The 70977-nt window shown below is 37.9% G+C and overlaps 8 protein-coding genes across 11 annotated transcripts in view; 5 read left to right on the top strand and 3 right to left on the bottom strand.

The window, feature by feature from the left end:
* Positions 1-2809, bottom strand: part of LOC116120113 — a 3334-nt gene extending 525 nt beyond the window's left edge. Inside the window, exons 1-2 of one of the 4 annotated variants that reach the window (XM_031406057.1) lie at positions 2679-2809; positions 1-1597 (exon numbers count right to left, since the gene is read on the bottom strand). The exon at positions 1-1597 is cut by the window's left edge and continues 525 nt beyond it. In XM_031406057.1, the coding sequence (XP_031261917.1) occupies positions 1-1434 (1434 nt within the window). In that variant the 5' untranslated portion in view covers positions 1435-1597; positions 2679-2809. Of the gene's footprint in view, positions 1598-1826; positions 2046-2573 lie in introns of those variants that run through there. The other 3 variants (XM_031406056.1, XM_031406055.1, XM_031406058.1) reach the window with 3 other exon arrangements.
* A 4133-nt stretch (positions 2810-6942) lies between these two features.
* On the top strand, positions 6943-7955 carry LOC116120101. Its single transcript, XM_031406037.1, has 3 exons — positions 6943-7084; positions 7181-7494; positions 7608-7955. Exons 1-3 carry the CDS (start codon positions 6943-6945, stop codon positions 7953-7955), a joined length of 804 nt encoding a protein of 267 aa, XP_031261897.1.
* Positions 7956-10450: 2495 nt separating this feature from the next.
* On the top strand, positions 10451-13865 carry LOC116120114. Its single transcript, XM_031406059.1, has 10 exons — positions 10451-10660; positions 10815-10879; positions 10960-11021; positions 11213-12310; positions 12403-12481; positions 12588-12710; positions 12790-12921; positions 13012-13079; positions 13212-13391; positions 13470-13865. The coding sequence occupies exons 1-10, from the start codon at positions 10513-10515 to the stop codon at positions 13720-13722; spliced, it is 2208 nt and encodes a 735-aa protein (XP_031261919.1). The 5' UTR covers positions 10451-10512; the 3' UTR covers positions 13723-13865.
* Positions 13866-34198: 20333 nt separating this feature from the next.
* Positions 34199-34902, top strand: LOC116120100 (ankyrin repeat-containing protein At2g01680-like). Its single transcript, XM_031406036.1, has 3 exons — positions 34199-34372; positions 34459-34545; positions 34642-34902. Exons 1-3 carry the CDS (start codon positions 34199-34201, stop codon positions 34900-34902), a joined length of 522 nt encoding a protein of 173 aa, XP_031261896.1.
* A 3535-nt stretch (positions 34903-38437) lies between these two features.
* LOC116120098 (L-type lectin-domain containing receptor kinase IX.1-like) lies at positions 38438-39860 on the bottom strand. The gene is made up of 2 exons (XM_031406035.1): positions 39764-39860; positions 38438-39342 (listed from the first exon to the last, which is right to left on the bottom strand). Exons 1-2 carry the CDS (start codon positions 39858-39860, stop codon positions 38438-38440), a joined length of 1002 nt encoding a protein of 333 aa, XP_031261895.1.
* A 137-nt stretch (positions 39861-39997) lies between these two features.
* On the bottom strand, positions 39998-41171 carry LOC116120097 (agglutinin-2-like). The gene is made up of 2 exons (XM_031406034.1): positions 41167-41171; positions 39998-40637 (listed from the first exon to the last, which is right to left on the bottom strand). Exons 1-2 carry the CDS (start codon positions 41169-41171, stop codon positions 39998-40000), a joined length of 645 nt encoding a protein of 214 aa, XP_031261894.1.
* Positions 41172-44502: 3331 nt separating this feature from the next.
* Positions 44503-44856, top strand: LOC116120096 (ankyrin repeat-containing protein BDA1-like). The gene has a single exon (XM_031406033.1). The coding sequence runs from the start codon at positions 44503-44505 to the stop codon at positions 44854-44856; it is 354 nt and encodes a 117-aa protein (XP_031261893.1).
* Positions 44549-46014, top strand: LOC116120088. The gene is made up of 2 exons (XM_031406026.1): positions 44549-45084; positions 45193-46014. The coding sequence occupies exons 1-2, from the start codon at positions 44983-44985 to the stop codon at positions 45934-45936; spliced, it is 846 nt and encodes a 281-aa protein (XP_031261886.1). The 5' UTR covers positions 44549-44982; the 3' UTR covers positions 45937-46014.
* Positions 46015-70977: the final 24963 nt, after the last annotated feature.

Raw genomic sequence — 70977 nt, 5'->3', positions numbered from 1 at the left:
CGAGATGAGTGCTGCAACAGCATGTGAACAAGGTATTCCATAAAGCTGCCAATCTCGACAGGAGCAACAATGAGTCCCAATGTTCACAATCTCTGATCTCTCAGCTGATAAAACTTCAAATTCTACTTCATCTGATCTAAGGACTTGATACTTCGACGCATGGTTAATGGCTTCTATCATACGCTTTTCAGCGGATGGGGCAAGTACAGAATACCAAGAATTGCTGTTCATACGCCGGGCCAAAAATTCTGCCATTAGTTTACGGTGAATTTGCTCAATCACTTGGATTATGGGCAATTCCCGAGCTTCGAGAATCCATCTATTAAATTCCTCAATATTTGAAGAGAGTTGGCCATACCGTGTTCCTACAAAATGTACTAATGCCCAGCGGGAAGGAGGAAATTGTTGTATCCACTTTGCAGCTTCAGAAGAAATATCTTCTATTTCAGCCATTCTATCTTTAAAAGCAAGAGTAGTCGTAGCATTTGCAGCTTTCCAAAGAACATGCACAAGCCTTGAGTTCTTGAACTCTTTGCCAACACTTTCACTCAAGTAGTGCATACAGAGTGCTTGAGAAGAATTTGGAAATTTTCTCCTTATCACATCTGCAATGCCTTTCTGTCCATCTGATAAAAAAGTGAGCCTTGGCATAGTGTCAGCATTCATCTCTAAAGCCTTATGTAATTCTGACAAGAACCACATCCAGCTCTCATCGTTTTCTGTATCAACAACACCAAATGCAACTGGAAACAACCCACCATCAGCGTCAAAAGAAGTGGCTGCAAGTAAGGTACCAAGGTATTTGCTTTTTAATTGGATTCCACCAAGGCTGACAATGGGCAAGCACCCATTCAGGAAGCCATATATTGATGCATAAAAAGAAACAAAGAGCCGCTGAAAGCGATTATCTGCACTAGTAGTGAAAACCTCCGCAACGCTTCCAGGATTGGTTTTTTTTAATTGCTCACAGTGTGATGGAAGCAGGCAATATCCTTCTTCAGAAGAGCCATAAATCGCGGCAAGCCCCCTTTCCTTCGCACGCCAAGCTTGCTTATATGGTATTGTGATCCCATACTGTTTATGAATGTCATGCAATATATCCTTTGGCTTGTAATTAATATTATCTCGTAATCTTTCCTCTATGAAACTCACAATCCAATCCACAGAAGCTTGATGGTGTCCATTTTGTGCATTCTTCCCACATGTGTGTGTTCCTTCAAGGCTTCTTATGGCAAAAGTTGGGGCATTAGGGAGCTTAACTGCGCGAATGCGCCATGGACAACCTTCCGTGGCACACTTTGCAAAGTATCGAATCAGGTCACTTTTTATAATACGAAGCTCAAAATGTTGTGCAATGGCAGCTTCTTTGATTGCATTCCTGAAGGCCTTTACATCAGGAAATTCTTGACCAATGACAAAAGTATGGTCCTCCATGCAGATAGCTAACACAAAGTCAGAAGTCAACCCCTTCAATTAGATCTCCAAATGTTCAACATGTTTCTACCCGGATCAGCAAAAAGTTTGTGAAGAGTACAATTATTGGAGTGTATGTACAAGTCTAAAAGGAACATCATTTGGAATGAACATCAAAAGAAGTCTGCATGAAGACAAGAAATAACATTTAAATTCATACGGAGGAAACCATTCCTTTCATATAAGAAATTAGGGTTCACTGATGCTCACTCTAACCAAAAAGACAAAATAGAAAATGATTTCTAGCAACAAATAACACCAGAGAAACACAAACTGAAATTCATGCAAAGCAAAGAATTGACTTCCCATGTTTATGAAGATAGAGAACATAAATTTGGACTAATATCGTTTACCTTCCCCACAATTTTACTCCCTAGTTTAAAATTTGTTACAGATCTCCAATTAGCACTGCTTGACAGAACAACCAACAGTAGTGAAAATATATGATGACAATTCAACTGAAAAAATTAAAGGGCAGATCTGTGAAAAAAATTAAACCACAGAGGTCAACATTTAACCAAAATTGCCAGAAAGGTTCACGATAATATCCCTAGTCTATTTATTAAGCCTATCTATAAAACTTGATGTGTATTAATGAAATATAACAAAAAGAGAAAAAAAAAAAAAAAAAAAGACAATGCTAGGAATTTAACTTAATATCAGCATGAAATATTTATGAACTCAATTTTATTTTTGGTTGTTAAGAAATACTTGGTTTGTTTAACATCCTTTCTATAAATAAAGAAAAAGAAAAAGAAAAAATATAATACCAACACATACTAAAGTAAAATATATCAACCGCAATACCTAAATTTTGATTATAAATTCATTCAGAAGAGTGAAATCATGTTCAAAACCAAATCCAAAATGGAAACATTTTCATCTGTTAACAAAACAACCAACAAAACGGACTTCCGAAACTCAACAAAACTAGAACCCAGAAATAAAATAGATCATAAATCACATCTAACCACAAAAATATAAGAAATTAGACAAAATCTAAAGAAACCCACATACATAATTCAAAAATAATAATAATTAAAGCAAGAGTTTAATGGGAAATCTATCAGAACAAAGTAATTATGAATTTATGAGAGTACCAAGATCTGAAAGTTAAAGCTGACCTTAAATAATTTAAACAGAGGCTAAACATCCGAACATAAAAGGTCGAAACAGAGAGAGCCCAATCGGTTTAGAGACGGAACCTGAGTTCTACATTTGGTATTCTGAGAAAGATTAGGGCTGATTGGGTCACACTGAGGGTACACCTGCTATTGCCAATATTTTACGAGGGTATCTTCGCCCTGAACTAAATGAGATATTTTCTTTTTCATTTATCTAAAACTAAATCCAAATATCCAATTAGTATTTATCGATTTTGTATTTTTAGAATTATTTTAGATATTTGTATTTTCTCAGTATTTTACCGGAATTGCGGTTATATCCTCCCCGCAGTTATGACAGGCTGATAAATAATAAATTCACGGGAAAGTCATGATATGGGATAAGAAAAACTTTCCCAGTGGCCATCGAAGATGCGTCTCCCGTAACCCATGTTGTCACATCTTTTTTATTATTATTATTACGAGTTAACGACTTTTTCCCACCCGAAAAAAAGGGTTATTAAAATTTCTAGGCTCCGTTTGGTTCATAATTTTGTGTTTTTGAGAAAAGTTTTTTGAAAAAAGTTGAATTGGGCGGATATTACAATGTAGGATTTACAAATTATAAAATACCCCCTATGTTTATTTTTTTACAAAATACCCCTTATAATAAAACATTAAAAGTTAACAAAAACACCCCCAATCCACCCTCAAATACGGACAGTCGGCCACCACCGCCGGAGGGTGGCCGGAGTCGCCGTAACAAAAACATTAAAAATATTAAGGGGTATTTAATTGAATTAACAAATTTAGGGGGTTTAAAAAATGTTGAATAAAGTTGAATAATATTGTGAGTTTTAGGGTATTTTACTGTTTAACTTTTTTGGGAATACTAAAAGTAGTATTCCCAAAATCCAACCAAACGAAGCCCTAATGTTTTAAAAACCAATCGGGACAAAACCTGACAGGGTGATTAGGTCGACCGGTTTAACCAATTGAACCAACTGGTTCAATCAATGATGTCATTATGCTGACATCAACAAAACTACTTTTTAGAGAATGTTAGTTTCCAAAATTTGGCTCCAAATCATAAACTCCAGAATAAAAAATCTATAGCAAAGCATCATTAAACATCATTACACCAATAATACAATAAATTACAAATCAAAATAACAAAATGAATGAAGAAAAATCACATAATAATTGTTTCAACTTTCAAGTCAACACTTCAACATTCTAACAAAAAATGATCTTCATTCAATGGTCTTCAATCCATCATCCTATCCTCAATTAAAATTCACAATTCACACACCACCTGACAGATGATAGTCATCATTACTAACATCAACGACATCATCTACAAAAAATTCTAGCAAAAAAGGAAAACCATAAGTTAAATCTTCCCATTTAAACTAATTGAATATAAACTAGCTAATACCAAATTGAAATTGCTTAAAAAATTATAAACAACCTTCTGAAGCATCTGTTGAGTCATAATAAGAAGGGTGATCACCACCATCTACAGGAATGACTCCTTTTCCATATAATGATTGTTTCAATTCATCATAATTAAGCTCACCAACCTCCTTTTCCCCATCAACTATCCACCATTCAGTTTTATCAATACTCTCATAATCAATATGATCATATGTAATTTTTTTGTAACAACTCCTAAAATAGCAGAATTAAATATTCAAACCATAACCAATAAAGACATTAATGAAAATAACAAAATGAAGAAGATTTTATACCTATTTTGCAAACGCAAGTTATAATGAGTGAAAACCAAATAATTCAACCATGGATGCTCCAATTTGTTCCTTTTTTTTAGTATATATGCGTTAAAAAACACTCCACTTTCGCTCACATTCAGAAGAGGCCGAAGTTTGACTTAGAATTTTGATTGCAAACTTTTGCAAATTTGGAGCACTAAACCCAAATGTTCCCTACCATCCATCTAATTAAGAATAAAAGTATAAATTACATAAGAAATAAACACAATTTCATAACTTAAAAATTAGACTTAAAAAGTTAATAACTATTATTTACCCGGTCGTGTAGTTTTGCAAGTTTGAAGAGCAAGCTCATGAGAAAAGCTTTCTAGATGGTCTCGATATAATCTACTCTTCTCCAGTAACGTTATCTTGCTCATTTTGAATGCACTTGCTTTATTGTCAATAGTGTCAAGGAAATCATACATGACCTTAGGTTTTTTGGAAAAAAGTATCTTCGTCATATTTAAAAGCAAGATTCAAATAATATGCTGCTGCATGAATATCACGGTGCAACATCCTATCCCAACGCATCTTAATAATTGTTGTATAAGGCTTCTACAAATTTTTCTTGTTCTTAAACAGCTTCTTGATCCCCATCCTCGTTCTGTACATGCCATCATACATTGAAGGCCTCTCATCCGAGTCTACAATCTGGAGCATACGCATCAATGGACTCACAACTTTGGAAATTATACCAATGTCATCCTAGAACTGGTTATCCAGAAGTATGGAAATAAAGGCTTTGCCTTTATTAGTTTTTGCATATCGAGACTCCACAAAAGTTCTATCTGTCACTGTAGATTGCAAGTCATGTTTGTGCTGATGTAGGCTGCTTAATGCAATGAAATTTGTGGCAAAACGGGTTGTACCTGAGCGTATAATTTCTGTCCAACCCTATTCAAGTGATAGACAATAGATGTTAGTACTCAGTAAATTATTAAAAAAATTTACATATATAATATGTCTTGACAATGTAAATTATAAACATATGAGGTAAAGGTATATAACCTGTTTTTTCCTCAGCAAAGCTAGCACAAAGGAATGATTATACACAAACTTTGTAACCTCAGATACACATGTCGAAAGGTTGACTATATGACTTATCTCAGCTATGTCTTTCAACATCAAATTAATGCAATGTGCAACACAAGGAGACCAAGTAATACTGCTATATTTTTCAGACAAAATTCTTCCAATAGCTTTATAATTTGCTCAATTGTCAATGACAAGTTGGAAAATATTGTTTGGTCCAACCCATAAAAACTATTTCCTCAAACAAGCTGAACAATGTTGCAACATCCTTCACAACATCTGAAGCATTTACTAATTTCATAAAACACACTCCTTTAGGACAGTACAATAGAAAATTAATCAGCGACCTATATGAATTATTTCAACCATCAAAATCTAATAGGATACATATCAACGTATTGAAAGGTTTAGGATATACTCTCTGATACGTATCGTTGACGACTCGTATCAAATCGTATCATATGATACGTATCGCATATCGTAGGATACTAACAACCATGATGAAAACTACAATATATCCCCATAAAAGATAAAAGACAAAATTAAAAAATGCAAACTTACTTGAGATCATGGCTAACAACAAGTATAGTTAATTCTTTCTTCAGATGCTTCAAAAGCTTCACAAGATATGCGCGTGCCTTCCAATCTAATTTTTCCAAAATTGCATAAGCGATTAAATACTACTGAAGATCAAAGACATAATTTGCAAGTAGTTTAGTAACATAAAGTTGTAGATTACAGCGATCATGCATGCTTAATTATTAGATTGACTTCTGATGCTGTCTAAATTTATATATTTACACAAAAAGGAATAATAATTCAGAAAATTAGCACTGAATGCTTAGAGGGAATATAATGCTTTTATAATCCGAACACTGCTGTGTGCTATCCTAGCAACCTTATTTGTGATTTGTGTCGCCAGAGTAGAGATCAAAATTAAAGACAAAGAATATGTCATCATCTGGGTCTTGTCAACAATCTGCTTCCGTGGATGTTTCATAAACTTTTCGAGGAAGAAATGATATAGCATGGGGACATGTTAATGAGGGCGTGGATGAAAATGGGAAGAAGATATTAACATGTCTTTATTGTGGCAAGATAATCAAAGGTGGAGGAATTTATCGAGTGAAATTGCATCTAGCGGGTACAAAGGGAGAAGTTGGAAAGTGCCCTAAAGTTCTTTTCGATATTAAATTCAAGATTGAAGAAGCACTAAATGAAATTGGGACCAAGAATAAACAAAAAGTTGAACTTTGTAAGAATGTCAATCCTTATGGAGCTAGTGTACAACAATTTGAGGGTGATATGTTAGACGAAGATCACGAGTGTGAAGAGGTTTTCCATGTCCAACTCCAACTCCAACTTCAAGTGCTAGGAGAAAAATATCTATTGGGATAAGTGACTATTTTGCTCCGAGGACTAAGTATGGGTCTCAACCCTCAATTAAGAGTGTTTTAGCCGAAAAGGAAGCTAAGTGGAGAGCAGACATGGCTGTTGCAAGGTTATTTTATAATTCTTGCATCCTAACTAATGTTATTAATTCAATTTATTTTCAACCTATGGCGGATGCTATAGCTGCAATTGGTCCTGGGTATAAAATCCCAACTTATCATAATTTGCGTGTAAATTTATTGAGAGATGCTAGGGAAGAAGTGCAATTACTTGTTGATGGTTACAAGAAAACTTGGGAGGATGTTGGATGTACTTTAATGGCTAATGGTTGAACAAATAATTCACATAGGTCGCTGTTTGATTTTCTAGTGTACTGTCCTAAAGGAGTGTGTTCTGTGAAATCAGTGGATGCTTCAGATGTTGTAAAGGATGCTGCAACATTGTTCAGCTTGTTTGAGGAAATAGCTTTATGGGTTGGACCAGACAATATTGTCTATCTTGTCACTGACAATGGAGCAAATTATAAAGCTGTTGAAAGAATGTTGTCTGAAAAATATAGTAGTATTCCTTGGTCTCCTTGTGCAGCACATTGCATTAATTTGATGTTGAAAGACATAGCTGAGATGAGTCATATAGTCAACCTTTTGACACGTGCATCTGAGGTTACAAAGTTTGTGTATAATCATTCCTTTGTGCTAGCTTCGCTGAGGAAAAAACAGGTTATATACCTTTACCTCATATGTTTATAATTTACATTGTCAAGACATATTATATATGTAAATTTTTTAATAATTTACTAAGTACTAACATCTATTGTCTATCACTTGATTAGGGTTGGACAGAAATTATACGCCCATGTGCAACCCGTTTTGCCACAACTTTCGTTGCATTGAGCAGCCTACATCAGCACAAACATGACTTGCAATCTACAATGACAGATACAACTTTTGTGGAGTCTCGATATGCAAAAACTAATAAAGGCAAAACCTTTATTTCCATAGTTCTAGATAGCCAGTTTTGGGATGACATTGGTATAATTTCCAAAGTTGTGAGTCCATTGATGCGTATGCTCCGAATTGTAGACTCGGATGAGAGGCCTTCAATAGGATATGTGTATGATGGCATGTACAAAACGAGGATGGGGATCAAGAAGTTGTTTAAGAACAAGAAAAATTTGTAGAAGCCTTATACAACAATTATTAAGATGCGTTGGGATATGATGTTGCGCTATGATATTCATGCAGCAACATATTATTTGAATCCTGCTTTTAAATATGACGAAGATACTTTTTCCAGAAAACCTGAGGTCATGTATGGTTTCCTTGACACTATTAACAATAAAGCAAGTGCATTCAAAATGAGCAAGACAACGTTACTGGAGAAGAGTAGATTATATCTAGACTGTCTAGAAAGCTTTTCTCGTGAACTTGCTCTTCAAACTTGCAAAACTACATGGCCGGGTATGTAATAGTTATTAACTTTTTAAGTCTAATTTTTAAGTTATGAAATTGTGTTTATTTCTTATGTAATTTATACTTTTATTCTCAATTAGATGAATGGTGTGGGACATTTGGGTTTAGTGCTCCAAATTTGCAAAAGTTTGCAATTAAAATTCTAAGTCAAACTTCGGCATCTTCTAGATGTCAGAGAAAGTGGAGTGTTTTTGAACGCATACATACTAAAAAAAGGAACAAATTGGAGCATCCACGGTTGAATTATTTGGTTTTCACTCATTACAACTTGCGTTTGCAAAATAGGTATAAAGCCTTCTTCATTTTGTTATTTTCATTGATGTCTTTATTGGTCATGATTTGAATATTTAATTATGCTATTTCAGGAGTTGTTACAAGAAAATTACATATGATCCTATTGTTTATGAGAGTATTGATAAAACTGAATAGTGGATAGTTGATGAGGAAGAGGAGGTTGGTGAGCTTAATTATGATGAATTGGAACAATCATTATATGTAGAATGAGCTATTCCTGTAGATGGTAGTGATCACCCTTCTTATTATGACTCAACAGATGCTTCAGAAGGTTGTTTACAATTTTTTAAGCAATTTCAATTTGGTATTAGCTAGTTTATATTCAATTAGTTTAAATGGGAAGATTTAACTTATGGTTTTCCTTTTTTGCTAGAATTTTTTGTAGATGATGTCGTTGATGTTAATAATGATGACTATCATCTATCAGGTAGTGTGTGAATTATGAATTTTAATTGAGGATGGAATGATGGATTGAAGACCATTGGGTGAAGATCATTTTTTGTTAGAATGTTGAAGTGTTGACTTGAAAGTTGAAACAACTATTATGTGATTTTTCTTCATTCATTTTGTTATTTTGATTTGTAATTTGTTGTATTATTGATGTAATGATGTTTGATGATGCTTTGCTAGAGACTTTTTATTTTGGAGTTTATGATCTAGAGCCAAATTTTGGAAATTAGCATTCTGTGAACAATAATGTTGCTGATGTCAGCATAATGACATCATCGGTTGAATCAACTGGTTAAACCGGTCGACCCAAGACCCGACCACCTTGCCAAGTTTTGTCTCGGGTTGGTTTTTAAAGCATTGTTTCCACCATCAAAAGACTTATCGGACTCCTAAAAGCCCCAACAACCTGGGTCGAGTTAGTTCTCTATTCACCATTAGAATATAAATCTGGGTAGTAAAGTGGTATTTTAAAAATTTATGAGTAAGAAAGTGTCATTAAACTATTATTTGGGTGGGAAGAAGTCATTAACTCTTATTATTAATTTCTTCATCGGTTAATCAAAGGTAATTAAATTATAAACCATTTAATATTTAATAAGTTAGATCTATAGTATTATTTAATTTAATAATGAACAAATTAGAGTTTAGCTTATTTGTCTGATATTTCGCATTATTATCTATGGCAATTAATTTGTTTCTATACAGTATTAATTTATAAGGTTTTACATATTAATATTGTATCAGTAAATTAAAACATAGAAAATTAAATATAATAGTTTAGTTTTAGTTATAATTCTTAATTTTAATTTAAATATTTTAATAACAAGGTAATTTTTGTCTAAATAAATTTAATAGATTCTATTTGTGGTAAAGTAAACATGAAAAATATCAAACTTACTTGAGGATATTCTTTGTTCACGTGTCATAATTATCGTTCCGTCATCTCAATATTTGTTATTCAAAGTAGATAAATCAAAATCTCATTCTCTTTCCTAACATATTCGGATCTCTTATAAGAAAGTTTTTTTATAACATCAACATGTAAGACATACAACCTGTCTTATGATTATTTGTTGTAAATTTATTATGAAATATTCTCTCATAAAAGAAAATAATAATAATAATAATAATACGATATATAGAAAGTTGGGACTTTATATCCGAATTTATGTGATAATTGATTTGGTAATATTACTTTAATTATAAAAATATCTCTTATTTAACTTCCTATAAAATGGATTGGGTCATAAAGTTGTAAAAATGTGGTAGTATTTATATCAGGTCCAAAGTTAACGCAATACCTCGCATTCCAGTCCGGCCCGGCCCAGAGGCCCATTTCTCCGACAATAATAAAATATTTGTCCAAATAATACACCTTCTGTCTAACGGCTACTTCGTCTTCAACGGATTTAAAAATGTCCTCGGTTGCCTCACTCTCACTCATTCACCATAGCCAAAACCAGTACCACTTCTCACTCACGCTCCTTCATCAAGCCCTCTTTCGCTTTCTTTCTTTACGCCATGGACGAAGAGATCCAGATTGAGGGCGCACAATCTCTCGGAGACGACTTCTACGAGAAGATTGAAGCCCCCAAGTTCGTGGACCTCACCGCACCTGATCGCCACCGTTCTTCAATCGAAGATCGCTACTGGTTTTGCCTCCGTGTCGGTTAGTAACTCTACTCTCCCTTTTTTTTCTCAATTATATTAGGGTTTTTGTTTCCATTTTAGGTTTTTTTTTTTGAATGCTAATTTCGAGCTTTGTTGGTAAATACGACATCGTAGCAGTTTGAGTTTTTAAATTTTTGTTAATTGAACCTTAGGTTGTGACCAAAAGCATGAAGAAGAAATGGATTCTGAAGCGATCTACAAGAATTTTGTTCTTCGGGTTAGTTTATTATTATTATTATTATTTGTTTCATTCTCTAAATTGAAATGGGTAAATGATAGTAATTAATGTTTGTGCAGGTCATGGCTGCAAGGAGTCCAAATGTTCGGCTTCGGAAAGCACTCTATGGAAAAAAATCAAGGTATTTTGGGAAATTTCTTTATGCCCTTTAGTTGTTTCTAAGCTGTGCAAGGTTGTTTTAATGATTGAAATTGAATGTGGGATGAGTTGTAAACTTGAGGATCGGAGTTCAACCCCTCATGGAAGTTGATTGTAGTTTGCATAATTATGTTGAGGTTGAAATAACATTGTTATGTTTATTTAAATTTGTAGTGCAAATGCGAAATGTCCGCTTACAGTTCCAGCAAAACCTTCGAGGTCTAGAGTGTCAAGATTGGCGCTGATCTCCTCCATATCTCAAAAGATGGTTGATGGTAAAGTCAAAGGCAGAGCTCTTCCTAAGCATGGTGGAACGCCAATGGGGAAGGAAAAACAATCATCTGTTTTAGCCAAGTGTCTGACCAGTCCACGGAACAAAAAACGCCTCTCGAATCATGGTACATTTCATACTGTTAGAAATCCAAAACCAACAACCATTGCAGTTCCAAAGAATAGAATTGTGGCCAAGGCTCTGGTATTTCATTCACCAAAGAAGACAGTCAGGATAAAGACTTCTGCAGAGTTGAGTAGTCGTATGAGGACAATATGTGCAGGGATGAAGAAGCTTGAAATCACTAGTGGAAAGAAGAATCTATCTAACTGTAATAAACCACTGCCTGTAGATGCTTCAAGAAAACAATTTAGAGGCCGAGAGGTCAAAAGCCGGGTCTATGATTCCCTGCGCTCCCAAAATTGCCGGTCAAAGGAGGCCAAATCTGCAAAATGTTTGAAGAAAAAGGATAAGGAGAAGGATTTACTGCAGGCTTGCTGTACTGCTCCCGGTGAAGAGACTGAAAATGACTCCAGTGACATGGAGATTGAAGGGAAATCGAGAAATGGTTCTCTTGAAGTATGCTCGACATCAGGTACTTGTAAGACTAATGAAAGCAATAAAGACAAGGAATGTTTAGTAACTCTGAAGGTTGAGAACGAAGGCGAAGCTTTATCAGACGCCTCAACAGGTGATACAACCTCTCTTTCAAATTGTGGAGAGAGGGATAAAGGAGAACATGATATTGCAGACTTCCCAGTTCCAAGTGAAGAGGACAGTAAGACAAACGAAGGAAGCAGTGTGGAGAACAACCAAATTAAACCAACTCTGGAGAAGAGGGTCATGCCTGGAGTCATTAAGAATGATGAAAATGAAAATGCATCTGATGATAAAGAAAATACAGGTGAAGTCATGCGCAACTGTGATAACAAGGAAAATGCGGGTGAAGTCATGAACAACTGTGATGACAAGGAAAATGCTTCATCTTCTGATGGTAACAGGTGAAAAACTCTTCTCGATTTTTTATGTTCTTGTCGTTATGCGCTTGACACTTTAACAACTAATAATCACTATTTATGTGAAATGTTTGCAGAAAAATGGATCTAAAATCCAGCCATATGGAAAAGAAGAAAACTCTTGGCATTCATGAAGAGCAGAGAAGCACTCGAATGGTGGGGTTCTTTGCTAGAATACATATTTGTTCTTGTCATGTGTATTTCTAAGTCCTTTGCCTTCATTTTAGTTTCTAATTTCCAAATATGTATGTAAACAATGCAGCGAATGAAAGGAATGGGCAAGACATCTAAAGGGAACTCCACTGCTGCTGTTGCATGTGCTGAAGGGGTGAACTATAGAAAACCTAAGCTCACAAATCCCAAGCCATTTAGGCTAAGAACTGATGTATGCCAAATCTTTTAAGGTCACTAGATTTGGAAGACAAAATTTCAGTAGTGTCTAAATAGTATTTTGTTTCTTGTAGGAAAGACGAATTCTTAAGGAGGCAAACTTGGAGAAGAAACTACATCGTGATGAACCTCCGAAAGAAATCACAAAAATTGTGAAATCCCCTGGTGGAAACTTGCAGAGGAGACCTCAGAATGCAGTTATCCAAGTAAGTTTTAAAATGAGAATAATTTGATTTTTCATTATGGTCGATAAAAGATCTAGACTAATTTTTATTCGCTTATTTTTCTGATTACAGAGAGATGAAAAGTGCATTGAACAAATTGAGTGTACCAGTGATGGACATGAAGGCAGTGAAAAAGAACCAGATAGAACAACAGAAAAGGATCAACCTGTAAGTCTATGTCCTAAGAAAGGAAAACAAATATCTTGATTAGCGCTTCTTCCTGGATGATTATATAGAAATTTGGCTAAAATTCTCAATGATTGTGATATGCAGCAAAGAATGGGCATACAGACTCCAGAAGGAGCAATACGAAAAAAATCCACAACTCCACAGAGACGTATGGTTGCAGCTTCAGAGAAGGAATTTAGCCAAGATAAAGAGGCTAAAAGATCTGAGGGAAGCTTGAAAAGGACCAAGTTATCATATATGAAAGCGCTGGCAAGGACTCGAGGGTGAGCAATTGCTATTGTCCTACGGACAAATAATGTATGATCTTCAGACTCTAAAGTTTAAACCCACTGATTTTGCAGGATTGAATCGAGTAAGAAGAAAACAATTAATTCACGGTTGGCAGCTGGTCAACTTGGTGTAATAAAGGAATCATCTCCTACAGTCTCTAGAACCAAGGTAGCAGCAAAACCAATGGACAATGGTGCTTCCCAGGCAGTCAACAAAACTCTTACTCCTACGACGTCCTCAATGAGAAGAAAACCTACCACTCCAAAGGAGCCACACTTCCATAATGTCCATGTTCCAAAGAGTTGCGTGAGGAGAGTAGCTTAACTACTTGGTTGTGGGTATGTTGTTGTTGTGTTCAATTGTTTATTGAATTAGAATTGCTTTTTTAGCCGCTCTTTCCTTTAAGCAATTGTGAGTTGTAGCATTGGCATATACATACATTGTATAGATGTGTATTCATTCATTTACGATAGAAGCAATATATTTATTTTTAATCATACTAGGAGTCTTCTTTTTAAGTAATCACATTTTCCATTCTCAATATGAAATTATGTACAATCGTTAAGGCATTAAATACCCTCATAAAACACTGGGCCGTTCGTGAAAGCCTAACCAATAGGATGTGTTTCGTCGGACGGTACAAAACAACCGCCCAGCATTTAAATTTTCCAGACGCAGTTTGCGGACTAACATGAGAATTTGTAGTCGTAACTACAATATAATCTAAAAGTAACAATTAAGCCCTTCTTAAATCTTAAGAGATTAAAACATTTTCAATTTTGAGGTTTGCTTTAATTGCAATGGGAGAACGACATTTTCCCACCAAAGGTTTGATGAAACGACACTTTCCCACCCATCAAGTTTCAAAATGACACTTTCCCACCATTCGTTAGGTTCTGTTAGTGTTTTCAGTTAATATTATTATAAATTAAAATTAGTTAATTCAAAGTCTTTATTTGATTATTTATTAGTCCAAGTATAAAGATACATTTTTTCTTTATTTATTTAATTAATTAGGAATATTGATTTTTTATGTTAATTAGTAAAAATGAAAAACATTATAAATAATAGTGATGTGATATTGATGACATTATAAATAAATATTAAGATTATTTAACTTTAAACAATTTTATAACATTACTTATAACTTTTAAGGTGAGGTTAACTATTTTTTCTTTTTTGAATTTTTAATATTTGACTTTTTGGCTAATTAAAAAATAATAAAAAATTTATAAAGTAAAATATTTTAGGGTATTTTCGTCTTTTCAATAAAATATTAACGGAAAACATAACAGAACCTAATGAAGGGTGGGAAAGTGTCATTTTGAAACTTGATGGGTGGGAAAGTGTTGTTTCATCAAACCTTGGGTGGGATAGTCGTTCTCCCGATTGCAATACACAGAGGTTTTTGAAAGTGACAAATCTACTCGCTTTTTTAATCTAAAAGACTAATACCTAGATTACCACATTTAAGTTTCTTATTTGAATTTGTTATATTAATGTGCTTTTATTAAATTTAAATGCATGTAGTTTGATTTATGTGTTTGAATCACTGTTTTAAAAGTCAGACCGGACCGGCCGGTCCAATTGGTTGGACTGTGAATCGATCACGTGTCTGGTTCAAGTCAACATAAAAACCGGTATAATGCAATAGCTCGTTTTAACCCGTTAATGGACCGCCGGTCCAACCGAACCGCAAGCAAAACTGGCCCAACACTAAAAAGGGCAAAAAAAATCCATAATTTTCTTACTTTCTCCCCATCGCGCAATTTCTTCTTCCTCAGTTCCTCTATGCGCAAAATACTCTGAAAAAATTTGAATGAAATTGCGAAAATCTGAAATCCCACACAAATTAAAACTGAATCTTGCTGAAATTGCAACCATTCGTTGCTGAAATCAATCGCAACTCCAGTTTCTGAAATCGCGACAACTTGCGTTCCTCCCTTGCCGAAAATCGACGACGTGTTTCTCCCTCGCCGGAAATCGATGCATGAAGGCTGATTGGCATGCATGTCTTAACAATCCAATTTGATTCAAGGTGAGTTGTAATCTTCGGGATCTTTGCTATGAAATCTGAAATGTTTCATTGTTCATAGAGATTTTAGACCTAATAACATCCTCCTCACCCATGACTTCAGACCAAAGTTCAGTTCCATATTTTCTGCAATTCATATTTTCTCATTAATTTTGATTAATTGAAAATTTCCAAGAAATACACTGAATACATATACCAACATTGATTATTATGTATCATCACTCTCAGAAACAGGTGGGAAATTTTGGTTTGGCAAGGTTGCTGGCAGATGGACAGTTGGTAGAAGAGGCACATTTGGGTATGAAAATTCCCTCAGTCTTGCTGATATAGCTCTAGGGCCTATTTAATTTGAGATATGATACAATTCTTTGGTTTTTGAACATAAATGAAGAAATATACCTTAAGCAAAACATTTTTTGTTGAGAATTTTCAACAATCATTTACTTGATGATTTACTATTGAATATATATGACACCTTTTTATTTACGTATTTAGTTCTAGAATATACCCATTTTGGACTCTTAATAGAGAAAGCTGATGTATATGCCTTCGAAATCATTTTGTTGGAGTTGTTTTTGAATAATACATGATTTATGGTCATCATGCCGACATTGTCGAATTAATTTATTTCATTACGGATGATGGAGAGGCAACCATTACATTGAATCGTTCCTGTATGGTTAAGGATTTGGGTTCGTATGTAGTAACTAATCAATAATTTAGAGAATGTTGTTTCATCAACTTGTGTGTATGTAATTGGTTTTACAATTTTTATAACTTAAGCGTCATTGGTATTTAGATTATGCAAATGCAACAAAGAGGAGAGGTGGAGACTGGAGAGTAAAGAACAACTCTTGTAGTAGCATGTGAACCCTAGTTACTGAAGTGAATTGAGTTGTGGTTACTGAAGTTAGTTGATAAAGTGAATTGTCTGCTGAAGTTGTTTGCGGAGAAGATTGATGAAATTGCTGAAGTTATGTGGGTTGTGTTTGCTGAAATTACTGAAGTTAAGTGAGCTGTGTTTACTGAGATTGCTTGCCTGTGATTTGATGAAGTTGTCTACTAAAGTTCAGAAGTTGTTTGCTGAAATTACTGAATGCCGAAGTAAAGAAGTTTTAATGTAAAACATATTCTGGGTGCAATGTAACTGTGAAATCAGTTGTAATGGTTGGGAGGCCAGCTTTTAATTACTCAACTTTTAAAAAAGTTTTTTTTTTTTTAAATGTGCTGACATCATCATGATGTGTGATGACATCACCCGTCCAACCGACAGTCCAACCGGTTGGACCGGTTGAACTGTGACCTGGCCAGCAGAATGGATTACCCTCCAGTCCGGTTTTTAAAACAAAGGTTTAAATATGAGATAGTAAGTCATTAGTGTACCATTGTAATTTATAACATGATGGTTAATAAATAATTACTATATTATTCTTTTACCTTTTATCTTTACAACAAAAACTTAACGATTATTGTTATAAACCCATAAATAAAAATGTGCAACTATTTTAATGAAATCAGTAAATGTTAAATCAAACAAAATTCTACATTTTCTTTTCTCCTCCGTTCTTCTAAGTCCTCTCCTCATATTAAACACCAAGCTACTTATGGACTATTTATTCAACAATAATATTATGTGTATAAAGTTGCAATCCCAATTTTATATGAAACTATGTAATAGTTATTTGACAATATCAACTTAATATGGGATGAACGTATATGACACTTGATTTAACAACATCACCTTAATTATATAATAATAAAATAAATGAAATAAAATCAACCAAATCAACTTAATCTTATATGTCTAACATTATATCCTTTATTTAACTGTACATGTAAACATCTTTGAGGGTATTTTTGTTTTTATATAGAATATTTTGTCTTAAACAATAAAATCATCAAGCCTATGCCAAATTAAAGGATGCATTTGCTATTTTTTTTTCAAAAAGTTATCCTTTCCTAAAATAAACAAAATACAGGGATAAGATATTTTTCCTTCGTGCGTTGAACATCAAAGAAATTGCACAGGATTTTCCTTTGTGTATAAGTCAGCGCAAGTCTTTCATTTTGTTTGTTCTATCAACTCGAAATCTATCTATTTTGATAAGAAGGAAACAAAAGATCTCCAAAAATCTGCCCTTTTCCTTTCTCTGACGTGCTGCAGTGCGTGCGGCATGGGCTTTCGCCCTTTTCCGCGCTTTCACGCGACTTGCTGGTATTTTTGGCGGTGGCACCGCCCATTGGATTCGGGTGGCATGACCCGATCCAATTGGTCTAGCCTTCGGCTGACCGTTTGAAGAGTATTATTGAACATTTCAGGTAACTCATGATAGTTGGGTCGCGCTGTGAGCTTGAAGGAATATCCCCGACAATATTCTGCTGGACTGCTAGCACTTCGGGAGAAATGTCCTCCTGTACCTGGGGGATTGCTTCATTACCATGACTGGTTTGCTCAGATTCAAAGCCGCGGGTCATTTGCTGTTATGGGACCGATTAGTCAGGGATTTCTCTGATGGAGAGTAGGTATTAAATCAGTGCCCTCCTTCTAGCGCCAAACTGTTGATACTGGATTTTGACACCAACTACTCACACATGTAAAATGCTAAATAGACTTAGAAGTCACACGTGATAAGAAGAGTTCAAATTAAATGAAAAGGTGAAGAGCAATGTTTAAAGTGGCTCGGATGCTCAAAAGCGAATCCTACATCAACTACTATTATGTTAGTAAGAGAGAAATCAGGTCGCATTTAGCGAGCTGAGTTACAGTTTGAATGAGAATACAAGAGAGAGAGAGAGAAAGAGAGAGAGCTATTTAAGCGTAAAATTGGTTAATCCCCTAAAATGAGAGGGAAGTCCTATATTTATAGTGGGAGAGTTCAAGGTAATGATTATGAAAGCTGCAAGTGGGTAAGTGCCATGCAAATCCTTCTCTGTGTCTCATTGGTCACCTGCCCGAGGGATTTCCTTTACTAACACATGGTTTTGACACGTGGGCGATCTCCAGCTGCTTGTTGGCCTGGTACCCACCTGCTGCACTGATAGGAGCTATGCCACTTGTGCTAGGCACGACGTGGCGGCATCTGGATGACACATAACCCTTATGAGCTCTGACCATACTTTACTGATGAGGCTCTGCGTCAGCCCTATCTTTTCAGACATAATAGAAGTCCCCTAGTTTTTTAAGGTTTAAGGATTGAACCTTGAGAACTGCGTAAAGATGTCGCATTTTGACATAACCTAAGCGATGCCTGGTCAAGCCGACCTGGCTGCAAGGAGGTCGCAGAGCATTTTTCTATGAGCGACCTGAGATGGTCTTTTTCCGTGAAATTAACGACCTGGATTAGACCCTACTCAATACTGTATTGATGCGCCTATTAACTTAACCAAGGTCAGCGACCTGATTACAGTTGGCATATTTCTGTTGGAGGCAAGGAATCACATCGCTCCGCAATTGATATGCAATGAAGAGTGTTCTATTTTAACGACCTCTTCAAATGCTATTCGATGCGCTTTGATAGCTAATCCATTAATGAAGTGTTCTTTACTCTGAGAAACATGTCCTGCGTGACATAAATGCCAGCCATATGCATTAAATGCGAGCCATGCTAAAACGACATTCTTTATTAGAGTATTAAATGCTGATGAGAGCGCATTTAATGCGGAAGAGAGAATCGAGCCATCACTTAATTTTTCAATGGAGAGAAAAGATGATTGAATTTCTTGAAGCGTGGCCGTTACTCTTTCTCGTTGATTGATGACACATGGTTGCGATCAACGGTCAGAGTTGCATTTCGCCCAAATGTCGCTTGGCCTCGGAAGTACCAATCGTCGTTTCCTCCGCTATAAAACCCTAGCTTCACTTTGAGCAATGTCACAACTATTAGGAAACGATCTAGTTACGCAGCGAAAAAACAAAAATAATTTACAACAATGGATCGTTCCTTAGAACCAAGATCAGGGTACAAATTTACAGTTTATTCAATAAATAAGAATCTGCAGATTTTCAGTTTAAAGTTAAGAAACCATACCCACGTTTGGAGGCTCCTCCAACTTGTCTTCGAACGTATTTCGCTACCGACCCAAGTATAGGATCAAACCGGTGTAGTCTACATGAAGATAGCCTCAAGGAACTAAAGAGGGATTTGCTAGATCCTCTTTAGCCTTTAAGAACCAAGAAGAAATCAAGTGTATTTGGCGTGAGAAGAGAAAAGGGGCTGGAAATATTTTTTTCAATGATTGAAATGAGTTAATTAAAATATTTCACAAAGTGTGCACTATTCCATCATGGAATGGGCTTGGGCTTGGGCTCCAACCCAAACACCCCTTGTATCCAAACATCCCCTTTAAGATATATTTAATTTTAATTTATCATTATCTCAATTAAATTTATCACCCAATAGATTCTGATTCAGTAAAGCAGCTACCTGTCAATGATATGGTTACCGTACAATCCGATCCTTTCATCAAACGTTATCTCGACGAGACCGAGGCATAGAAATAGTGTTAACCTCAGTTACTCTCGATATTCTGTATTCAGTTACTGGACCAATGACCTTAATTATAAACTGGATAGAGCAACAACTCAATCCCATCATGGCCACAGTTTAAGTGTCATTGCCATTTACTGAATTGCGCCATAAGATAGCTTCTCCCGTACCCAAGACTGATGAATCCTCTGTCTATCCACCATAGTCTTGATACACTCCTTGATGCAGCAAATCACCACCGTATTGACAGCTTTGAATAGAACTACATTAGGCTAGTGTCAAACTACACCAATCGGTGCATAAGGCGCTTCGATGATCTCAAGTCTAAGGATCACATGCACCACCATTCGTTAGAGGATTTGTTCCATAGACACTAGAGTTACCATCTATATGGAATCCTTCGGTGGGTCAGTTCAGTGAACTTGCCTATAGCAAGTACCCATGTGTTGCACTAGGTTGTCACCAAACAACCTTGACAAGTGAAATCAGTCACTGCCTTTCGACAGGGTCATTCAACACTATGATAGCCTTACCGTATTATCTGTGTCCTTACTTCAGAATAATACAGGGGCTACGGACGTTTCTAGAATAACCGCCATATGTGCTCATAGGGTTCTCACTATCAAGATTTGAAACACTTGATACCCTCGTCACTGTTCTACCATTCTAAGGACATATATCAATACATACAATGATGATTTACACGATTTAGTATAAAATGCCTTTTATTGATCAATGAACATTATTACAAAGAGTCAATTCTACAATAATTGATTGGCTTTAGGGCATCTACTCTAACATCACAACACCCTCATTCTCAGAAAAAAGGCAAGAAGCTCTCGCAAGACCAGGTTTTCAATTTCTAAGTTGGTGCTCATTCTCCGTTTACAGCAACAAGTTTGACCGCTACAGCCAAACATGTAATAGCTGCTTCATGCTGGAATACTCATAAAAAATATAGATAATAAAATACAGGTACATTTGTAAAAATAGTTGGGCCCAAAATTTCTTTTATTCAATATACATATTCTTTACACAAAGTCAGTATCATATACAAAAGTTCTCAAAGATGTGGTGGACAGTGTAGCTATTCCTCCTCGCTTGCCGATGTCCATCCGGCCGCCTTCTCACCTAGATCCTACAAAACAGAGAAAAACAACGGGGTGAGCACAACTAATGCTCAGTAAGTAAATCCTCTACTCGTCTATCCCTGTAACTTATTCTCTTAATTCTTTCCTTACACACTTCTCGTCTCATTAATTTTCTGTTTCTGTTTCTGCTTCTGTTTCTCATACTCTTTTCTATTAATTCTCGAGTGTATGTCACAGCCTCATCTTACCGGAGGCACGGCTGGGGACTCATCCCACTCTTCGTGACTCTACTCATTCTCTCTCTTTGTTCTTTCCCTTTCTCTGTTTTCTCATTCTTCCTCACTCGAGTGTCACGACACCATCTTACTGGAGGCACGGCCGGGAACTCTCCCGTTCTATGTAACTTCTACTCATACTCAACCGATCGGACTCGGTTATGCATGGATTTGGAACCCTTGGCCGTGTGAGTGTACATTCTTTCTCTCTATCTCTCGAATGTCACGGCCCCTTCTTACCGGAGGCACGGTTGGAACCTCATGTTCCATTCTTCGTGACGGTCATGGCCCCATCTTACCGGAGGCATGGCTGGAGATCACAAAGCACCCACTCTCGTGACTTTACTCATTATTCACGTGTTCCCCATCGCACAATCTACTCTATTCTCTTCTTTTGTTTATTCTCCCTTACTCTTACAGTAGTTTATTCACAAAGTTCTCTACTCTTTCTGAAGCTAGTATTCATAGTGTAGCTTAACTCTTAGAGTAGTTTATTCACAAAGTTCTCTACTCTTTCTTAAGCTAGTATTCATAGTATAGCTTAACTCTTAGAGTAGTTTATTCACAAAATTCTCTACTCTTTCTTAAGCTACTTCTCAAATGCACAATTAATGCATATGGATGGTTCATGCTCATTAATGCACTTAGGAAATGCCAATATGCAATGTTGCAAGAATTAAGGTTCACAACTCATGCTCATACTTCTCTCAGGTATTTCATCAAATAACTCATGTGCATACAAAACCTTTTCTCTAACTACAACTCTATTTCTCTTTTTAACCATCCAAAATGGGAGGGGACTCCCTTCTATAGACATAATTCCTATCATGGAAGAACACTCCCAAAATATTTACTCAATCTCCTCCAACTTCATCTCAAACTCATCACACATTAACACTTCCCACAAAGGAAATGTATCCAACAAACACAACATGAATACTCATCTCAATTCAATTTCTCAACAAGTAGATATATATATCTCTACTTAATTTCTCAACAAGAATCATATATACATGCATAAAGAAATCTCTACTTAAGGATTCCTTAAACTTTGGCTTGAGTTGGATTTACTTACATTGTGATGGTGTGATTCCACTAGCACTTCTCTTTTCCTTTGATAGATGTCTTTTCTCTACACCTTTTAAACAATAACACAATAAGCCCTCGCTACCTTTATAGATAAATTTCACATCTAGAGCAAGGATCCTTACCTTAGGATGCCTTAGATCAACTCTCTACCAAAAGTTACTTGAAAGCCCTCTAAATTCCTTAAAAGATTGGATGAAAAGTAGAGAGAAAAAGATGAATGAGTATGGCGGTGGAAGAAGAAGACTGAAGGGTTTACTAAACTCAAACCCTTATTAACTCATATTATACACCTTCTTTCCCATTTTGCCCTTACTCTTTCTGGGAAATTCCATCCTTGTCCTTTGATTCATCACACTCACACCCCCAATACTAACACTTTCTCGATGAAATTTTCTTACATTTCACTCCCCACTTTTACTGCTAACTAGGGGTAGAATGGTCACTATGCCCATATGGAAAGAATTCTCTAGAAACTCACTACACATTTTGTTAGGCTCTTCGCCGCGGCAAAAAGTTACAGAACCTACCTCTTCGGTTTCAGAACTTCGTCGCCGCGGTGAAGATTCTTCTTTGCCCGGACGAAGTCTGTAACACCAAAATTTTGCCAAGTCTTTACAATTTCAGGGCAATCACTCAACCAAACCAATACATCCATTCAACCAACTCAAATAAGAGCAAAAATAAGAAACATTAGCTATGTACCTCGAGTGGGGCGTTACAAAATAGATAAGGAAGATCCTTCCATTGCTTTCCTTTTTTCTGTTTTGAATGTACTTAACCAGTTAACAATGGCAGTTTTCTGTAAGGAATAGGTTTTTAGGGTACAAACCATTGAGGGCTGTCCCCAAGGGTTTTTAGGGTTTTTCTTTTCCACGTCGTCATACAAAACTCTTGTACGGAGACTGAGTAACTTCCACACGTCCCCCATTTTTTAGACCAAAGAAGAAATGGATCTTACAACAACTAGGACAAATGAGGGGATGAGCTCGCAAGCGCAGTATGCCGTAGTGGGTCCTGTGTAAGAGATTCTGTCAGTAGCTACTCGAGAGGAAATACAGAAGGTAGTAGACCAATGCAATCAGCGTAGACATCTATCGGTATTGGAAGCATACAGCTCAGAATCTGCTAGAAGGAACAGCTGCGATCTTCGAAGCTATATTTAAATGTGGAGCACTGATCCCCTTCCATCCTTTCATCAGGTTGATCCTTAATCACTTCGGGGTCGCACCTTTATAGCTGACGCCCAATGCGTATATGATAGCCGTGGCTATGTATATCGCGTGCGTCGAGTATGGCCTTGGCCAGCTGACAATGTTGGAGTTCGCCTGCTCGTATTATTTAAAGAAGAGCAAAGACAAAGACTCCTATTACCTCTTGAAGCGACCCATGATCGAGAGAGGCATTTACAATTACCATAGCAATGTCGGGGTGTATGAGACAAAATTTTCCTTTTTTCATTATGATGGGATTTGCCACTTCAGAGAACCGAGTAGGTCTTTCCATTTTGTACTTAGCAATTTTTTTCATTTCTTTTTGGCTTTGCTTTATAACGATCTCTCTTGTCTCTTCGCATGGAATAAGTCGACCAGGCTGATAGATCTTTCTAACCACGTCCTAATAGTTTCATTTGGTGTCTTGCCAGATTACTGTCGCGACGTGAAGTGGCTCGTAACAACTGTGAACTTGAGGAAGCATGGCTTCTTCAGCCTTGAAACGACCTTGGAACCCCTACTTCGTAAGTGTTCGTAGTCTCTTCAAGTTTTTGCTTTTACATGTAGCAAAAAAACTTTACTAACAATACCTGTATATAGTGAACATGCCACCCAGAGTGCTAAAGTTGTTCATTTTTCTTTGGGTCAGCGCCACGGGACTAGTTGAGGTAGGTCCTAGCGACACCCCTATTGAAGGAATGCAGGTGAGGGCACAACCACCCATCGAACAACCAATCGAAACTGCTTAACTTGCAACTGCTCGTCCAAAGCAAAAAACCATGGGCCAGAAGACCAAGAAAAAGAGGGTGTTACAGCTCGACGAGTCAGAGTCCCAGCCGGAGGGCTTGGGGGTGCAGCCTAAGATGTCGTAGCCTTATGAGGCTCTTCGCGCCAGAAGGAGCTCGAGGTGCGCGACCAGGGTTACAATTCTCCCAAGCCGTTCATGCAGAGGACAGATCGTGACTCCTGGGAGGAAAGAAGGCAAGGGGCTGGCTAGCGGGGTGTCCCTTACTTCAGGAGCTAACACCCCGATGTTGGGCTTCATGGGTCAGCTTCTGGAGCACCTGCAACCGGTGGTGTTCACTCTTTTGGAGTGCCAGCTTGCCAAAGTTTTTAAAGAGCTCGTGGTCTCCAACCCCGCGGACTTGATGATTAGGGCTGTCTAACTGCAAAGCCAAGTAAACCGGTTTGTCCTCGTTGAGGACTTTCCAATACTTTATTCTTTTTAGGTAGATAGTAACACTTCTTATTTCTTATGTAGTCTTTGCTCGCCCTACACCTAGCCCAACAAAAGACCTAACTGGAATGTATCGGAGGACTCTTTAAGCTGAAGGAAGAGAATGCGCAACTAAAGCAGGACTTGGCAGCTGCAAAGAAGAGGTGGACCAGAACTTCATCTCGACGAGAGGAATTCTACTCTCCACACAGTAGAATTCCAAAAGGGCGAGCTGGAGAAGAGGGGAGAGGAGCTCAAATAGCTCCAAAAGACAATGGCCAGGCTTACCAGAGAGGCAGGCGAGAAGGACGCGGAGCTGGAGCGAACTCCGAGCGAGTTTTGCAGGTGGAGGAAGAGAGAACTCGGTTGTGGGAGGCTTCTGAGAAGTAAAGGAAAGCTCTCGAAGTGGACCTAGAAATGTCCCATGGGTGGGTCACTTCTTTAACTGAAGAGATGAAGCGACAAGAGCTGGAGATCGAGAGAAAGGCTGCTGACTGGTCGATCCAGTCAATTTACGCCCTTAGGCCAAAGAACCCATCCATAAACCTTAGTGACCTCTTGGATGATTATCAGAGGATCCTTGCCTCTATGGCATAAACCGATAATAAGGCGGATCAAGGACTTTATTCGGAAGATGATCATTTGGAGGAGTATGTTCTGGAGGACCCAACAGCTAACCAGGAGGTCGGCGACCAACCTGGAGATACCAAGGTCGCACCGAAAGTGCCTAAGGACGAAGACCGGTGATTGCTTCAGCCTCTACTTGTCCCATAACTTTGCTTATGTCTTCGCATTGTCTCATGTACTGAATAATTTATGAATGAAATTGATCCCTTTTCAAATTATTTGTGAGTACTTATAATTTTCCACACTTCACAAATATTACACATGCGACCAGGAAGACGTGCTCTAACTATTTGCGATATTAAATTATTTGTGAGTACTTATAATTTTTTGTACTTCACAAACATTACATATGCGAACAGAAAGATAAGAATAATGCGAGTAACAAAATCATACATTTATACAAGATGAATTTGGCTTAACAGCGATCTTAATTACAAAAGCTTACAAGCAAAATAAAAGAGTGAGTTTCAGAATTATTGATAATAAGGGCGAAGATGCTCAACATTCCAAGCTCGTGGTACTACGGAATCATTGAGCCTTTTGAGGTGATAAGTCCCTGGGTGTATCACATTAGTGATGCGGTGGGGACCTTCCCAGTTTGGTCCCAATACTCCCGTGCTTGGTTCCCTTGTACCGAGAAGAACTGCTTTCAAAACCAGGTTGTCGACTTGGAAGTCTCTTCTCCTGACTTTAGAGTCGAAGGATCTCTTCGCATGCTGTTGGTAGGCTGCTACCCTTAACCAAGCTTTGCCATGGTATTCTTCAACTAAGTCTAGACTTGCACGCAAAAGTGCTTCATTGTCTGTTTCATTGAACAGGCCTCTTCAAAGTGAACCAGTCCCTACTTCCACTAGGACCATTGCCTCGCAGCCATATGCTAACGAGAAGGGTGTTTTTAAAGTAGAGGTTCTCGGAGTAGTCTTACATGCCCATAGGACTTCTAGCAGGTCGTCGACCCAATTTCCCTTAGCAATGCCAAGCTTAGCTTTCAAAGTATGCTTGATGGTCTTGTTGACAGCTTAAACCTGGCCATTGGTTTACGGTCTTGCGACTGAGGAGAACTTTTTATGAATCCCCAGCTCATTGCAAAATTGTTTGAATTCCTCGTTGTTGAACTGCTTCCCATTATTAAAGATAAGTGTCTGAGGAATTTTGCAGCGGCATACTATATTTTTGAAAACAAGGTCCTTAAACTTCTTGGTGGTGATCGTAGCCAATGGCTCGGCTTCAGCCCACTTGGTGAAATAATCCACCACGACCACAACATACTTGACTCTTCCCCTTCCTGCTTGCATGGGTCCAATAAGATCAATTACCCACATGGAGAATGGTCAGGGGCTGGTCATTGTTATTAGTTGGTGGGATGGAGCTCGCGGTATGTTCGCGAACCGCTGGCACTTATCACACTTTTTTACAAAGTTGAAGGTATCTTCTTGAAGTAGAGGCCAGTAATACTCTTGATGAACAACTTTGTTAGCAAGGGATCGCATAGCAATGTGATTACCACAGATCCCTTCATGTATCTCCCTCATGATATAGTCTGTTTCCTCATTGGTTACACAAAGAGGATAGGGGTGTTAAACTCTTAATTGTACAATTGATCTCCTATGAGTGTGTAACAAGCAACTCTAGTTCGCAGGATTCTTGCCTTAATTTTTTCATTGGGCAAGGTACCATCTCAGAGATATTGAATAACTAGGGTCATCCAGGAAACTGATTTTATGGTAACCACAGCCTGTTCGGGCGAGCTGATATTAGGGATCTCTATGCATCGAATAGTGATACTTTCTGGGGCATCTGAGTCTAGCGACGAGGCTATTTTTGCCAAGGCATCCGCGACAGAATTACTATCTCTAGGAATCTGCGTGACGCAAAGTGCTTGAAAGACTCGAGTGTGACCTTAGCTTTCTTCAGATAACTGATCATGTTTTCTTCCTTGGCTTCATACTCTCCCAAAATCTGATTAATAACTAGCATGGAATCACTATGAATACTAATCGCGGTTGAACCCATGTCCTTTGCCAACCACAAACCAGCGAGTAGCGCTTCATACTCGACCTCGTTGTTGGTAGCTCTGAACCCAAACCGAAGAATACCATGGATGCGAGTCCCTTCGGGACTAACGAGGAGAAGGCCTGCCTCAACCCTTGTCCTGTTCGAGGATCCATTGACATAGAGGCTCCAGGTTGATAGATTTTGGATAATTTCCTGGGTGACTTTGCTGGACTATTGCTCGGGTTCCTGAATCGGTTGATATGAAAACTCCAAAATGAAATCGATAACAACCTGCCCTGCAGATCGGACTGACTTAGTTCCATTGCCCACTTGAGCAACTTACCAGAAGCCTTTGGCTTCTAGAGGACCTGCCTGAGCAGGTAGTTGGTCAATACATGGATAATGTGGGCGTGGAAATAAGGTCACAACTTCCTAGAGGCGATCAGTAGGGCATAAGCTAATTGCTCCATTTCTGGATACCACATTTCGGCGTCCAGGAAACGCCTGCTCACGTAATATACTGGCCATTGGACTCTGTTGTCTTCCCGAATCAGAGCTGCGCTGATCGCATATCGAGAGACAGATAGATACAGGAGAAGAATTTATGAGGGAGTGGCTTGGACAAGAGAGGCAGCTTTTTGAGGTGCTCTTTAATGCTCTAGAAAGCCTGTTTGCAATTAGGAGTCCATTCGAACATTTTGTTGGCCTTGAGTATCTTGAAAAATGACAAGCAGCGATCTATTGCTTTTGATATGAAGCGACTAAGTGTCGCTATTCACCCATTAAAACTCTGAACCTGTTTCCGGCTGGTCAGGTTGCTTATATCAAAGAGAGCTTGGATCTTTTCGGGGTTGATTTCTATTTCCTTCTGGTTAACCATATAGCCCAAGAATTTTCTTGAGGATACCCTGAATGAACACTTGAGAAGATTGAGCTTCATTATATACCTTCGGAGTATGTAGAACATCTCAACGAGATGCGCTATGTGATCTGAAGCGACATGCGACTTGACCAGCATGTCATCAACATAGACTTCCATTGATTTTTCGATCTGCTCGAAAAACATTCGGTTAACCAGCCGTTGGTAAGTCGCTCCAGCGTTTTTCAGGCCGAATGGCATAACTTTATAGTAATACAACCCCCGATCTGTAATAAAGGAGGTATGCTCTTCATCCGATGTGTACATCAGGATCTGATTATATCCCGAGTAGGCATCCATAAAACTCAACAGCTTATGCCCGAAGGTAGCATCGACGAGCTAGTTGATTCTTGGCAAGGGAAAGCTTTCCTTTGGACATGCATTACTGAGGTCGGTGAAATCAATGTAGGTTTATCATTTGCTGTTAGGCTTCTTTACCAAGATCGAGTTAGTAACCCAGCTCGGGTAAAGTGCCTCCCGGATGGACCCGTTCAAGAAAAGGTTATCTACCTCAACTTTCAAAATGGTATACCGCTCGGAGTCCATTGCTTTCATCTTTTGGCAAACCGGCCTAAACTTACTGTCAATATTCAAGGCATGGCATATGACGTTCAGGCTGATCTCGACCATGTCAACATGAGTCCATGCGAATACGTTGACATTTTCCCTAAGGAAGCTTGTTAGGTTGTTAGTGGGCTGAGGGTTGAGATTACTCCCTATCCTTAGCACTTAGGTCAGCTCGTTTTGATTGACCGACACCTCGGATAGGTCCTTCATCGGCCCACTATGAGGACATTCTTGGATGTCAGGATCCATGTCATCCTTAACTGGGCCAGGCTGTGGTTCGATCCTGCTGATCACCATTGCCTGTTCGGGGATACCTACCAACATTTTTTTCCCTTGCATGCCATCTGTATTGCCCTTACACAACAGTCACGAGATGCGCATATAGATCCACTTTCTTCCCTATCTCCATTAAGGTGGGGAACTTCATCTTCAGATGGTATATCGAGGTGACTGCCTTGAAGTTTCATAGTAGAGGTCGTCCCAATATTCCATTGAAAGCGGACGGACAATCTACCGCTAAAAACTCAGTCATCTTGGTCATTTTGTTGGTTTCTCCCAACGTGACTGGGAGCAAGATCATCCCCTTGGGGATCAAATGATCTATGGTGAAACCGTATAGAAGGATGGAGGCAGCTTCAGATCTGTCTTGTCCAGTTTCATGTTCTTGAAGGTTGCTGAAATAAGATATTCATGGCACTTCCATTGTACACCAACATCCTGTGGACTTTGTACCGACCTATTTCAGGTGTGATGACGAAAGCATCATCGTGGGGATGATGCAATTGCACCGCATCTTTCTCGAAGAAGGTGATTTCTTCCTCTCTGCGAACCTTGGCGAGTTGTGGCATCATGCTCATGACACTTATGGGGTCATGACGGGCTTCCCGAGCATACCTTTCCTGGGCACCTTGAGAATTCCCCGTAAGGTGTAGTCCCCCAAAGATGATCCCCACACTGTAGAGACCTTTGTGACCACGACGCTTCTTCCCTTGTTCTTCTTGATTTTCTCATGAATGGGAGCTGAGTCATCGACAAATTCTTTGAAGTGCCCCTGTTTAATGAGGTCCTCAATTGCCTGCTTGAGGGCCCAACACTCATCGGTGTGGTGCCCATTATCTTGATGATAATGACAGTACTTTTTATTGTTTCTGGTTGAGGGGGATTCTTTATGGGCTCAGGCTCTCCGAGCAAATCGGCCTCCTCTGATTTATCCAGAATAGCCGATATCGAGGCATTCAGGGAAGTATACTAACTCTTGTCATGATCACAATGAGGAACTAGGGCATAAGTTTTCTTGGGCTCGTACCACTACTTCTTTTCTTTTTGTTGATCATCAGTAGCCCATCTGCGATCAGCCTTCCTATTCTTCCCTCGGTTGGGAGCACTGCCTGAAGGACCAAGGTCGTGGCGATTGTGAGCAGCCACAGAATTTTCAAAGCGGAGGTACTTTTCAGTAAGGTTATAGAAGTGAGTGAGGGAAACATCATCCTTATATTGCAGTTCCTTCCACAAGTTTGTATGTGGGCGAACTCCTGCAATGATGAGAGTCCAAACAGACTCTTCGAGATGAGCCACTTTGTGGAGCTCCCTGTGGAAACTGTCTATATAAGATTGGAAGGGTTCACCCCTCTCCTACCGTACATTGCTCAGGTAGGTTAGCGGCATTGAGAACTTCCTGTTCGCCTAGAAGTGCCTAAAAAACGTCGAGCTCATTTGAGGCCATAAGTCGACTGATCCTGTCAAAGCGACCTAAACTAGCACTTGGCATAAGTGGTAAGGGTTACTACCGGGCAACGACATTTTGCTAAGTTTGAGACTTGGTGGAGTTCCATGAGGTCGTTGAACTCGTATATCATAATTCTCGTTGAATGCTTGCATGTCGAGCGTTCTGAATCTCGATGGGAGAGGGGCAACTAACACTGTCAGAGAAAAGGGAGACGCCTCTATGACCTGCCTTTGCTCATTCTGCTGAGCTTTAAGCTGATCTAGAGCTTGCTGTAGTTCCTCAATCTGAGGCAGTGGAGCTACCTAGGGATCACTTTCCGCAATGTCGGTTCAACCCTCATGGTTACTGTTAAGGAAAGACTGCAAGTCGGACTCTTCCTTGTTAGGAAACGACCCGTTAACGTAGCGGAAAAACAAAACGATAATAACAAGGATCGTTTCCATTGAGCCTAGATCAAAGGTACAATTTTTATAGTTTATATAAATACAAGAATCTACAGAAATTAAACATGAGTTTAGAAAAACATACGCACGTTTGGAGGCTCCTCCAAAATAGTCTTTGTACGTATTTGCTACTGACCCAAGCGTAGGATCGAACTTATGAAGTCCACACGAAGACAATCACAAAGAACCAAAAAGAGATTTGCTAGATCCTCTTTGACTTTAAGATTAAGAAAAAAAAAAAGTCAATGAAATTGATTTTTTTTAGGCAAAATGAATATGCCGTGGGAGAGTGTTTAAGGGGCTGCTGTATGTGTGTTTTTCAAAGAGAAACAAAATTCTATTTTTAATTAACACATACCTTTTCTTTTTATAGTAAATTAAGTTGCCCTATTCCTAGTGGAATAGGCTTAGGCTCCAACCCAAACACCCCATGTTACCAAACACTCCCTAATTAGATATTTTATTTATTTCACCATTATCTCAATTAAACTCAATTAATATATATTTAATCTATATATTAACATTTAACAATAATGATGATTTAACATTTAACAATAATGATGATTTAATTAAATATATGCGAACACATATTTAAACGTAATTTCACTTATTTAAATTTTTTAATTAAATAAAGGCTACGACCTCAGCAAATTTAATTGCATTGTGAAATTACCAAAATACCCATTCACCTAAAAAGACAAAAATGCCCTTCTTTCTTCCTGAGTCTTAAATTATCTTCTATGTGTGTGACCCATAGGCTCTTCATCATACCGGCAATGTGTAGTATCTCAATTAACACCAATTAATCATCTCACTAATACACAGACCAAGATTGGCCCCTAGGAAGGCATCATGGCCACCCGATAGATTCAGATTCAGCAAAGTAGCTACCTGTCAATGATATGGTTACCGTGCAATTCGATCCTTTCATCATATGTTATCTCGACGAGACAAAGGCATAGAAATAGTGTCAACTTTTGGTTACTCTCGATATTATGTATTCAGTTTCTGGACCAATGACCCGTATTATAAACTGGATAGAGTAACAACTCAATCCCACTGTGGCCACAGTTTTAGTGTCATTACCATATACTGAATTGTGCCGTGAGATAACTTCTCTCGTACCTGGGAGTGATGAATCCTCCGTCAATCCACCATAGTCTTGATACACTCCTTGATGCAGCCAATCACCACCGTATTGACCACTCTGAAAAGAACTGCGTTAGGCTAGTGTCAAACTACACCAATCGGTGCACAAGGTGCTCCGGTGATCTCAAGTCTAAGGATCACATGCACCACCATTCGTTAGAGGATTTGTTCCATAGACACTGGGATTACCATCCATATGGAATCCTCTGGTGGGTCAATCCAATGAACTTGCTGCGGTGTAATCGCCTATAGCAAGCACCCATGTGTTGCACCAAGTTGTCACCAAACAACCTTGACAAATGAGATCAGTCACTGCCTTTCGACAGGGTCGTTCAACACTATAATAACCTTACCGTATTATCTGTGCCCTTACTTCAGAATAATACTGGGGCTACGGACGTTTCTAGAATGGCCACCATATGTGCTCATAGGGTTCTCACTATCAAGATTTGAAACACTTGATACCCTCGTCACGGTTCTACCATTCTAAGGACATATATCAATACATATTGCAATAATTATGATTTACGCAATATAGAATAAAAGGCCTTTTATTATTGATTAATGAACATTATTACAAAAAGTCAATTCTACAATAATTGATTGGCTCTAGGGCATCTACTCTAACATTCCTCATCTTGGCCGGGAGCCCAAGCCAATCTTGACACACATTGGCTGGAGCCGTGTGATAGCATTGAGCGATTTGGGGAGTCTTCCCGACCTCCGTGGTGGTACAAACTGACCCACTGATGATGGGAATCTCCTCGCCTTGCACCTTTAAAGGCGTGCCCATATGACATGGCGTGGGATAGCTCATGTTACGACATATCGCTAAGTCGCAATGCCACGTGTAATTTACCCGAGGCACGATCGGTGTTCAATAATCCCTTAGAGCCTTTGGGTCCATTGTGTGCCACTTGCTTTCCCTTTCTCTTACGCGCTGCAATGCGTGCAGCATGGGCTTTCACCATTTTTTGTGCTTTCACATGACCTGCAGGCGTTTTTGTCGATGTCATTGCCTCATTGGATTTAGGTGGCATGACCTGATCTAATCGGTCTAGCCTTCGGCTGACCGTTTAAAGAGTATTATTTAACCTCTCTAGGTAACTCATGATGGTTGGGTCGGGCTATGAGCTTGAAGGAATATCCCCTACGATATTCTGTTGGACTGGTGGCACTTCAAGAGAAGTGTCCTCTTATACCTGGCAAATTGCTTCATTACCATGACTGGTTCACTCAGATTCGAAGTCGCCGGCCATTTGTTGTTATAGGACCGATTTGTCAGAGATTTCTCTAATGGAGAGTAGGTACTAAATCAGTGCCCTCCTTCTAGCACCAAACTATTGATACTGGATTTTGACACTAACTACTTGCATGTGTATAATGCTAAATAGACTTAGAAGTCACACGTGATTAGAAGAGTTCGAATTAAATGAAAAGGCGAAGAGCAATGTTTAAAGTGGTTCGAATGCTCAAAAGAGAATCCTACGTCCACTGCTATTGTGTTAATAAGAGAGAAATCAGGTCGCGTTTAGCAAGCTAAGTTACAGTTTGAATGAGAATACAAGAGAGAGAGAGAGAGAGAGAGAGAGAGAGAGAGAGAGAGTTATTTAAGCATAAAATTGGCTAATCCCTTAAAATGAGAGGGAAGTCCTCTATTTATAGTGAAAGAGTTCAAGATAATGATTATGAAAGCTATAAGTGGGTAGGGGCCGTGCAAATCCTTCTCTGTGTCCCATTGGTCACCTGCTTGAGGGATTTCCTCGACTAAAACAGGGTTTTGACATGTGGGCGATCTCCAGCCGCTTGCTGGCCTAGTGCCCACCCGCTACACTGACAGGAACCATGCCACTTGTGCTGGGTGTGACGTGGTCGCACCTGGATAGCCTTTTGAGCTCTGACCATAATTTACTAACGAGGCTCTATGTCAGTCCCACCTTTTCAGGCATAACAAGTTTGGTACTATTCACATGGCAGTAGCAATTGGCCACAACGAGATAGTCCGAGAGCTTTTGAAAGTCAGTAATGAAGTTTGCAATATCAAAGGAATGAATGGAATGACTCCTCTTTATTGTGCTTGCACCAAAGGGAGGGTTGAGACAATTAGTCATCTTCTTGCGGTTTCTTGTACCACTATTTTAGAGGTAACCATAAGAGGCGAAACTGCTCTTCATCTTGCTGTGAAAAACAACCAGTTTCAGGCTCTTGAAACTTTGTGGAATGGTTAAAGGAAAACAATAAACTAGAAATACTAAACTTGAAGGATGAGGAAGGAAATGCCATTCTTGACCTAGCTGCCGCTAGAAGAAATCGTCAGGCAAGTTTTTAGAAATATCAATAAGATTCATATGTGTTTCATTATTTCATTATTATTATAATATAACAATACTTTGTTTTTGCATGATGTGAACAGATGTTGGAATTATTATTGAAGTGCAACATTACAAATCATGAGGTGTTGCAAGTAAATGGTAAGAGCCAGAGTGGCCTAACTATATTTGATCTTCTACTTTTCCCATGTGAAACTAGCTATGGTGACATTGAAATGGTCCTCATATATGCTGTTGCAGAGAGCTCTACAAGTTCCCACCAAGTTGAAATTCAAGTTCTGGTCCAATCTGAACAACCAGTACTTGAAAATAATATGTCACCAACGCCAAGAAATTTGTCTTGAGAAGAAATAATGAACTGAGAAGAAGACTTCAAATTTGAATGGGACGGAAGTGACTAGAATCGAGTAAGATCTGATTTATTAGTGGTAGTTGTATTAATGGCAACTGCGACTTACCAGGCTATCCTAAGTCCTCCAGGTGGAATTAGTGATGAAGATGGTAAAAAGGTCAAGCAATTTTAGCTTCTCATGGTATCGTTGCTTTCACTTGGTTCATGTTCTTCAATAATGCTGGGTTTTTTACATCCTTGCACACCATCATGGTACTCACTAGCAATTATCCTTTGTTTTGGGAGGTGTATGTAGCCTTATTTGCGATGGCGATTACTTATGATAGTGCAATGATATCAATGGAACCTGCCACAACAGCCTCTGTAGGGTTTGCATTGGCTTTTTCGGTCCCCTCGAGGCCAAAAACACCCACTCCCTAATGTCGTCGAAGCCCATATTCCCCAAATTGGCAGCCTATTTGTTGTTTTGGTTTCTTTTTTTTTGTTGATATTTAGTTTATATTGATTGTGCAGATTTTTCAAAGCGTAAATTATAAAGACTATAGGTTGGAGGTTATAAGCAATAAGGTACCATACTTTCCCATAAGGGTGACAGTTAGGTCGAGTTGGCAAGTTTTTAGAGAATAATAGAGATTTTACAAGAATAAAAGAAGGGTATGGACCGATTCAAAGAGAGTTGTTTTGGTCATTTTGTGAACATTGGAGAAAATTGGAAAAAAGCGTTCTGGGGGCAAGACTGCTTATATGTGGTTGCACTCAGTTAAAAGCCAAAAACAATTAAATGTGGTTCGTGGTGGATGGAAGCCACTACGTTTTGGGTGATGGAATATCCTTAATGATAGGCTTAAGATGTGGGGCATTCCAGATGCGGAGGCAAGAGAGAATAAAAAGAGTAGGGTAGCCGATAACTTGGCTAAAAAGGTTTTTGGGGGAGGGGGGGGGGGGGGGGGGGGGGGGGGGGGGGGGGGGGGGGGTGGGGGTGGGGGGGGGGGGGGGGGGGGGGGGGGGGGGGGGGGGGGGGGGGGGGGGGGGGGGGGGGTGGGGGGAGGGGGGGGTGGGGTGGGGGGGGGGGGGTGGGGGGGGGGGGGGGGGGGGGGGGGGTGGCGGAAGGCGTCTATTACAGGACGCGATTTAGAGGAGAGGTTAGGAGAAGGTGGGTATACCTCTTCAGAGAGGTTCAAGATGTGTTTGGTATGGTTCGTACATTCGATCCTAATGACTTCTTACTCAACAAAAGCAATTAATATGGATTGGGTGAAGTTTGCAAGCAGCATGGACTTCTTTAATGCTTTATCCATGGGGACAGGTATCATTTCAGCTAACCATGGACTCCCTGTAAGGAAAAAGACATGACGTTAAAGCATTGCCAATTTGTCGGGAAGGATAGGCCGAGCACATACAATTTGTTTGGCTTTCCATGGGCAATGCAAGTAAATATTAATAGTTTTTTGTTATATTTTTTTGTATGTGTTTTAATTATGATATAGACTATTTTTTTACAATGTAGGCTTGGATGTATGAGGCTGCCCTTATCCTAGCTAAGGCGGTGGGGGGGAAAGAAGACTTTAGATGAGTGATCGCAATTTTCTAGGATGTTGCAGTGGCACATCGAGAAGTGTACCCATTGGGATTATGACAAAATAGACATGAAAATTCAAATGGCTCGAGTAAGATTAAAGGATTAATCTTTTGAATATGCACTAGCTTTTAAATGTGGCTTAAATTTGATTTTTTTTTTCTTATTGCAGGGAGTCGTCCGTCCCTTCCTCACCGCTACTAGGGGTGAAGTGGGAGAGGAGTATGTTACATAGTTCAAAGCACTGGATGATGCAGCAGATGAAGGGATAGATAGCTTAATGCGGGACCTAGAAGGGGTCACGCATGTGAGTGCAGTTGCAGGGCCACTGCTTGAGAATGTGCTATTTTAGCACTAAGGAAGTTGTGCGTGAATCTACTACCAATGAGCACCTCTAATTCGTGATGGCCAATTTGAGCCTTAAGCCGCATGGTGCGAGGGATGGACTAACCGATGAGCGTGTGTAAAGAAATTTTTGGTTCGATCAGATCTGTATGCTGGTTCTCTATCGAATTTTCATCCACAACCTCTTCACACACAATCTCGTTGGTTTCGGTGTGGCTCTCCAGCAATAACAGTTGAGGTCCTTGGCACCTATGTCTTGCAGTAAACTTGTCATTACAATTAAAACAAAGTCCTTGTACACGTTTTCTTTGCATCTCATCCTAAGTCAATCTCTTTACAGGTGAAGCTTTTGTTGGTGTTGGTAGAACTGACGGGGTGCGAGTAAGTAGTGGTTGGTGTGAGATCCTCCTTTGCCGCTGTAGTTGTTCGTCCTTCATGCGAGCCAAGCTTATCACCTCCTTCAAGGTTTTAGGCTTAAACATATGAATTGCTTCTGAAGTTTCGGATCGCAAAGCACTCATGAACGATCCTACGAGCGCCTTCTGTGACCAACAGTAAACCCGATTACCTAGCCTCTCGAACTTTTCTTGGTAATCGCGAAGGGATCCGACTTGTCAAACTTTGGATAGGGCTTCATCAAAATCTTCACCCTCTGTAGGTCCAAAACGAGCCCACAGTTCCTCCTCAAATGATTCCCATGTAACCAAGCGACCTTCCTCCTGGTAAGCTCGACGCAACCATTGCCACCATTGGTTGGCTTCTCCTTCAAGGTGGAAAGATGCTAAAGATACCTTTTGGTTGTCTATTGTGCTTTGAAATTCAAAGAATTGAGGTACTCGGTTGAACCATTCAGTCGGGTCATCTCCGGAGTATCTCGGAAATTCTAACTTTGCCATTTTGGAAGAGAAAACCTATCTCAGCTTGTTGATGGTTTCCTCCAAACGATGCGGCTTATTAGTTATGCCTAACTCCAATCGTTGCATTCCATCTTGAACTCCACCGAGTCTGGCCCCCAAAGCCTCGATCCTCTCTTTGTTGGACGCCATTGTAACCTGGCTCAGATACCGCTGATACGTCCCAGTCAAGGATTTGTGTACTACAGCAATTAATTACAAGTATTCTCTTCGGGTGAGAACAGACCACACAAAGAAATTGGGTTAAAATATCTGATATCCTTTATTGATGTCCATGAGCAATAAATACAAATAAATCTAACAAACTTTCAGCATATGTTGTGGAAGCTAAAGGTCCTTAACACCATAATGAAATAAATTCAAATAACAAAGGGGAAAGCGAAAATCAATGCAACAACTTTTATTTCTTCTACCACTACTTATGACTCGTTTCTGCACGTGGTTGTTAATCCCTCCTAAATTCCTTGGCCAGGAGAGAATAGAAGCTTGACTATGCGTACGTGTTTTCATGCATATGATATTTTGGATTTCTTTTGATGACACGTTGCAAACATCGTGGCCCATCCAAAGTCTCATCACACATTTCTCATTAAAAAAAGAAATCTTAAATTAATCAAAGAAACACATGTACTGAAATATTTAATGTGTATTGTTCAAAAGCGCTGCGGATGAAGAAGCACCAGAAGATGATGTCAACTGTGAGGAATTTGTGTTGTGATTAGAACTGAAGATTGGTTAAGGTTTTGACCTCCTTCTGAATAAATGGCCCCATACGAAATCGAAAGTACAGATATGGGCATATTTCCTGAAGGTGCTAAATACGTTGGCACAGGCATCTTTGGTGGAAGAGCCGGCAATGGAGCTTCAGAATTAAGCACATGAATGGCCTGCCTTATTGAAGGCCTGAGATTTTCATCTGGGTGAGCACACCACACCCCAACTATCATCAACACTTTCATCTGTTGCTCATCAAAATCTTCACTTAGTCTTGGATCTGCAGCTTCAAGAAGTTTTCCGCTTCCATACAGTTCCCAAACCCACTGCGCCATATGGACTTGACCTTCTTTTGCCATAGGGTTTATTGGTTTCCTCCCACAAGCTAATTCCAAAGCAACAACTCCGAAACTGAATACATCTGATTCTTTGCTAGCCTTGCCTGTTATAATACATTCAGGAGCCATGTAGCCCATTGTTCCTGCCAAAACTGTGGTTTGTGACCCTTTCGAGTGTTCTACAAGCCTAGCTAATCCGAAATCTCCAATCTTAGCCTTGAAATTTGAGTTCAACGTAACGTTGCTTGATTTAATATCTCGGTGGACAACGCACTGTTCCCATTCTTCATGCAAATATAGCAATCCTGAGGCCAAGTCCTTAGCGATTTTGTACCTCATCTCCCATTTCAATAAGCAGTTTTCTTTGAAAAGATGGGAGTCTAAGCTGCCATTAGGCATGAATTCATAAACAAGGAGGAGTTCCTTCTTCTCATGGCACCAACCCAGAAGTTGCACCAAATTTCTATGCCTCAATCTACTAATAATTTTTACTTCTGACACATACTCCTTTACCCCTTGTTTAGACCCTTTTGAAACCCTCTTAACTGCAATATAAGAATTTGATTCCCTCAAAAATCCTTTATAAACCCCGCCAAAGCCTCCTTGTTGGTTTCAGCCGGAGATAACAAGAGAAAATAAAAACAGAGCACCGTAAAAGTTTTCCAAAAGAAGCTTATCATATTCATTGAAGAAAGACAGTATATAACACTTAACAACTCTCTGCTAATTACACCAACTACAGCAGATATTACAGCTTTCAAAATTCAAATTTCATCACACATATTACTTCTAATACACTTTACTTAAATACCCTTAATTTTCTAAATGAGTTATTACACAAAAACACTCCCATGCACGTTAAGAACACTGCTGCATGTAACCGTCTGCATCTTCCAAACACAAACTTGCAGACTTGAGCATTTGAAACATTTCCAGCAAAGCATCACTACATCAACACTCCTTCACCTAACTTGTGTTCATCGTTGAAATTATTTGTTGCGCCGGCCAATTCCTTGAACGAAAACCTCTTGGGTCCGGTTCCCTTTTCAATTTCATCATCCATATACTCGCTGAACCCATGTCTATCTACATCAGCGTCACCGTGTCTCTTCCTACGTATGACAGCAAGCCAAACCAAAAGCAACCCTCCAACTAAAAAAGCTCCACTTATACTCAATCCCACTGCGAGTCCTGCTCTACTTATTCTTCTTCTGCTTTCTCTCTCGACGATAGGAGTCGAGTTATCACTTGGTGGTGTCGATTTGCAGCTTCTAAGCTTGAATTAAATTCCCAAGAGTAAACGCTAAATATTGCATATCGGCTTCCTGTTGCTGCTGAGAAGCCAAAAGTGACCAACTCAGGTAAATAAAGCCTCAAATCTATTTCATAATCGAGGTACTGCATCACTGTGACATTATTTCTAAAGCCAGTGAAGGCAACACTCAGATTTTGTGTACTAGAATTGTAACTGATCCATGCTTCATTTCTCTGTCCACCCTCGACGCTACTCCACCACGAAACATTGGTGCTTGATCTCATTGAGCTGATATCAATGCCTACATGATCACTTGACGGAATCGGATCCCAACCAATATTGTAGAAGATGTCGAATTCCACTGCAACAAACGGATTAGATGTGGAATTTAGAGGCTCGTCATCTTTTGTATGACCGAAAGAGCCTCCACCTTTAACTGTAGGAATTATCGAACCTCCAGGGGCAAGGAAGAACGCCAATCCATCTCCGTATGAAGTTCTGTTTTGAGAATCAATAACAAAAGAGAAATGGGTGGTGAAATCTGTGAGTTTTCTCGTCGTTTTGTCCCAAAGCGGCAGGGCTTTACTATAAGTGGTGAACGAAATAGAGAAGCAACAGGAACAAAATAATAATAGTTAAACAAAACAAACAGTAAACAAAGAAAGTAATACGCGTGATTTACCCTGGTTCACCCAATGTAGGCTACGTCCAGCTGAGTCAATATTATTGCAATATGCCTCATTTCTCTCGTTTACAATGAATGAATTGTTCTCACACCCATAACAAGAGAAAAGTATGTTTATATACTAGGTTTAAGGGATTAAACCTAGTTTTACAAGAATTCCTATTCCTAAGCCCAACCCAAAAAGGAATTAATAACTTAAAAGGAATCCTACAGCGGTTATACATGGAAAAGCCCAAAACCGCCTACGGGCTCGGGGGCGCTGCCCCTGCGACCCCCGCCCGCTGACCGGACAGCGGGACCCCCGAGTGCGTCTCCGTTACCCATTAATGCTAAAGTAGTCGACAACTCCAACAAGTGGCACGACCAGTCATGTCCGTTCTTGAGACTAGTTGAATGGTACCGTTTTGGTCAGGATAATCTCTCTCATACTTCATGTTATCGCCATACAAGGGATCGAATTTAGAATAGTTGAGGGATAAAGAACTTGCGAATGGGATCACGAGAGAGAATATATAGTGATGATGATGAAATGGAGAAGAAGAGGCTGGTTAGTGCTGCAGCTGACGGCCATTTTTTTGAGGAAGGAGAAGGGTTTCGAAGATTCAAGAGATGTTCATTAAAATAACAATATAGGTGAGGAATAAGAAGTCTTCAACTGGTGTGGCACTCATTGGTTTCAGTATTTCACAGGCAGCTTCGTTTTACTCAGTCAACTTGACCAGATTCTTTCAACGGTTGTGATGGAGTGAACGGTGAACCCAATATTAATATTATTTAATAAAAGAAACTTGTATCGTTTCATAATTGGACTTTTGTGGAGGCTAGAATAGAAGTACTTGTATCAGAAAAATTTATTTATCTATTAGTTAAGGAGGACCCAACTGGGAGTAGTATAGCCAAGTTAAACTCAGATTTCTGATAATTTTACAAATCTTGAAAGAAGGTTGAATTTAATAATTCCGAGGAATTCCGAGGAAATTAGTTAAGGTTTTGTTATTACATATCTGAGACATTTATATTCAATTCATTGTTGTTAAAAATTTCTAGAGAAATGTCATCTGCTGACAAATAAAAAATGAGGCTTAAAACAATGATTTCTGTTGTTGAGTTTACTTGAGTTCTTATTTTTTTATTTTTTTATTTTTGGACATGCAATTATGCACATTAAGATGGGTTAAACCATGTTTGTAATTTTATTATATGGGCTTATTCATTAATTGTTTAAAATTGCTTTGTACTGCAATGGCCGGCCCACGCATAATTTATAAGAGTCGTAACAGTATATATCTATTTCAGAGCAAGAATATTAAGAAAAAAGAGAGAATTTTTTTTATTAGTGGCTGTGCCAAATGGAAGCGCCATGCCTCTATCCTGAGTAACGAGTGGACGGTCAAAAGAGACAGCAAAATTTGTTGTTGCGATGATAGTCAATAGAACGTTAAAAATAATTATAATAAGTTGACTTAAAGCCCCATGAAGCAAAGGTTAATTGTTAATTGGCCTTGAGACATGCGAGTGCTACAGGTAACATCTGGACATATATATACCACATTAGGTTTACTATTTTATACTGTTTTTATCGGTTCGGTTTACATGTAAAGATTTAAAAAGAGTATAATTACGTATAATATTGCTGGAAGCAGGTTATATATCATACAATTGAAAGATTTCTCTTCAGATTTGAGTTCACTGATAACAAGTACAGTACATTATCAATCATAACTTTAATATAAATATATTAGAGTAAACGATGTATTCCCACCCAAAGTTTAGCGAAATCCAAGATTTGTATTCCTGATTTTATAAATTCTAAATTACGACCCTTAAATGGACGTCTTTAGTGACAGATGGCATCTAACATAGAAGTAGAGGTGCTTTTACAAAACTGCCCTTGGACTCTCTTATTCACTATCACCAACACTTCCCCTTTGCACGTTTTCCCCCACATTACCCACTACACCGAGCCCCCCGACACTTCCATCAGATTCCCCACATCACCCACTCCAAAACACCTAACATTCCTTCCCTAGTGCACCCTTAAATCATTGCCCAACGACCACTACCCCTTTGCACATTTTCCCCTTTTTTAGGCCAAATTTCAGTCAATTTTGACACCGGAAACCACCACTAACACCACCACTCAAACCCTCATCCTCTCTGTGAGCTTTTGAGCAAAAACAGAGAAAAAGAATCAAGAAAAGAGTTTTTGGAAATCTGTATGTATTGAGCTTAGAAGAGAATACACATGTTTAGTAACACTTTTATAGTGTTTTTATAACTAGACAGTAACTAACTAATCACTTGCTCTAACTATAGTAACAAACTACTTAACAGAAACAGTAATTAAGCACTAACGGCTTATCTAACCATTCACCCTTTACTAACATCTTCCCTCAAACAAGACTGGGATTTGATATTCTGACCTTTACTAACATCTTTCCTCAAACATGACTTTACTAGACCTTATAATGCTCATAAATTTATCTTCTTTACAGGACAATTCAAGCATTAAAGTGATTACTGAACCAGTCAATTTTGCAAATTCGCAGTCAATATATTCTTCATCTCTTCATGTTATTTTCCCGAAATTGACTAGGGAAAACTATAGATTTTGGAAGTTACAAGTTCTTTTTGCGGTTGGCTCTCATGATTCAGAGGAACATCTCACTGGATTGATTGCATGTTTAGCTCCTTTCGTCAAAGTTTAAGTTGAAGGATTTGACGAGATGACCGAAAAAAAACCTAATCCTTAATACAACTTGTGGAAGAAGACTGATAAGCTGTTAGTAAGCTAGCTTCTTAGCTCAATTTCTAAATCCATGTTCATAGTAATCTCTAAATGTCAGTATTTTGCCGATATAGAAGATGGAAAAATTTTCATTTAATAGATACGTAAGCAAAAACTATTAAATTTAATCTCATATTTATAAGAATTAAATCATAACTGAAACTTAATTATTAAATATAGATTTTTTAAACCTTGATATATAAGCAAAAACTATAAAATTTAATCTCATATTTATAATAATTAATCATAACTGAAACTTAATTATTAAATATAGATTTTCTAAACCTTGATCCAAGAATTTAGAAAGATATTTTTAGGCCTAGTTTAGGATTGTTGCGGATAAAGAACTAATCACATATTTTAGGATTCAAAAGATACTTTTAATTGGAGATTCAATTTGACTCTTGTTTAAACTTGCAAGTTAAACTCTATTATTTTAATACTTAAGAGAACACCCGAAACAAAAAAGAGAAAAAAAAAAAAAAAAAAACAACTAAATGAATGTATAGTTCAAGTTTTGCCCAAAAAAAAGAAAAAATATAGATACTTAAATTTAACCAAGGCAAAATAAGAGACACTGTAGAAATTAGAATTTTCAAACTTTTGGGAGTTTTCATTTTTCTCCGTGATAATCAAATGATACGTCCGCGTGACTAATAGGATAGAATTGACTCCACTATAGATTCTAAATTTGAAAAAAATTTGATGTTGTTTGAATTCCTTTGCACAGCTTTAAAATTCTAGGTACGTTCAACTTCGAGAGCTACCCTATTCATCCAACTCCATGAAGAAATTTTAAACTTTCTGCAGTGGGAGATGAAGAAATTTTTGTTTTCTTGGCGTATTCAGCTACCTAATTTTGCTCCCTCTTCTCACAGGACCCACACGTCATGTTAGTTGAAGAATTGACTAATAGATGTTTGTGTGATTATTAGTATTTTGATTATTATTTTTGAAAACAAAAAAAAAAAAAAAAAATGGATTCCTCAATGTTTGTGGCTGCTAAAGAAGGAAACACTCAACTTCTTCTTCAACTTCTCCATGATGATCCTCTTATCCTAGAGCGTGTAACAACTAGTAGCAGTGACACTCCTTTGCACGTTGCAGCCATGTTTGGGCACTCTGATTTTGTAAAGGAAATCATCAAACACAAAAGTAATGCAGGGGAATATGTAAAGGAATTAAACCAAAATGGTTTTGGTGCAACTCACATGGCGGCAGCAAACGGCCATAACGAGACAGTCCTAGAGCTTTTGAAAGTCAATAATGAACTTGGCAATCTCAAGGGAAAGGATGGAATGACTCCTCTTCATTGTGCTTGTACCAAATGAAGGGTTGAGACAATTACTTACCTTCTAGCAGTTTCTTGCATCTCTATTTTGGAGGTAACCATAAGAGGCGAAACTGTTCTTCATGTAGCAGTGAAAAACAACCAGTTTCAAGCCCTTGAAACCTTGATGGAATGGTTAAAGAACAACAATCAACTGGAAATAATAAACTTGATGGATGAGGATGGAAACACCATCCTCCACCTAGCTGCCGCTACAAGAAATCGTCAGGTAAGATTTTTAGAAATATTAATAAGATCCATATGTGTTTCGTTGTTGCATTACTATTATTATTTAATTATAATATAACAATACTTTGTGTTTGCACGATGTGAACAGATGTTAGAATTATTGTTGAAGTGCAACGTTACAAATCCTGGGATGTTGAAAACAAATGCTAAGAACAAAAGGGGCCTAACTGTATTTGATCTTGTTCTATTTTTCCCATGTGAAACTGGCTATGCTGACATTGAAATGGTCCTCCAATACGCTGCTGCAAGTTCCCACCAAGCTGAAACTCAAGTCTCGGTCCAATCTGAACATCCAGTACTTGATAATAATATGTCACCAACGCCAAGAAATTTGTCTCCAGAAGAAGTACTGGACTGGGAAGAATACTTCAAATTCGAATGGGAAGGAAGTGAGCGGAATCGAGTAAGATCTGATTTATTAGTGGTAGCTGTATTAATGGCATCTGCGACTTACCAGGCTGTCCTAAGTCCTCCAGGTGGAATTAGTGAAAAAAATGGTCTAGCAAATTTAGCTTCTCATGATGCTATAACTTTCATTTGGTTCATGTTATCCAATAGTGCAGGGTTTTTCATTTCCTTGATTACCATCGGGATACTCACCAATAATTATCCTTTGTTTTGGGAGTTGTATGTTGCTATACTTGCGATGGCAGTCACCTATGACAGTGCAATGATATCAATTTCCCCACCTGGACGTATCCGGCTGTTCTTCGTTTGCCTTTCCATTGTAATGCCCATATCCATACCCTTTTTAAGTTATAAAATAAGAAAATGGTACAAAGGGAGACTTGGACCATTTGCATATAGGCTACATCGACAACAAAATGCCTGACAAATAATTGCCTCCACAACTTTTCAATCAAGTTGCAGCTTTCACTTTGTTGTTGTATTGAAGTACCTACAAGATCATCTCTCAGTGTTTTGTAAAATAATTTTCATTATAATAAAGTATTTCGTGTCACTGCGGTTAAAAATCTCTAAGAATTTATTCGGTTTGATTTATCTATTTATCAAAAAGCTTGTTTAAAGTTAAAACACTTTTTGAAATTTTTTCGAAATTGTTTGGTTATCAAGATTTCAAAAGTAGGATTTAAAATAAACTATTTTACATTTATTGGCAAATGCAACAAACTCTTCTTACAGTGTTGAAAATTTCAAAAACATAAGTTTAAGTTTAAATTTTCTGGCAGATTAAAGTTTTTATTTTATTTAAAAAACAAATTAAAATTAACCCCGCCTTTACCCAACAACAACAACAACCCCCCCCCCTCTTTTTCTTTTTTTTCTAACCAAGCAAACTTTTCATGTAACTTTTAACTATCAACTACAAATTGCTAAAGCTGCATGTAGCATTGAACAGGTTGAAGTATTTCCATTGGCCACTTTATGAGAAGAAAACACTTTATCCACATATGAAACCTGCAAAAGAATATAAAATTAATAATTGATTAATGAATTAAACTATCATCTATGTTTGAACCCTTCAACAATAAGAAAAATTAGAGAGATAGAAGATACTATTTCTAGTCCAATTTAGCTTATAATGTATTAAGAAAGTCGTGGAGGTCTTTTTCTTGTTAGAGTACTTTTCCACAAGTCAAGACAAGTAATTCATTTGATTTGTTTAGTCTGCTCCCAGGAATACCCAATGCTCAAGCCGGCCTAGGGATAAACAAAGTCTACTATTTTCTTATATAAGAGAAAAACAAAAAAAGATGTCATCCAATGTGAATTTATTTAAACAAATGGATTCCTCAATGTCTGTGGCTGTAGGATTTCTTTAAGTTATTAATTTCTTATTGGTGGAGCTTAGGAATATAAATCCTTGTAAAACTAGGTTTTGTCACTTAAACCTAATATATAAACATATTTTTCTCTTATTATGAGTGTGATAGCAAATCATAGGGCAATTCATTCATTGTAAATGAGAGAGGAAATGAAGTATTGCAATAATATTGACTCGGCTGGACGTAGCCCATATTCGTTGAACCAGGGTAAACCACGAGTGTTATTTTCTCTGTGTTTACTGTCTATGATTTTCTTTGCTATTATTTTGTTCTCGTTGTTGTCTCTATTTCGTTCAGATACTCCTTTGTATGTGTAGATGGTAAAATCTACAATTAATTCGAAAGGAAGAATCTTGTGAGAAGCGAGCCACTGATAATCAAATGGACCTGCAAAGACAAAGGAAAGAACGTGAAGGCTCGGGTGACATCGATGTGGTGTTTGCTGTAGGCATTCTAATGCTAAAGTTAGCACAGTTGAAGGTATTTTAGTGAGGGCTAAGAGCGAGAAGGGTTTATCATAATAATGCGGTTAGGGTAGGATTATAGTAAAGTGGCCAGAGCACAACTTTACGGAGGCTAAGGGTGGCTAAGGGTGGTAAAATTAGTCAGGACTAAGCCTTACGACGGGAGAGATGGTGATTCCTGGGAGTAAGAACGTTGAGAGATAAAGCTATGTGTTGTATTGAATGAATAATGAGAGGTTTAACCCTTGTTTATATAGTCAGCCAAAGAGGCTAGAGTCCTAGTTGAACCCTAAATCCTACTTAATATGAGAGTTCGAAATAGGAAGGAACCTTTTATCGGTTTAAAAGTACTAATTCATGTAAGATTTTGGATCTTGAATGAATTATGAAGGTGATAAATTTCTTATTCCTATTTGAGATGAATGTGGGCTAATGGACTACAGCCCAGTTTTGTTTATTCTTATAGAAAGGCCCACATCATGGTGCAACCCAAAGGGTAAGTTGGCTCAATTCGTAGGGTGGCTTTGATCATAGAAAGCCCCAACTCGTAAAGTAGCCCATCTCGTGAAAGAGTTGACTCATGGTGTGGTACAGCTGGTAGAATGGGACGACCCATAGAATAAACCTTTTTATAAAGTGGGTCATCCAATTTGATTGTCAATCTACAATACGGATTTAAGTGTAGGTCCAACCGGAATTGGACTAAGGCACTGTGTCGTATTTAGTATGCAATTCGTTATTGGACTTGACAAGGCCTAGTACATTTTTTGGCCTATACAACAAGTTTCTGCCATGCTTGGACACGTTTATTTTTTTGAAGGAACTCATCTGACGTAAAACTAGTGCAGTGGAATATCCTCAAGAATTGAACCAACATGGTTTTGGCGCTATTCACATGGCGGCAGCAAATGGCCACAACGAAACAGTCCGAGAGCTTTTGAAAGTCAATAATGAAGTTTGTAATCTCAAAGGAAAGAATGGAATGACTCCTCTTCATTGTACTTGCACCAAAGTAAGGGTTGAGACAATTAGTCATCTTCTTGCAGTTTCTTGTACCATTATTTTGGAGTTAACCGTAAGAGGTGAACAGCTCTTCATCTCGCTGTGAAAAACAACCAGTTTCAGGTTCTTGAAACTTTGTTAGAATGGTGAAAGCAAAAGAATCAACTAGAAATACTAAACTTGAAAAATGAAGAAGGAAATACTACACTCCATTACCTGCCTGTTGGAATGTGAACACTTTTTGGTAATTGATGAAGAAAAGGCAAGTAAGAAGAAAAAAAAAAATTAAGTTTTAAGAAAATTTCTATTTTAGGAATTTGTAATTGAGAATATTTGTTTTCCTTTACTTTGAGTTGTATTAGGAAAGAAGAATTGGTTTAAGATTTTATTTAGAGTTAAAATAGGAGAATGAATTAAATTAGAGAAGTCATATTAGGATTTGAAATATGAATCCTAGTATAAAAAGAATGTCCTATTCTATTTATAAACAGAGGGGTTAGAACCAATTCAAGGTGATAAGAGAAGCCACAAGAGAAGGGAGAGAATGTGAGAAACAAAAGATGTGAGAAGGTGTATTAAATACCATAGGAACCAGGTGTCTGCCAAAGTAGAAGGGTTAATGGTGTCGTATGCACTAGCATTTGTGTTCTTAAGATTATAGTGAAATGATCTCATTCGTGGATATAGGCAAGTTATGTCGAATTACGTAAAATATCGTGTGCCTGTGTGTGTTGTTATTGTTGTTCTTTATTTTATTTTTTACTTTTAACATGGTATTAGAGCTTATATTCTCAAGGGACCTATGAGAGAAGGGCCTATGGAAGATGAAACGAAAATTGCAAGGTGATGTCTGCAAGAATGTTGGCGACAGGATCAACGAGAGAAAGCCATCAAGTCACTTCAACAAGAAGATTGGAGGGCGGAAGAACAATTAAGCATGTAATGTGCTTGGTTGTTTGAAGCTTATACACTTGAAGAAAAGGGGTAGTAAGCTTGAAAGAGAGACTTGAAAAGTCATCTTCGACCGGATATAGAAGCCTATAGTCCGATGGGACTCTGAAGAAGTCCAGAAGAAAGCATGCCGAATAACATGTTTTGAACAACTAAGTTGTGAGAGATATGCATCCAAGAAGTAAGGAGGAATAAGAGAATGAAGAACAAGTTTGAAGTTCAATACCAAAAAGGTTCAAGGAGGAGTGTTGGAATGTGAACACTTTTTGGTAATTGATGAAGAAAAGGCAAGCATGAAGAAAAAAGAATTTAAGTTTTAACAAAATTTCTATTTTAGGAATTTGTAATTGAGAATATTTGTTTTCCTTTACTTTGAGTTGTATTAGGAAAGAAGAATTAGTTTAGGATTTTATTTAGAGTAAAAATAGAAGAATGAATTAAATTAGAGGAGTCATATTAGGATTTGAAATATGAATAGTATAAAAAGAATGTCCTATTCTTTTTATAAATAGAGGGGTTAGAACCAATTCAAGGTGATGAGAGAAGCCACAAGAGAAGGGAGAGAATATGAGAAATGGAAGACGTGAGAAGGTGTATTTAATACCATAAGAACAAGGTGTCCGTCAAAGTAAAAGGGTTAATGGTGTTGTACACACTAGCATTTGTGTTCTTAAGATTATAGTGAAACGAACTCATTCGTGGATGTAGGCAAGTTATGTCGAATTACGTAAAATACCGTGTGCCTTTGTGTATTGTTATTGTTGTTCTTTATTTTATATTTTACTCTTCCAATTTTTAACACTGCCGCTAGATTAAATCGCCAGGTAAGATTTTCACTCTTAATTTCATAACAATATCAACTTTCAATTCCTAAGAATTTCTTTTTCTTCAACATTTAAAATAACATTACTCATTGTTTGCACGATGTGAACAGTTGTTAGAATAATTATTGAAGTGCAACATTACAAATCTTGGGGTGTTGCAAGTAAATGCTAAGAACCAAAATGGCCTAACCATTGTTGATATGCCTAAAAGTGTTGGTGCAAAAATGTGTAGAAGAAGACCGATCACTACAGTGATTAAAATGGTTGCTACAGCGATAGGAGTTCGCTACGGTGATGAAAAGTGTCATTGCAGTGAGCGTCATGTGATGTGTGTGGTGTTGTGATCAATTTTAGGCAATCTACATGAGGAAGTTATACGATCAAATTTGTTCAGACACGCAGTTGTTTTTCAGTTGAGTTACAACTGCTAAACTAAAATAAACCGATGTTTAGTTTTATGGTTTTATCTTAACAGGTTATTCAAGTTATGTAAGTTATGAAGTCTTATCCCTTTACATGTCTATAAAAAGGGAATTAGAGTTGTATTTTATTAAGTAGATTTGTATTTTTGTTTCAGTTACTTTGAATACAAGAGTGTTTATTTCTCTGCAAATTCGAATTTGTTGTGTGTGAGTTATTTAAAAAATCAACAAATTGGTATCAGAGCTTTAAGGATCTTGAGGGATTTGTGTGAGTGTATTAAGTGTTTTTTTTTTTTTTTTTTTTTTTTTTTTTGAGTTGTAGCAATGACGTCAAATTCCGTTTCTCCAAGTGCTCCACCTGTGTTCAAAGGTGATCAATATCAATCATGGGCAAGCTGTTGATCTTTGGGAGGCTATTGAAGAAAATTATGAAATAGAGCCATTACCAAACAACCCCATTGTGCAAAAAATGAAGGCGCATAAGGAGAGAGTTATGAAGAAACACGAAGCAAAGACTTGTCTACATTCAACAGTATTAGAGGCATTGTTTGCCAAGATTATGAACTTGGCGACAGCATATCAAATTTGACATTATCTTAGAGATGAGTTTTAAGGCAATGCAAGGGCAAGAAGTATGCAGGTATTGAATCTTATAAGAGAGTTTGAACTTCAAAGAACGAAGGGTTCTGAGACTGTAAAGGATTATTCTGATAAACTGCAGTTGATAGTGAATTGCATTAGACTTCTTGGAGAAGAGTTGCCAAATAAAAGGATTGTAGAGAAAATTCTAGTGACGTTGCTTGAGAAATATGAGTCCAAAATCTTGACGCTGGAGGAGATGAAGGATATGTCAGCAATCACTTTGTCTGAGTTATTGAATGCTTTATAAGCTCAAGAACAACGAAGGCAAATTAGAGAAGAAGGTTTTGTAAAAGGTGTTTTGCAAGCAAAACTATAGGCTAGTGGAGATATGAAAGACAAGAAGAATGACATAAATCAATTCTCTAGTAGAAATTGCAAGAAGGATAATCATTCAGAGGCCGAATGATGGTTTAACGGGAAAACTCTACCACCCCTGAAGTGTAGATTTTGCAACATAACTGGTCATAAAGAAAAGTTTTGTTATTGGAAGCAAAGAGAACAGAAGCAACAACAATCTAACCAACGTCAATAACTCAATCAGTAGCAACTACAGGCTAGTGTTGCTGAAAATGAAGAGTTATTATTTTAGGCCTAGAGTAGAAAAACCAACACTCAAGCATGTAAAGTGTTTGGTTGAATTTGTTAATGAAAACATGCTTTCAGGAGAAGAAACCGATACCCAAGCATGTAAGTGTTCGGTTGTATTTGTTGCAGAAGAACATGCTTTCAAGACTCCAATAAGAAATTTGGAGGGAGAAGAAACCGACACCCAAGCATGTAAGTGTTCAATTGTATTTGTTGCAGAAGAACATGCTTTTAAGACTCCAATTGAAATTTGGAGGTAGAAAGAACCAGCACTTAAAGCATGTAAAAGTGTTTGGTTGTATTTGTGATTCTTACATCTCAAAAGTATGGAGTAAAACATACTTTAAAGTTTTAAGAGAAAGGTTGGGTGTTTGTAGCATTTAGGCAAGGAGTGTTGTTGATATGCCTAAAAGTGTTGCTCCAAAAACGTGAAAAAGAAGACCGATCATTGCAACAATAGGAGTTCGTTGCGACAATGAAAAGTGTCGCTGCAGCGAGCGTCATGTAATATGTGTTGTGTTGCGATCAGTTTTGGACAGTCTATTGAGGAAGTTATAGACTAGATTTGTTCAGACAAGGTTTTTCAATTGAGTTAAAACTGCTAAACTAAAATAAATTGATGTTTAGTTTTATGATTTTATCTTAATAGATTATCCAAGTTATGTAAGTTATGAAGCCTTATCCCCTTACATGCTATAAAAAGGGAATTACAGTTGTATTTTATTAAGAATATTTGTATTTTTGTTTCAGTTAGTTTGAATACAAAAGTGTTTGTTTGTAACGCCTAAAATGGAGGTACATGATTTAAATTATGTTTTATAGCCCTTAGTTAATTTTTGTTAGAATTATTTTAAGAGAATATGAAGAAAATGCCTTAAACTTGTAAGGGTAAAATGGTCTTTTCACTCAAAATTAGTTGAAAAAGTAGGGAGTGAAAAGAGGTAGAATTTCATAGAGAATACAATAAAAATGAGGGCATTATGGTAATTGACTAAGGGATATAGATGGAATTTTCATAAAAGTGTAAGGGCAAAATGGGAAAGTGAGTTTATAAAATAAGATGATAAGGGTTTGTAACCCTTATTTCCTTCATTCCACCGCCACAGTACTCCCCTATTTTCTCTCAAATTTTCATTCAATCCTCCAAGGATTTCAAGGGCTTTTGAGTGATTTTTAATAGGGTTTTGATTCAAGACTTCAAAAGGTAAGAATTCATGCTCTTTATCTATGATTTATTTGTGTAAAAGTTGAGTTCTTATGAAGTTTATGCTTAGGGTTAGAAGAAGTTTTGAATCCAACAAGAGTAGAGAGCTTAGTAGAGAAGACTCAAGCATAAGGTAAGTAAATTCCACTCAAAATCCAACTCAAGTTAAAGTTTAAGAATTCAAGTGAGTAGAGATTTCTTTTAAGTATGCATATGTTATGATTATTGAGAAATTGAGATGAGATTGATGATGAATTATGCTTGTTGTTGGATATATTTGAATATGAGAAGTGTATGTGATGGTTTGATGATGGGTTGAAATTGGAAGAATTGGAGGAATTTTTGGGAGTGTGTTTGCCGTGTAGGTATGGTGATGCTACAAGAGAGATTTTCTGTCATTTTTGGATGGTTGAGAAACAAATTGAATGATAATTAAATTAGGGTTTGTTTATGCACAAGTAATGTTTGATGAAATGCCTAAGAGAAGTATAAGTTTGAGTAGAAACCTTAATTTTATGCAACATTGCATATTTGCATTTCATGAGTGCATCCAAATAAGAATTTCAAGCATGAGCCATCCATATGCATATAATTGTGTATGTGGAGAAATTTAAGAAAGAATAGAGAATAAAGAATGAATATTAAAGAATAAAGAATAAAGCATAAAGAATAAAGAATAAAGAAAGAAAGAATAAAACACTCTAAGAATAAAGAGAAAGGAAGAATAAGCATTAAAGAATTAAAGAGTGTTAAAGAAGAGAAAAGAATAGGTTGTTGTGATGGGGAACCGTGAGAGCTAAGAAGAAATTCCCACATACACGCCACCTTAATTGAGTGGCATAAGAAGAAGAAGAATTGTACGGCCCGTAAGAGTGTATGTGGATGAGGGTTGTACCGAGAAGAATTCCTACATGCACGCCACCTTAATTGAGTGGCCTAAAAAGAAAGAAGAAGTTGTACGGTCCGCAAGAGTGCATGTAGATGAGGACTGTACTCACTCACACAGCCAAAGTTCCAAATCCATACATCAACTGAGTCTGATCGACAAAGAATAAGAAAAGAAAGAATAAGAGAGAATAAGAAAGAATAAGAATAAGAAAGAAAGAGAATGAGAAAGAATAAGAATAAGAATAAGAATGAGAAAGAATAAGAATAAGAAAGAATGAGAAGGCTTGAACAAGCCAAGAAAAGAAAAGAAAAGAGAAACAAGAGAAGAAAAGAAAAGAAAAACAAGAAAAAAATAGAAAGAAAAAGAAAAGAAAAGAAAAAGAAGAAAATAGAAATAAGAAAGAAAAAGCATTTTATGCATTATTGCATATGCATTTTATTCATGCATATTGCCATGAATTTCATCATGGTTAGGAAGAATAGAAAGAATGAGAAAGAAAGAACCGAGAGAAGTAGAAAGAAAGAAAAGAACAGTGAGAGTAAGAAACATAGAAAGAAACAACAAAAGAAAAGAGAAGGAATTAAGAAAGGACAGAATCTAAGAAGAAGAAGAGTTAAGGGATTTACTTACTGAGCATTTTATGCTCACCCTGTTGTTTTTCCATATTTTTGCAGGAAATAGGTGAGCAACGGTCGAAAGGACTCGACAAGCGGAGAGGATTGGCATCACTGTCCACTGTTGCTAAGTTTTTGTACTTGTTATTTTGATATATGTAAAGAATTATGTTTTGTAAGTAAAAAAAAAATTGGGCCCAACTATTTTCATATACTAAGTATGTATGTTTTATTGTATATGTTATAAAGAATACTAGTAAAAAGAAGTCATTACATTGTTGCTCTGCAAATTCTAATTTGTTGTGTGTAAGTTACTTAAAAAATCAACAACCGCATTGGTCCTTGTTCTACTTTTTCCATGTGAAACTAGCTATGGTGACATGGAAATGGTACTCAAATATGCTGGAGTAGAAAGTTCCGCAGTTTACACCAAGATGAAAATTAGGTTCTGATTCAATCTGAACAACAACTTGATAATAATACGTCCCCAACACCAAGAAATTTCCCTGGGAAAAAAAATAGTAAACTGGAAAGTATACTTCAAATTCAAATTTAAATTAGAAGGGAGTGATCCAAACCCAGTAAAATTTGATTTATTAGTGGTAGCTGTACTAATGGCAACTACAACTTACCAGGCTGTGCTAAGTCCTCCAAGTGGGCCTAGTGATGAAGATGGTAAAATAGGTGAAGCAATTATAGCTACTTGTAGTATGTTTATTTTCATTTGGTTCATGTTCTTCAATAGTGCAGGGTTTTTCATATCCTTGATGACCATCATGACACTAACCAACCATTATCCTTTGTTTTGGGAGCTGTATGTTGCTATATTTGCGATGGCAATCACCTATGACAGTGCAATGATATCAATTTCCCTGCCTGGACGTATCTGGTTGTTCTTCTTTTGCCTTTCCATCGTAATGCCTATATGTTGAGATTGTGGAGTCAAATTCAATCCAAATTAGAGTTGGACTAGGACATGGGTTTTCCTAATTTGTGTTTAAGGATAATTGTTTTCTTTTAGGAGTACAATTGGGAATAGGATTATAATTGTATTAGGAATTAAAATATAATTCCTATTAGGATATGTGATTTGAGTCTTATTAGGAATAGTGCCCCATGTATTACCTATATAAAGGGGTTAAGTGCTAGAGTTTGAGATTACAAATTGAATAGAAGGCAAAGCCACAATTAGAGAGTGAGAGCCACCAAATAGGGTTTATTTTGTGAGCCAATTTGTGAGGCTTGTGAGAGATTCTTGTAATTTTTTTTCTTCTTCTTTATAGTGAAATTCCATAATGGCAAAGTGGACGTAGCTCTCATACGGAGAGTGAACCACTATAAATCTTGTGTTTGTGTGTGTGGTTATTTTGTGTCCTTTGTTTGCACTGTTTTTCACTTTTAGGGATTTAGGATTTGCTAGTATCCAATTAAATCCCTCGTACAACTTGTATCAGAGCAAGGTTCAAGGAAGAAAGTGATGGTTGGACAAGAAGGAGGATTTGCACCTAGGATTAACAGGTTTGATGGAACAGATTACGTATTTTGGAAGATACAGATTGAAGATCATCTATATGGCTGAAAATTAAATCTACCTCTCCTAGGAGCGAAACCCGAAAAGATGTCAGATTAAGATTGGGCACGCCTTGATAGACAAGTATTAGAGTCATTTGGTTGACATTGACCAAGAACATGGCAAGTAACGTGGCGAAGGAGACAACCACAGCAAGGTTAATGAAGATCTTGTCTGATATGTATGAGAAGCCTTCTATGAATAACAAGGTACATCTTATAAAAAAAATTATTTAATCTTAAGATGAGAGAAGGTGCTTCCATGACAGAGCATATGAATGATTTTAATACAATAATTAATCAATTGTCGTCTGTAAAAATTGATTTTAATGAAGAGGTTTGTGCCCTAATTCTTATGGCCTCCCTACCAAACAGTTGGGAGCCTATGAGAGCAGCAATTAGTAATTCAACAGGTAATGCGAAATAAAAGCTCACAAATTTTAGAGACAAAATTCTTGCTGAGGAGGTTTGCAAGAAAGATTCGGGTGAGATAACATCGAATTCTTTGAATGTTGAAACAAGAGGTAGGGGCTAGGATAGAAATTCAAACCGAGGCAGAGGAAGATCAAAATCAAGGAACAGAAGAAGCAAATCCAGGTTTGGAAAAAAAAGCCAAGTGCTGGAATTGTGGCAACAAAGGCCACATATAGAGGAATTGCAAAGCACCAAAGAAAGAGGAGAACAGCGATAATGACGCCGCCAATGCTGTAACTAAGGAGGTACAAGATGCTTTAGTTTTATCTGTTGATAATTCTATTGACTCTTGGGTTTTAGATTCAAGAGCTTCATTTCATACCACTACACACTGTGAAATTTTAAAAAAATATGTGGCTGGAAATCATGGGAAGGTATACCTAGCAGATGGAGAATCTTTGGATATTGTAGGTATGGGTGATGTTAGGTTGAAGATGGCAAATAGATATGTGTGGAAAATCCAGAAAGTAAGGCATGTACCAAAATTGATGCGCAATCTAATATCAATTGGCCAACTTGACGATGAAGAGCATAGTGTGTCCTTTCTCAGTGGTGCATGGAAAGTTGCTAAAGAAGTCATGGTGGTTGCTCATGGAAATAAAACTAGAACTCTTTACATGACTTCCAGTTGCAGACGCAGATGCTAGTGTTACCTCAAGTTTGTGGCATTGTAGACTTGAGAATATGAGCATGAAAGGAATGAAGGAGCTTCATGTTAGAGTAGATGCCCTAGAGCCAATCAATATTGTAGAATTGACTCTTTGTAATAATGTTCATTGATCAATAAAAGGCATTTTATACTATATCGCGTAAATCATCATTGTATGTATTGATATATGTCCTTAGAATGGTAGAACTGTGACGAGGGTATCAAGTGTTTCAAATCTTGATAGTGAGAACCCTATGAGCACATATGGTGGCCATTCTAGAAACGTCCGTAGCCCTAGTATTATTCTGAAGTAGGAGCACAGATAATATGGTAAGGCTATCATAGTGTTGAATGACCCTGTCGAAAGGCAGTGACTGATCTCACTTGTTAAGGTTGTTTGGTGACAACCTGGTGCAACACTGTTAGTAAACGATCCAGTTACGTAGCAGAAAACAAAAAATATTTATGACATGGACCATTACATAGAACCAAGATCTAGGTACAAAAATTACAATTTATACATATTAAACTAAGAATTTGCAGATTTTATTTTGGAGTTTAAGAAATCATACGCACGTTTGGAGGCTCCTCCAAGTTGTCTCTAAACGTATTTTGCTACCGACCCAAGTGTAGGATCGAACCGACGTAGTCCACATGAAGATAATCGCAAGGGACTAAAGAGGGATTTGCTAGATCCTCTTTAGCCTTAAGAAACAAGAAAAAATGAAGAGTATTTAATTTTCAATCAAACATGAATTCTGGCTTGAGAGAGAGGAAAAATGGGCTGTGTGTTTTCCCTTTTTCAATCAATCGAAATAATGAAAATCTCTTCCCTTTTACAATTAAAACTTTTCTTTTATAGTAATATTTTAATTGTCCTATTCCCATATGGAATAGAGCAATTAAAATATTAATAGGCTTGGGCTCCAACTCAAACACCCCCTTGTTTCCAAACACTCCTAATAAGATATTTATTTTATTTTATCATTATCTCAATTAAAATCAATTAATATATATTTAATATATATATTAACATTTAACAATAATGATAATTTATTTAAATATATGCGAACACATATTTAAACGTAATTTCACTTATTTAATTATTTTAACAATTTAAATAAAGGCTACGACCTCAGCAAATTTAATTGCACTGTGAAATTACCAAAATACCCTTTTGCCGAAAAAGACGAAAACGCCTTTCTAACTTCCTCGCTCTTAAATTATCTTCTATGTGTGTGACCCATAGGCTCCTCATCATACCGGTAGTGTATAGTATCGCGATTAACACCAATTAATCGTCTCACTAATACACAGACCAAGATTGGCCCCTAGCAAGGCATCATGGCCACCCGATAGATTCGGATTCAGCAAAGTAGCTACCTGTCAACGATATGGTTACCGTACAATACGATCCTTTCATCATACGTTATCTCGACGAGACGAAGGCATAGAAATAGTGTCAACCTTCGGTTACTCTCGATATTATATATTCAGTTTCTGGACCAATGACCCGTATTATAATCTGGATAGAGCAACAACTCAATCCCACTGTGGCCACAGTTTTAGTGTCATTGCCATATACTGAATTGCGCCGTGAGATAACTTCTCCCGTACCCGGGAGTGATGAATCCTTTGTCAATCCACCATAGTCTTGATACACTCCTTGATATAGCCAATCACCACCGTACTGACAGCTCTGAATAGAACTGCGTTAGGCTAGTGTCAAACTGTACCAATCGGTGCACAAGGCGCTCCGGTGATCTCAAGTCTAAGGATCACATGCACCACCATTCGTTAGAGGATTTGTTCCATAGACACTGGGGTTACCATCCATATGGAATCCTCTGGTGGGTCAGTCCAGTGAACTTGCTGCGGTATATCCGCCTACAACAAGCACCCATGTGTTGCACCAGGTTGTCACCAAACAACCTTGACAAGTGAGATCAGTCACTGCCTTTCGACAGGGTCGTTCAACACTATGATAGCCTTACCGTATTATCTGTGCCCTTACTTCAGAATAATACTGGGGCTACGGACGTTTCTAGAATGGCCACCATATGTGCTCATAGGGTTCTCACTATCAAGATTTGAAACACTTGATACCCTCGTCACGGTTCTACCATTCTAAGGACATATATCAATACATATTGCAATAATAATGATTTACGCGATATAGAATAAAATGCCTTTTATTATTGATTAATGAACATTATTACAAAGAGTCAATTCTACAATAATTGATTGGCTCTAGGGCATCTACTCTAACAATCTCCCACTTGCACTATAGCCAATCATTCATGTATTTAATACCAAATGATCTCAAGTGCCTTTCATGCTTCTGCTGCGACAGAGGCTTTGTTAGTGGATCTGCGAGATTGTCGTCAGTATGCACTTTACTAATCTGCACGTCTTTCCTCTCAACTATCTCTCTGATGAGATGGAATCGTCTGAGTATGTGTCTGGACTTCTGATGAGACCGTGGTTCCCTAGCTTGAGCAATTGCTCCATTGTTGTCACAATAGATGTCTATAGGATCAACAATCGTAGGAACCACACCAAGTTCAGTGACGAACTTCTTAATCCAGACTGCCTCCTTGGCCGCATCTGACAATGCAATATACTCAGCCTCCATTGTAGAGTCTGCTACAGTGCTTTGCTTGGAGCTCTTCCAGCTCACTGCACCGCCATTGAGACAAAATACAAACCCTGATTGCGATCGATAATCATCTTTGTCCGTTTGGAAACTAGCATCACTGTATCCTCTTACAGTGAGCTCATCTTCCCCTCCATAAACCAAGAACATATCCTTAGTCCTCTTCAGGTACTTAAGAATATTCTTGACAGCCATCCAGTGACACTCACCTAGATTCGACTGATATCTACTACAAGTACTTAAAGCATATAAAACATCAATCCGAGTACATAGCATGGCATATATGATGGATCCAATTGCTGATGCATATGGGATCCTCTTCATCCTATCTCTCTCATCTTGTGTTCTAGGACACAATTCCTTAGAGAGATAAACACCATACTGAATCTTTTTAGTACCTTGTCAATATATGCACTCTGACTTAAGCCAAGCAACCTATGCGATCTATCACGATAGATCTGTATTCCAAGGATGTAGGCTACTTCCCCTGAGTCCTTCATAGAGAAGCACTTGGATAACCAAGTCTTTACCGATTGCAAGGTCAGTATATCATTCCCGATTAGAAGTATGTCATCGACATACAACACTAGGAATACTACTGTGCTTCCACTTACTTTCTTGTAAACACAAGGCTCATCTTCGTTCTTGATAAAACTAAATTCTTTTATGACTTCATCAAAATGAATGTTCCAACTCCTTGAAGCTTGCTTGAGTCCATAAATGGATCTCTGCAACTTGCATACCCTATTAGCTTGCCCATCAAGAATGAAATCATCAGGTTGTGTCATATACACATCCTTCTCAAGGTTTCCGTTCAGGAAAGCTGTTTTGACATCCATTTGCCAAATCTCATAGTCATGATATGCAGCAATTGCAAGCATAATCCGGATGGATTTAATCATGGCAACCGGCGAAAAGGTTTCTTCATAGTCAATGCCATGAATTTGTTTGAAACCTTTGGCAACCAGTCGTGCTTTATAAGTATGCACCTTGCCATCCATGTCAGTCTTCTTCTTGAAGACCCATTTACACCCTATGGGTTTTGCCCCTTCAAGTGGTTCCACCAGAGACCACACTTGGTTCTGGTACATGGAGTTCATCTCAGATTTCCTGGCTTCAAGCCATTTAACAGAATTTGGATCCGATATAGCGTCTTCGTAGGTTCTGGGTTCATCGTCTTGGTAGACTAGTACATCACCATGTTGAGCCACGAGATAACCGTATATCTCGGGCTCATGACGTACTCTCCCAGATCTACGTAGCTCCTGTGCTACTTGGGGTGGTTCACTTTGATCCACAAGTTGTGGAGTAACCTCCTCTTGATGTTCAATCACCTTTAGTGGTACATCATCCCGTCCTTCGTCTAGTATATCTGTGGTTCTAGAACTTCATCAAGTTCTAATTTTCTCCCACTAGTACTTCTTAGAAAATATTCCTTTTCTAGGAAGACACCAGATCGAGCACCAAAAATTTTACGCTCTTCTAGGTGGTAGAAATAGTATCCTTTGGTCTCCTTTGGATACCCCACAAATATACATTTACAGGATTTTAGGCCCAGCTTGTTCGAAGTCAATTTCTTAACATAAGCTTCGCAACCCCAAATCCTTAGATAAGACAAGTTGGGCTTTCGCCCACTCTATAGCTCATATGGAGTCTTATCTACAGACTTTGACGGCACACGGTTCAAAACGTGAGTCGCAGTCTCTAGGGCATAACCCCATAATGATGTAGGTAAATCACTAAAACTCATCATGGACCTAACCATGTCAAGTAAGGTCCTGTTCCTCCTTTCTGACACTCCATTATGTTGGGGTGTATAAGGAGGGGTGAATTGTGATACTATCCCACATTCCTTCAGGTATTCAGAAAACCCTGAGCTTAAGTATTCACGTCCTCGATCCGACCGAAGAGCTTTAATACTTTTACTGAACATATTATGTACTTCATTCCTGAATTCTTTGAATTTATCAAAGGCTTCATACTTATGTCTCATAAGGTAGACATAACCATATCTACTGAAATCATCAGTGAATGTGATGAAGTATAAATATCCACCTCTGGCCTCAACTGTTAGTGGACCATATATATCACTATGGATGATGCCTAACAGCTCAGTAGCCCTTTCACCTTGTCTTGTGAAAGGAGACTTTGTCATCTTGCCTAACAGGCATGACTCACATGCCTCAAATGATTGAAAGTCAAAAAGGTCCAAAACTCCATCCCTTTGAAGTTTTGCAATGCGAGTCTTAATAACATAACACAATCTACAGTGCCAGAGATATGTCTGGTTTTGATCGCTATGTTTAGCTTTCTTGGTTTCAATATTGAGAATATCTTTATTGTTTAAATCAAGAACATATAAACCATCATATAACCTTGCAATTCCAAATAGAATACCATTCAAACTAAAGGACAACAATCCATTAGATATCTCAAAATGATACCCCATATTATCCAAAGCGGATACTGAAATAATATTTCTAGAAAAGAAGGTACGTGATAACAGTTATGTAGTTCCGACAATAAGCCCATAGGCAAACATAAACAGTAACTCCCTACAGCAAATGCAACCACATGTGCTCCATTTCCAACTCATAGGTCCACCTCTCCCTTGGCAAGCACAAAGCGCTCTGGTGATCCTTAGACTTGAGATCACCAGAGCGCCTTGTGCACCGATTGGTGTAGTTTGACACTAGCCTAACACAGTTCTATTCAGAGTTGTCAATATGGTGGTGATTGGCTGCATTAAGGAGTGTATCAAGACTATAGTGGATAGACAGAGGATTCATCACTCCTAGATACGAGAGAAGTTATCTCACGGCGTAATTCAATAAATGACAATGACACTAAAACTGTGGCCATAGTGGGATTGAGTTATTGCTCTATTCAGTTTGTAATACAGGTCATTGGTCCAGTAACTGAATACATAATATTGAGAGTAACCGAAGTTGACACTATTTCTATGCCACAGTGTCGTCGAGATAACGGATGATGAAAAGATAGAATTGTACGGTCACCATATCGTTGACAGGTAGCTGCTTTACTGAATCCGAATCTATCGGGTGGCCATGATGTCTTGCTAGGGGCCAATCTTGGTCTGTGTGTAGTGAGATGATTAATTGGTGTTAATCACGATACTACACACTACCGGTATGATGAGGAGCCTATGGGTCACACACATAGAAGATAATTTAAGAACCAGTTTATAAGAATGGCGTTTTCGTCTTTTTAGACGAAAGGTTATTTTGTAATTTCACAGTGCAATTAAATTTGCTGAGGTCGTAGCCTTTATTTAATTTGATATTAAAATTAAATAAGTGAGATTACGTTTAAATATGTGTTCGCATATATTTAAATAAATTATCATTATTGTTAAATGTTAATATATATTATAAATATATATTAATTTAATTTAATTGAGATAATGATAAATTAAAATTAAAAATATCTTAAAGGGGATGTTTGGATACAAGGGGTGTTTGGGTTGGAGCCCAAGCTCATTCCATGATGGAATAGGGTATAGTGTGCAATATATAAGTGCACACTTTGTGAAATAAAATAATTCATTCATTTTTCATTCACAGTTGAAACACTCCAGCCCCTTGAAACACTCACACGCCAGTTTTTTCTTTTTGCAAAAATCAAATACACTTTGATTTCTTCTTGGTTCTTCAAGGCTAAAAAGGATCTAGCAATTCCCTCTCCAGTTCCTTGAGGTTATCTTCGTGTGGACTACGTCGGTTCGATCCTACACTTAGGTCGGTAGCGAAATACATTCAGAGACAAGTTGGAGGAACCTTCAAACATGCGTATGATTTCTTAAAACCCTAAACTAAAATCTGTAGATTCTTATTTAATGTATAAACTGTAAATTTGTACCCTGATCTTGGTTCTAAGGAACGATCCGTTGTTGTATATTGTTGTTTTCGCTGCATAACTGGATCGTTTCCTAACAATGGTATCAGAGCCTAGGGTAGCAGATTTTACAGTTTTTATTTGGATGGTTGATTACATGTATTTGATTGATAACATGTTGCCTTGAAGAATCTACACAAAATCTGCCATGAGAGCATGTTTTAGAAATCAATTGATTGATTAATTTAATTTGTTGATGATCTGCAAGTTTGGAACATTGGGTTATGGATTTTTATTCAAATCAGTAGTTTAGATTGATTGCAAAATCTGATTGGCATATTTTTGGTGGTTGATTGAACTGATCTGTTGCTATAGATTAGTGTACGCTCGCCGCGGTGATATAAGTCATCGCTGTGGCATGTGTTGTTGGCATTCATGTTGATTGCAAAATCAGCACTTCCCGCGACAATATAAACCATCGCTGCAGCGATCGTCCTTAGGACGAACGCTGCTCGCAATCAACGCTTTCTGTGGCGATACAACCCATCGCCGTGGTGAGCGCACGTGAAGCGTGAGTGTGATGTTAATCAGCGCAAGCTGCGACGATCTGACCCATCGCCACAGAGAGCACACTTCCGAGTGTGCAGGGGTTAGATTGTAAAGTTTTAAAATTTTTGGATCAAATATAGATTTGTAAATTATCAAGGGATAATTAATAATTAACCCACCCAATTCAAAAATTGATTGATTTTGAAATGTATGCCATGTAATTGTTTGTATATTGCATGGTGCCTGGTACATGAGCCTTAGACCTATGATGAGTGTTTTAAAATTTTTGGGTATGTATGATTGTAATTTATTAAATAGGGCCTGCGTGTCCTACCTTCTCCTCTTCTCAATGTACATTCTCTTCTCATCTCATTCCCCTCGAATGTAAATCGAGGTTTCTAAATTTGTTGATGTAAAATTTGTTGGAGATTAATTTTTATTGTAAATTTAGAATGATGTTTTGTAATGTACTTGAAGACGGATCCAGAAAGAGACAATTATACTTGAAGACTCAAGATTTTATTACAGGACCCCTAGGTGACCTACCGATTCCTCTGGGCTCGAGGAAATCGGTTTTTAGTTGGGCCATGTACCGGCATGTTTTAATATTTTGTTTAGAATGCATGCTAAGGTTGAATGTTCAATAACATGCTAAACAATGTCATTCTAACAAAGATAATAAGCTGGTGAGACATTAAATAAAAAACCCTCAATTAAAGGATATTAAGTCACGTAAGCCTTCCATCACCATGGTTTTAATCAAACCACTGTTAGTCGAAACCTTGTTCGCCAAAGCGAAGGGTACACTTCTACTAGTGGGAGGTTAAAATGCATTGGAGTTTTCCTTAATGGTGATGGGTCGACTTAAAATGACGGTTTTGCTTGTTCGCCAAAGCGAAGGTTGATAAACGCGTCATAGGCATAGTAGAGAAGTACACATATTATGTGTACGTGGTGGCATGTAGTGTCCACTCTATTGATATTGAGAATCACACTTGAGGATGATGGTTGGGGCCATTGGATTGTGTGATTGGCTTATTGGCTTCTTCACATTTGAGGTTGATAGTAGGAGATATCAACTGGTGTGGGTTAAGTTTGTTGGCCTACCGAATCAACTCATTTTGGCTTGTTCGCCAAAGTGAAGGTTTGAAATCGGTCGAATGGGATCTCAGTCCACTAGGAAAGTCAATGGGCTTTCCCGAGTTAATAGTGAGGGCTATTGACTTGAGTAAAATAGTGGGAGCATCGATTAATAAAAGGCCATATTAAATAATAATAAACATGGTAATAACGGTTACTTATTCTGCACTTGTAGATTCAGTTAAAATTGAGCAAAATAATCCCAACATCACTGCGACAAATCATGGAACTGGGAGAGAAATGGAATGGTGAAAATTTCGTTGACTGGTATAGAAGTATAAACAATATACTTCAGTCAAGCGATAGATTATACACCATTGAGCAAGCTCTATCACTAGAGCCTGGTGGTAGTTCTATCCATGAGACTCGGTATGTATATGTGAAGCATACACATGATGCAAAAGCAAAAATGACTAGATACATTGTGCTTGCATCAATGGCACCATTACTGTGACAGCAGTGCCAGAAAATGGATTTAGCTACTATTCTTCATTTTCTTCATAGAAATTAGAAGCATATGGTGTCTCGGTCATTATTTAGATGTAGGTGGAAGAGGGTACCAAAATTGGCGATCATATACTCAAGTTGACCAAGTATATGAATAAGCTTGAGATTTTGGGATGGACTTAATGAAGGTTTAATGATAAACCTAATATTACAGTCTTTGCCAGATTCTTATTCTCAATTTGTCTATGACTTTATTGAGGAAGATAAGAAGAACACCCTTTCCAAGCTTCTAGATTTGTTAAAGGCTACTGAGTCAGGCATGAAAATGTCAGAAACATTGACGTTGGTTGAAGCCAGCTCAAGTGAAAAGGAAAGGGCTCAGAAGTCATTGGAAAGAATTGTTGTAGAAAGGAAAGGCGTTTGTCCTAACTGTGGGAATCCATCCATTAGAGGAAACATTGCAAGGCCTTCCTAGCAAGAGGGAAGAAGAATGTTACTTCTTCGTCAGGTAAGTTTTTGAGATCAACTTATCCCGTTAACATCTTGGGTTATTAACACAAGATGTGGTTCTCGCATTTGATTGATGTGGAGGGACTACGGCAGAGTAGATTGCTTGCCGAGTGAGAGGTGGACCTACTAGTTGAAAATGAAGCAAGCCGTGCTGCATTTACTGTAGGATCTTATCGTTTGATTTAGCCAGTGGGCTTGTTTCTTAGAACTCGTGGATTATTATGATTTTTCTTCAGTTTCTAAAAATTATATTTCTGTGTCCACTTAGGACAAATGAGAGTATTAGTTTACTAATGGATTATTGTCCTTGAGTGTAAATAATATTCTTTATGGAACTGTTTCATAATAATATGTTCTTAAGAAAGACAATAAGGATAATCTCAAAATGACAACTATGCCAACTTTGGCAAGTTGAGCTAAACATACATAAAGGAATGTGGGATAGTATCACAACTCACCCCTCTGTATACACCCTAACACAATGGAGTGTCTGAAAGGAGGAATAGGACCTTACTTGATATGGTTAGGTCCATGATGAGTTTTAGTGATCTACCTGAATCATTCTAGGGTTATGCCCTAGAGACTGTGACTCACGTTATGAACTGTGTGTCGCCAAAGTCTGTAGATAAGACTCTATATGAACTATAGAGTCGGTGAAAGCCCAACTTGTCTTATCTAAGGATTCGGGGTTGCAAAGCTTATGTTAAGAAATTGACTTCGAACAAGCTGGGCCCAAAATCATGTACATGTATATTTGTGGGGTATCCAAAGGTAAGCAAAGGATACTATTTCTACCACCCAGAAGATCACAAAATTTTTGTTGCTTGTTCCGGTGTCTACCTAGAAAAGAAATTTTTTCTAAGAAGTACTAGTGGAAGAAAAGTAGAATTCGATGAAGTTCTAGAACCACAAAATATACTAGATGAAAGACAGGATGATACACCACAGAAGGTGTTTGAACATCAAGAGGAGGTTATTTCACAACTTGTGGATCAAAGTGAACCACCTCAGGTAGCACAAGAGCTACATAGATCTGAGAGAGTACACCATGAGCCCGAGAGATACGGTTATCTCGTGACTCAACATGATGACGTACTTGTCGACCAAGACGATGAACCCAGAACCTACGAAGACTCTATATTGGACCCAGATTCCGTTAAATGGCTTGAAGCCATGAAATATGAGATGGACTCCATGTACCAGAACCAAGTATGGTCTCTGGTGGAACCACCTGAAGGGCTAAAAGCCATAGGGTGTAAATGGGTCTTCAAGAAGAAGACTGACATGGATGGCAAGGTGCATACTTATAAGGCATGACTGGTTGCCAAAGGTTTCAAACAAATTCATGGTATTGACTATGAAGAAACCTTGTTGTGGTTGCCATGATTAAATCCATCCGGACTATGCTTGTGATTGCTGCATATCATGACTATGAGATTTGGAAAATGGATGTCAGAACAGCTTTCCTGAACGGAAACCTTGAAGAGGACGTGTATATGACACAACCTGATGTTTTCGTTCTTGATGGGCAAGCTGATAGGGTATGCAAGTTGTAGAGATCCATATATGGACTCAAGCAAGCTTCAAGGAGCTAGAACATTCGTTTTAATAAAGCCATAAAAGAATTCGATTTTATCAAGAATTGGGAGGGCAGTGGCATTCCTAGTGTTGTATATCGATGACATACTTTTGATAGGGAATGATATACCGAACTTGCAGTGGATAAAGACTTGGTTATCTAAGTGCTTCTCCATGAAGGACTTAGGGGAAGCAGCCTACATCCTTGGAATAGCGATCTATCATGATAGATCACGTAGGTTGTTTGGCCTAAGTCAGAGTATATATATTGACAAAGTGCTGAAAAGATTCAGTATGGAAGAATCCAAAAAGGGATTTCTCCCAATGTCATATGGTGTTTATCTCTCTAAGGAATTGTGTCCTATAACACAAGATGAGAGAGATAGGATGAAGAGGATCTCATATGCATCAACAATTGGATCCATCATGTATGCCATGCTATGTACTCGAATTGATGTCTCATATGCTTTGAGCACTTGTAGTAGATATCAATCGGATCCAGGTGAGCGTCACTGGATGGCTGTCAAGAATATTCTTAAGTGCCTGAAGAGGACTAAGGATATGTTCTTGGTTTATAGAGGGGAAGATGAGCTCATTGTAAGAGGATACAATGATACTATTTCCAAATGGGAAAAGATGATTATAGTTCGCAATTTGGAATTATACCTTTTATCTCAATATAGCTATAGTAAGCTATAAGAGCTCAAATCGGTGTATTGCAACAAGGCCTACAATTGATGCTAAGTATATCGCATTATTTAATGCAGTTGTGTAGGCGGTTTGGATTAAGAAGTTCATTACTAAACCTGATGTGGTTCCAAGCATTACTGATCTAGTATAGTTCTACTGCAATAACAATGGAGCCATTGTTGTGGCTGAGGAATCATGGTCTCACCAGTAATCCAAACACATACTTAGTTGATTCAATCTGATCTAAGAGATCGATCAGAAAGGGAATGTGTAGATTTGCAGAAAACCTACTAACCCACTATTGAAGTTTCTATTGTAGCAGAAGCATGATGGACACTTGGGTCATTCAATGTTGAGTGCATGAATGATTGGCTATAGTGCAAGTGGGAGATTGTTAGAGTAGGTGCCCTAGAGCCAATCAATTATTGTAGAATTAACTTTTTGTAATAATGTTCATTGTCAATAAAAGGCATTTTATACTATATCGCGTAAATCATCATTGTATGTATTGATATATGTCCTTAGAATGGTAGAACCATGATGAGGGTATCAAGTGTTTCAAAACTTGATAGTGAGAACCCATGAGCACTTATGGTGGCCATTCTAGAAACGTCGGTAGCCCTAGTATTATTCTGAAGTAGGGGCACAGATAATACGATAAGGTTATCATAGTGTTGAACAACCCTGTCGAAAGGTAGTGACTGATCTCACTTGTCAAGGTTGTTTGGTGACAACCTAGTGCAACACATAGGTGTTTGCTATAGGCAAGTTCACTGGACTGGCCCATCAGAGGATTCCATATGGATGGTAACCCCAGTGTCTATGGAACAAATCCTCTAACGAATGGTGGTGCATGTGATCCTTAGACTTGAGATCACCAAAGCGTCTTGTGCACCGATTGGTGTAGTTTGACACTAGCCTAACGTTGTTCTATTCAGAGTTGTCAATATGATGGTGATTGGCTGCATTAAAGAGTGTATCAAGACTATAGTGGATAGACAGAGGATTCATCACTCCCAGGCACAGGAGAAGTTATCTCACGGCGCAATTCAATAAATGGCAATGACACTAAAACTGTGGCTACAGTGGGATTAAATTGTTGCTATATCCAGTTTATAATACAGGTCATTGGTCCAGTAACTGAATACATAATATCGAGAGTAACCGAGGTTGACACTATTTCTATGCCACGGTCTCGTCGAGATAATGGATGATGAAAGGATCGAATTGTACGGTAACCATATCATTGACAAGTAGCTACTTCACTAAATCCAAATCTATCGGGTGGCCATGATGCCTGTCTAGGGGCCAATCTTGGTCTGTGTGTAGTGAGACGATTAATTGGTGTTAATCGCAATTCTACACACTAGCGGTATGATGAAGAGCCTATGGGTCACACACATAGAAGATAATTTAAGAACCAGTTTATAAGAAGGGCGTTTTCATCTTTTTAGACGAAAGGGTATTTTTGTAATTTCAAGTGTAATTAAATTTGCTGAGGTCGTAGCCTTTATTTAATTTGATATTAAAATTAAATAAGTGAGATTACGTTTAAATAAGTGTTCGCATATATTTAAATAAATTATCATTATTATTAAATGTTAATATATATTATGAATATATATTAATTTAATTTAATTGAGATAATGATAAATTAAAATTAAAAATATCTTAAAGGGGATGTTTGGACACAAAGGGTGTTTGGGTTGGAGCCCAAGCCCATTCCATGATGGAATAGGGTATAGTGTGCACTATATAAGTGCACACTTTGTGAAATAAAATAATTCATTCATTTTTCATTCACAGTTGAAACACTCCAGCTCCTTGAAACACTCACACGCCAGTTTTTGCTTTTTGCAAAAGTCAAATACACTTTGATCTCTTGTTGTTTCTTAAAGGCTAAAGAGGATCTAGCAATTCCCTCTCTAGTTCCTTGAGGTTATCTTCGTATGGACTACATCTGTTCGATCATACACTTGGGTCGGTAGCAAAATACGTTCAGAGACAAGTTGGAAGAGCCTCCAAACGTGCGTATGATTTCTTAAAACTCTAAACTAAAATCTGCAGATTCTTATTTAACGTATAAACTATAAATTTGTACCCTGTTCTTGGTTCTAAGGAACGATCTGTTGTTGTATATTTTTGCTTTCACTGCATAACTAGATCGTTTCCTAACACTTCAATCAAAGGCAAAAAAACTGAAGTTAAAGTCAATTTATTACAGTTTGTGTGAAGGTTGCATCTTTGGCAAACAAAGAAAAATAAGTTTTTCAAAAGTAGCAAAGGAACCAAAGGCAAAGAAGTTGGAGTTGGTTCATACAAACGTGTGGGGACCCGATTCTATGTTATCCATTGGAGGCTCTATTGTTAAT

The sequence above is a fragment of the Pistacia vera genome, unplaced genomic scaffold (assembly GCF_008641045.1).
Source record: "Pistacia vera cultivar Batoury unplaced genomic scaffold, PisVer_v2 Contig924, whole genome shotgun sequence".
NCBI lineage: Eukaryota > Viridiplantae > Streptophyta > Magnoliopsida > Sapindales > Anacardiaceae > Pistacia > Pistacia vera.
The sequence above is the reverse complement of the archived record's forward strand: the minus strand, read 5'-3'. Positions and strand labels throughout refer to the sequence as shown.

Excerpts from the sequence above, each read along its gene's own strand:
- LOC116120101 (XM_031406037.1), top strand. The coding sequence starts at position 6,943 with ATGGCGGATGCTATAGCTGCAATTGGTCCTGGGTATAAAATCCCAACT. Across the intron at positions 7,085-7,180 it reads AACTTGGGAGGATGTTGGAT|TGGATGCTTCAGATGTTGTA; the intron begins GTACTTTAATGG and ends CTGTGAAATCAG. Across the intron at positions 7,495-7,607 it reads CTTCGCTGAGGAAAAAACAG|GGTTGGACAGAAATTATACG; the intron begins GTTATATACCTT and ends TCACTTGATTAG.
- LOC116120114 (XM_031406059.1), top strand. The coding sequence starts at position 10,513 with ATGGACGAAGAGATCCAGATTGAGGGCGCACAATCTCTCGGAGACGAC. Across the intron at positions 12,311-12,402 it reads TCATCTTCTGATGGTAACAG|AAAAATGGATCTAAAATCCA; the intron begins GTGAAAAACTCT and ends AAATGTTTGCAG. Across the intron at positions 12,711-12,789 it reads CATTTAGGCTAAGAACTGAT|GAAAGACGAATTCTTAAGGA; the intron begins GTATGCCAAATC and ends TGTTTCTTGTAG.
- LOC116120100 (XM_031406036.1), top strand. The coding sequence starts at position 34,199 with ATGGCAGTAGCAATTGGCCACAACGAGATAGTCCGAGAGCTTTTGAAA. Across the intron at positions 34,373-34,458 it reads CTTGTACCACTATTTTAGAG|GAAAACAATAAACTAGAAAT; the intron begins GTAACCATAAGA and ends GAATGGTTAAAG. Across the intron at positions 34,546-34,641 it reads CCGCTAGAAGAAATCGTCAG|ATGTTGGAATTATTATTGAA; the intron begins GCAAGTTTTTAG and ends TGATGTGAACAG.
- LOC116120098 (XM_031406035.1), bottom strand. The coding sequence starts at position 39,860 with ATGGATGATGAAATTGAAAAGGGAACCGGACCCAAGAGGTTTTCGTTC. Across the intron at positions 39,343-39,763 it reads CAACGATGAACACAAGTTAG|TTAAGAGGGTTTCAAAAGGG; the intron begins GTGAAGGAGTGT and ends CTTATATTGCAG.
- LOC116120096 (XM_031406033.1), top strand. The coding sequence starts at position 44,503 with ATGGATTCCTCAATGTTTGTGGCTGCTAAAGAAGGAAACACTCAACTT.
- LOC116120088 (XM_031406026.1), top strand. The coding sequence starts at position 44,983 with ATGGAATGGTTAAAGAACAACAATCAACTGGAAATAATAAACTTGATG. Across the intron at positions 45,085-45,192 it reads CCGCTACAAGAAATCGTCAG|ATGTTAGAATTATTGTTGAA; the intron begins GTAAGATTTTTA and ends CGATGTGAACAG.